The sequence below is a fragment of the Melanotaenia boesemani genome, chromosome 12, assembly GCF_017639745.1.
Source record: "Melanotaenia boesemani isolate fMelBoe1 chromosome 12, fMelBoe1.pri, whole genome shotgun sequence".
Taxonomy (NCBI): domain Eukaryota; kingdom Metazoa; phylum Chordata; class Actinopteri; order Atheriniformes; family Melanotaeniidae; genus Melanotaenia; species Melanotaenia boesemani.
The window spans coordinates 14032656-14095085 of record NC_055693.1 but is presented as its reverse complement, the minus strand read 5'-3'; the positions used below and the strand labels follow the sequence as shown (position 1 = coordinate 14095085).

The window sequence follows — 62430 nt, the reverse complement described above, 5'->3', positions numbered from 1 at the left end:
TCAATTTTCTGGAGAGCATAAAGACTGGACTCTGGAGCAATGGTGGTCTGCGCTGTTTTCAGAGTGATGGGGGCATCAGGGTAAGAAGAGAGGCTGATGAAGTGATCCAACCATCATGACTACTGTGTACAAGCCTGTGGGGGGAATGCTATGATCTGGGGTCAGGTCTGCTGTAGGTTCAGCAACTACTCAAAGAATGAGGTCAGCTGACTACATGGATATCCTGAAGGACCAGGTTATTCCATCAATGGATTTTTTCTTCCTTGATGGTGCAGACATATTCCAAGATGGCAGTACCAGGATTCATCAGGTTCAAATTGGTAAAGAGTGGTTCAGGGAGCAGGAGACATCATTTTCACACATGGATTGGCCACCACAGAGTCCAGACCTGAACCCCACTGAGAACCTTTGGGATGTGCTGGAGAAGGCCGTGCACAGTAGTCGGATCAATACAAGATCTTGGCGAAAAATCAATGTAACATTGGATGAAAAAAAGGTCCAACAAAATATTTGTGTGTGACCTTTTTTATGGCAACATTTTTTTTTTTGTTTTATGTTTATAAATACTGCCAAGGAGCCAGATTAACCCTAAAAACAGATGTACCTGAACAGACGTGTCCTTAATAAAAATATTAATATGACAACTCACACTCACAATATCGCTCACACCATGCATGCCACACCATTATATCACCACCAGCCTGATCCATACTCTGACTACCATCTGAATGTTGCAGCATCAGAACAGGTAATGTTTTTTCAAATTTCCATTGTTTAGTTTGGCTGAGTCTGTGTGAATTGTAGCCTCAGTTTCCTGTTTTTAACTGACAGGAGCTTCTGCTGCTGTAGCCCATTTGCTTCAAAATTAAACGCGTTGTGAGTTCAGAGATGATTTTCTGCATACCTTGGCTGTTGTTTTCTATCATCTCCAACCAGTCTGCCCATTCTCTTCTAACTTCTGACATGAGCATTTTTATCCATTGACAACTGATACTGACTAGACATTTTCTCTTTTTAAAACCATTTTCTGTAAACTTTTCACATAATTATGCAGTAAATCAATCATTTGTAAAATACTTAGGCCAGCCAATCTGGAACAAAAAAAACATGACTTGTTCAAAGCCATTAAAATGCTTAAGCCATGCTTAATATTAATACACGCATAGAAATAAGGAGGGAAATTAACTTCATAGAGAAGCTGCTATACCAACCCAAATGAAGGGGCAAGACTAAATCAGAGACCGCTGCACAGATAAAAAAAAAATTCATTCTAATATACCCAAACAAACTCAGCAATATACAATCCTATTGGTGCTTTCTGGCTCTTTTATTCCAAAAAGTCCAGCTTATGCTTTCAATCGGACCATTACATTTACAGTCACTCTGCAGCTGAGCTGGCAGGTCCTACAGCCACTAACACAGAAGCACAGACTCCCAGAGGATGTCAGCAGGGAAATCCATAATACATAATGTAGGCTACTGCTAGTGACAACAGGGAGTTTCCCTGAACCTGTGTGGAGCTCAGCACCGCAGTGATCAGCTGCTCCGAACGGAATTCTCCTTTAATTGAATCATAAAGTCCTTTTTACCCAAACAATGAGAAAAAAACTGTCGCATTGTCATAAATATCCACATCTGTGAAGGTTGCGCGCGTGCTTCACACACACACTTACACGCGCACATCCTGTCTCTCTCTCTCTCTCTCTCTCTCTCTCTCTCTCACACACACACACACACACACACACACACACACACACACACACACACACACACACACACACACACACACACACCACGCCCCCTCCTGTCGGGAACACCCTGGCTGTGGATCTCTGCCTTCAGACGGTGCTGAGGCGCACCAACACGTACACACGGGCCGCTATCCCTCCTCCCCCGGTCTGACTCCACGGACTGCCCCGCTCCCCTCCTGTCGGAACCCCCCCGCCCGCTGTCCGCAGCCACCAGGTAAGGCACCACTCTGCAGGTCAGCCGACAAGACTCAAACACCAAACCGTGTTTTCTCTGGCATCTGGCTCATATGGTCAGCTCCAGCCGCTCGTTTTCAGTTCCTGATATTTTGTTTCCTATTTTGTTATGGGGCCGAGGAAGTGGGACTGTCCGTCCATCATCACGACCTCAGAGGACTGAGATCATCAGTGGGACCAGACAGCCCACTTCCCATCCAAAGTTAGGCGCGTTTGGGCAGGTGCAATGCAGCAAAAAAGCTCTTTTACTTGATTCCTGTCGCCTCCGCTGGTTCCGACGGTAGATTTTCCTTCACGTTAATGAAATAACCTGAGAATATGTAGCATAACTTCCTATAACCGACTGAAGAAATATTAAACAAGGCATGAAATAGATGAAAAACAGGTAGTGTATGGTTAGATCAAATGGCCAGCAGGTTTGGAAAGCAATGACCAGAAATGACCACTTTAATGTTCCTATAACAGGTGTATGGCTCCTGATAAATGCTGACCTTGTCCGTGAATTCAGCATCAGATCCCAGAGATGGCTAGTGTTTCTGAAAAGGTGTCAGAGGCACAGGGGTACAATTTTGGGATACTGTTAAATATTTGCAGGGTTGGTTGATTGTATGACACAATCTTCAGTTGACTCTGGTTGCACTGATGAAGAAACAATTTAACCTCATTCCAGTTTAGAGATAGTTTTTGCTTTAGATTACCAGAAATGTGGATTTGAGATATGAGATCCAGAGAGGGAGGTTTTGGACTGTATTTAAATATTTTTTAGGAATCCTCTGTTCAGGAACCAGAAAACATGACTGGTTTGATCATTATTTCACCAAAGAAATCTAGGTACGGATTACTAATGCATGTAAATGCTGTATAAATGAACACTGTAAGTATATTATTGGAATAAGGATCATTTTAAGAGTATCATCCACAATCCAGCATTGTATACATTTGAAAGGAAAGTGGATGCAAGAAATTATTTAATGTTTGGGAACGTTGTTTGTGTAACGCTGCCCTCTCTTGGCAGGAACTCAAATTATTTAATTTTTATGACTAAAACTAAATCCTTTAAAATGTTCTGCTAGTCAAGTTTTTTTTTTTTTTTTTTTGTTTCATTTAGCTGTATTCAATCTTATGTTGTCTTACTTTTTAAGTTTACCCCTCAGGTCAAACCATGTTTTTTTTCTTATTGATGTAGATGTTGAGCATCAAGTGTTGACATGCAGCCAGTTTTAGCAGCCAGAGTAGTGTTGAAATAGAAAATAAAAAGTCTATTTGAATTCCCCAAGTGGCTATTATACCTGCCAGACTGGACTGGCAGCAGGACACAGTGACTGCAGTCAACATTTAGCTGATATTATTTTTCAGCAATGTCCATTTGTTTAAGCCTAGAAACATATATATATATATATATATATATATATATATATATATATATATATATATATATATATATATCTTATAGAGAAACAAACAATGCCAAGTAAATATGTAAGAAATCCTGCCATACTGTAATTTGTCATAGTGATGGTCCTCTAATTTTCTTCATTTGGCTTCTATAAGAAATAGATACAGTTTCTGCTGAGGCTTTCTTTTATCATAGTCACAAGAACGCCTCCCTAATGATAATGAGCCTTTACACAGGACTCAGGCTGGAGGCAAGAGGGAAATAAATGAGTGAATAAAGGGGAAGAGAAGACAGCCAATGTAGGGATTCCCTGATTTCTCTGCACGCAGGCAGCATGGCTCATCCAGCAGAGCAGAAAGAAACCCTGGGGAGTGCAGTCACACAGCATTAAAGGTCTGCGTCTCCAAGATGTGGCAAGAGATGTGCCTTTGCATGCATGTGTCTGTGTGCACATACATTCAGACTTACACATATAGTGGCAGACATTTCAGAACTAGCTGATTGTGTCAGAGTGATACTGTGTCCTACAAACCCCAGACTCTATATATGCATATCTGGTTATAACTAATTTGAATTCAGAGTGTGACAATTTGGCATTTTAGTAGCTGTGGAAAGAAAGAAAGAAAGAAAGAAAGAAAGAAAGAAAGAAAGAAAGAAAGAAAGAAAGAAAGAAAGAATAAAGATAATAACCTAAAAATAAATTAATTTAATTTCAACAAAAACTACATTTGCACTCAACACAAAACTGAGATAAAACAGAGCAACTGTGAACTACATGGCTTTAACAAGATAGTAGTTTTTGCTTCTGACAGGGTCGTGATAGTGTTTGATGCGGCTGCTTACAGAGCAGATACAAGATCTTAGATCCACTGTTTGCCATTTGATGTAAAAGTCTGTATAATGCCCTGCAGTGCTTTCCTCTATTTGCACTGTCCATGGGGGGAAATATGGTGTATTTGATGATTTATAAGGTTTATTTAACTGAAATGGTTTTAAAAATGGAAACATGACTTTTCTGTTATAGTTTCAGTTTTTTATGCAAGTGAATGAAGATGATTATGGATATCACATTTAAAATAATCAAACAATTAGCAACAGGGTTAATTGTAATTAAATTTAAATGTAAGTTTAGAATGATACCAAATGAAAACAGCCAATCAAATCTTGATTTAAAGATCAGATTTATTTTGCAGTTACATTTAATCCTTCCAATCACACATTAACAAAGCTAAAAAAATATATCTTCTTTTAAACCCAGTTCAGATATCTGTTGGGCCTTTTCTGTGTGGAGTTTGCATGTTCTTCCCACGCATGCAGGGGTTCTCTCTAGGTACTCTACAGTCCAAAAACATGCACTCAAGGAATGAGTGTCAGCATGGTTGCTTGTCTGTGTATTGGCCCTGTGATGGGCTGCTGACCCCCTGGAGTGTACCTCCAGCAGCTGTTATAAGCTTAAGCACCGCAGCAACTCTGATTTAGATTAAGTGGGTATCAAAAATGGAAGGATAGAACAACTAGGTATTTTTAGTTTTCCGAAAACCCTGAAAACTTTAAACTGCTTCCTTTGTATTTCTTGTTGTTATGGAGCAGTTGTTGGCAATCATTTATTTATCTATCTATTGATTAATTTATTTATCTAGTATTTTTTTCTTTAACCTTTTCCTGTCCAGCACCACGACAGCAGAAGGATGATCTGGTTGCCGCGCTGTACCAAACAAATTTGCATTGCCAAGAGGAGTTTTATGGATATAATTAAGATGAATCTTTATGGATAAAGGGCCATCCTATGACCTCTGTAAAACATTGCAGACAATCATCAGGAGCATCTGTAGGAAGACAAACTACAAGTATTTGCATGTGTGTGTTTCCAAGATATGAGGGAAGAGTTGTGTTAAGTGGTCGTGCAAATACAACCGCGCTTCCTCCAAGAATCAGAAGCAGACAGAGAGGCAAGCTTTAAAGTGAATCAGTGCACTGTTCACTTCCCGATAGTCTCACAGTGAGCTGAGATTCGCATGCATAGGCCGTGGTACATGAATATTATCTTATTCGTGCATGATTGCACCCAAATTAAATCTGCTGATATTCTGAACCTCTGCATCAAAGCTAATTAGTCCACTAAATTTATTTTTTTTTTTTTTCTTTTTTGGTGTTGTGTGTGTTTTTGTGTGTGTTTTTTTGTGTGTGCACGTGTGTGTGCACGTGTGTGTTGGGGGGGGGGGGGGGGGGGGGGGGCTAAAGCCACTTCGGCCTCAAAGATATATCACACCCCCGTTCAAGCAGAGCAGCTGCAAGGCAATCAGTAGGAAACCTGTCCACACAATAGTCCTGCACATGTGGGAGGGGGAAAAAGCTCAAAAGCATAAATGTAATTTGGAAGCAGTGCTGAGAGAAATGGTTCGGTTGAGTAATAGATTGCTGGGAGTGACATCAGGGGGTGTTGCCTCTCTTTTGCACTCCCTAAACCTTAAATGTGAGGACACATGCCTTTGTGGGTGCACTGTGCTGTTGATGTTAAACTAAACCTCTGCAGGATGGTAGGATAGGATGATGAGACACTTCAGTCTAAACACAGTGTGGATGAATACACATAAATAAAATAATAATAAATAAAAATAATAACCCCCTTTGTCTAAAAATATGTCATAATTTAGGTTTTTCACTGCATCTTGCATGTTGACCAGGATTTGCTGCGTGGAGTCAACACAGCTCAGTAAACATCAAACACATTCATTAATTAGATTCTTTGTCATGCAGTTATACTGTATTTAATCAATTATTACATTTGAAAGATTAGTGAACGCTATGGTGGCATCATTGGATGTGAAAATTAATTGAAAATGTATCACATGTTTATGCATTTAAAGTAGAGCCGACCTATATTGATTTTTTTAGCTTGATGCCAATTCCATTATTTGGCAGAAGAAAATTCAGATAACTGATCAATTAATTTAAAAAAAAAAAAACCATGAATTGAATAACTTTTATTTATTTTAGTTTTAATTTTCAATTTGGATTTTTCTTTCTATGGAGTATGTATTAATATATCTACAGTCACAAATAGTCTGGCATTTACTCCACAACAACACACACTGTAAGTTGCTGGTACAGCCCGAGTCTCGTTCTAGTACTTTCAAAGTAAAACTAAAAGTGACATGACATATGACAGTAGCTGAAGACTGGCAGTAACATTCATCTTTCTAACTTTTCCTATCCAATCATATCGCTCCTCTAATGCGTCTCAACACGCAGCTGAAAGGTCATTCTGTACTGTCTAATATTTTGCTAATATTTTGCTAATATTTTGCTAATGCTATGCTAGGTTGCTATGCAATAACAGCAGTGTTATTGCTAACACAGACAGGCAGCTAGGTTAGCACAACTTTAGCAATCCAACGTAAGCTCGACCGAAGCAATGGAGCACGAGCTCCGTCTAGTGGACAAATGGCACAACAACATCATTCCGCACGACTTCTATACTTAAAGTCTTTTACTGTTTTATGAGAAATTAGGAATATCTGTGTTTTATTGGCAAAACTCCAGCCGATTCTGATCATTTTGGAAAGGGTTGTAATCTCAATTTGCCAACTGTAATTTAAAGCACAGCAAAAAATGAATAGTGCAATTAACCTGTGAAGTTACGTATGATGATGATGATGATGATTGTCTGGGGACAGAAAACAAGAAAAAAAACAAACAAAAAAGGTATGTTATATACCTATTTGAAGGAGTATTATTCAAAATCTACAATATGGTTACACTACCATGTGAATCCTGTTTTATACTGTAACCTGCAAGTTAAGGTCACTGTAGTCAGCTTATTAATCCATATGAATCCATAACAAAATGTCAACCATAACTTAAAAACAAATATTATTAAATTCCTAAATGCTTAAGGTGGTGCAAGATGTTGAAAATTTGAATAAAAAATCTAGTTAGCATAGCTTAGCAACAAAAAAAGTAAAATGGGTTGGTTAAAAGGCAGCTAAATTCAGGTATGTGCTACAAAGATGCAGTACAGAACTTTTATAGATTTTCTCAGTGACATGCCTTATTGACGGCTAATTTAGCTTTCATCTTGCGTCCTACTTAGCAGCTGTCCCCACAATGCCGAACTGCAGTAAAGTAGTTTAGCAATCCACCCTTTTATCCCCACGAAACTGGGGCTTAGCCTCTATGAAACTGATCCTGTCTGAAACCAGGTACCAAGATGGATAGGTTTGAGACCTACAACAGCATAACCGTACCACTAGGGGATGTGACGTCAGTGTGTTGAACATGTGGCAAACACAACAATAATGGTGTCCGTGACCAACTGTGTTGTGGTGCTGCTCCAGACAGTCCTGGCTTGTGTACAGCATTTGCACCAAAATTCACTGTTTTTACAACACAGTATTGCGCTACTGTACCATCAACAGTGGGAGCAGGCGGTTTTGTCATTATCTGCGCATGTGTTACGTCTTGTTCTAGTTTTGAAGTGTTACTCTTTAATCATCATAGTGCCCCCAGAGCCTTGTAGTATGTACTACATCAGTTTCGTGGGGATGGTGAAGCCTTTCTCCTGCTTTTTACCATAATTTTCACACCTGAACCATGTGGACATAGCCTTAAACTGTGAGCTCTTTCCAGTCCTTATAAGACAGTCTTGTCGTGACTCTTGTCTTATGTCTTTTTCTCTCTTGCTTTTCCTCTCTTCCTCCAATAATGTCTTCTTGCTTTTCTTTACTGGATGAGCCACAGTGCACATTCAAAATGGCCAGTGTGTCTAAATCCACTTGCTATCATGTGATGCGGTGTGTAAAGAAAAAGTCAGCTGCAACGTCACACAGCATCCCAGATGAAAAAGTTATGGTTTCTCAGTCTCAGGACGTTTTAAGGTCTGAAAGTTGCAGAGTCTGTTATGGTGGGGTGTGTAAGTTTGAATTACTCTGATCCAAATCTTACCTTATAATTGCTACCAGTGATTATGTCCTTGATAAAAAATGAATTACCTCTGACTGAAAAAAATATAAGAAAGAACCAGTCTTTTTAATGGAACAGCTCCTCGATATCCGGCTCCCTTCAAAGAGCCCTAAATACCATCTCTACTTTCTGCTAATACCACTTGCTGTTGCTTGCCCTCTTTCTGCTGTACTTCAGCTCTGCCTTCATAACTCCTCCCCCTCAGAGGAGATTGTAAAGCACACAAAGGCTAATAACCACAGTAGCTCAGGAAGTAAATATTGGCAAGAGACTCCTCTTGGTTGTTTTCAGGCAGTGGATTCTTGAAATCTGCATAAGGATCACTAAAAGGGGCAAGATAAAATATTGTTTTCAGATTGCCAATTACTGAGCATAGTTACACTTTATGAATTTGTGTGTGTGTGTGTGTGTGTGTGTGTGTGTGTGTGTGTGTGTGTGTGTGTGTGTTGGGGGGGTATCTGCCTCTCTACCATATTGCAGATTTTCTTTCTCTTTAATTCAGTGAGCTAGCTAACAAGTTAGCATAGAACAGATTAAAAAAGTTTTTGTTAGATGGTTATTACTGGTTAGATGTTATTACTTAGGGATTATGGTTGAGTTCAATTAGTTAAAAAGTGATTTATCAGTTTTAGTTTACAATGAATGGAAGCATGTTTACTACTTTCCTTCAGTGGTTCCCAATCGTATTTCCTGGAGACCTACTTAATGCAACTACTAAAAAGCTATGACACCAGCTTTACAATGTTCTTTTTCACTTCAGTAATAAGATTATGTTTTCATTTACTATTTGGTGGAAGTATTTTTCTCAAGATTCTTGCATCCTCCATATAGCAGCCTCTATCTTGCTTTGAAAGCAGGCAAATTGTTTTAAAACATAACTACTTTGAGGTCGCTCTTCCTAACTACAAATCGATAAAGCACAATTGTAGCACTTATCAACCACAATGAAGCTGAACAAAGCCTCTTAAGCTTTTAAAAAACCTTTTTGAAAGTTGTTCCACGTAAAGAGCCAATTATAAATTGTTGAGCATCTTTGAACTTTAAAAAGACCCTTTTCGTCTACATGTAAGGATTCAGTAATTATGTCTGAGTGCGATGAAACATAGATCAGGATGCCCTTTCTGTCAAAAGAACCTATCCTCTCCATTTTGTTTGCTGCTTTCTGATTATTTTATAGGTGAAATTGTTTTGCCTCAGTCTGGATTTGTATTCAGTGTGTTGGATTCTGAGACGGGCATGTAGAGCTGACAGTGTTCATTTTATATGAATGAATATTGCAGCCTCATGAAATTTTCACAGCAACATAATCTCCAGCAAAGTAACTCAAATGATTTCTGAACCGGTCTGGAAAATGGTTAAAACTTAAAAGGTGCTCCAAGCCTTTCTGGCTAAACCAGCAGTTTGTCTTTGAAGACTTTATTCATTGATTCATTCAGTCTTTGAGGCTCAGCAAGCCCAGACTATTAATACTAGATGTCATTGTATGTGTGTCTCCTTGATGTTGCAATGAAACAGAAATAACACAAGGTTAATTATTTTTTAAAAAGAAATCAATTAGCATCCTCTTAGCTTAAAAATATCACATGCAATTTAGCTGTGACTGTGATTAATTCTAACACCGCTCTGAGCACAAATATTCAGAGGACTGGCTTCCCTCCATTAGCTGGTAGTGTCTTGAAAAGATGAAGTGCAGCACAATGTGGCAAGAGTAGAGTGCTATGAAATATTCAGCCATGTTAGTAAAAGGAGATGGAGCCGGTTATAACCCGAAGGTCTCTTTCTCTCTGGCAGTAAAGAAGCAGCAACGACAGCAGAGGCCAGGACTGAAACTAGGTTAATAAGATCCCGTCTTTGTCTAAAGAGCTCTCATCTTTAAGTGCTCATACAGTAGAGGCGCTGAAAGCATGTCTAACAAACAAGAGTAACTTTTTGAAAACATCTGAAAGACTGGAGACAAAACTTTTGAAAACCATTCATCCCATAAAGGTCTAGTTTTTCAGGGTTATGCTGCCTGTCAGTACAATTTCAGATTCTCTGTAAATGTTTGTTTTCCAACAAACAGACTTCTAACACTTCAGCCATCTTTTAGTTTGTATCTTGGACCTAAACAGTGCCAACTGTGTGGAGCAGACAGCAGACTGTGGCTTCAAATCTGGCTCCATTTTACTGCTGGTTTGGCAGAATAAATCTCCCTGTTTTACTCTGCAAACGTGGGAAGGGCTGATTATACTGGAGATTGAAGGTGCAAAGGTCAGTGCTTGTCTTTGGCGTCTCCGTCATTGGCCACATGGAGCCCTTGTCCTGTGTGTAATTAATCAAATGAACACACAAAAAAGCTGATTTATTGAGAGCACTGAATGCAAATAAAGTGGATCATTATTTTGATTTGTGTCAGAGGTCTCTGTCAGTTTAGAAAATAACCATCTCAACTAAACTATTTACCACAATGAAATGCTTGCAATAAGAATATTAATAAATCGGATGATTTCCTGATTGAGTTCACTACATATACGGTTATTGAGAGCTCCGCATTTGACCACTGAAATCTTTTTGTTGTTTTGTTTTATTGATATTGACAGAAACATAATGACAATGAGCCCATGTTCAAGTTTTTATTGGTCACATGTGAAGTTATACATATTTAATGGGCAGTGAAATGTCTATATGCCCACTGATTAAGAAAGTGCAGGACCATGATTAGAGGATGTTAAAAAGAATAACACAAGATAGAATAATCCAAACACAGAAATGCCTCTCATGCAGCAGTGATAACAGTGTGCTGAGAAGAAGACTTTTTAGTGGCTATGTTTTATATTTATCTCACATACTGTTTTATTTTAAGGTATTCAGGGACTTAAAAAAAAAGCTTTCAAGGTCGGAAGCTCGAACATGATTTTACATAGTTACTAAGCGCCTGGTTTAATTGCATCTTCCCTTGAAGTTTAGATAGGCTTCATCTCCTTGCCAGTGTTTTATTCCTCAGTCGTCATTCGTAACACAACAAGACAACCGTCCAATCAATCTCTTTGCTCTCTCCAGTTTTGCACTTTCTCTACTGGTTTGTTTGAATAAGCAGCAGCCTTTTAGCCGAGCCCACGCTGCCCTTTCCTCTTAATTAGCGAGGAAAATCACAACAAGCAATGGCAACAAGCAGGATTCAGACAAAAGCCATACCTGAAAGTTCAGTGAAGGTTAAAAGAATGACGAGAGGAGTGTGGGGAGTACAAGAAAGGAAAACTAAAGGGGAAGGTTTGAAAACTATTTTCAGGGGCAATGACAATGCTTGTTTGTTTTTCCTATTTTCTGCCCCATTAAGCCTGCCAGGGAAGTGTGGAGGCTGCAGGCTTGATAGGCCAGTTCAGAAGAAGACTCCACTGAGAGCTGTAATGTTACAGCAGCTGTGACATGTGAACTTCAAGACCATACAGGAAGCATTTTAATTGTTAGTCATGAAAATTGAGGTTTGTGAGCTAAAACTGGCTTTGAGAAGCAATGATTATAGAAATAAATTTCACAGGTGTTCTTTTAAATCTGATTGTACTTTCACTGCCTGATTGATTGAAGTTATGATAAATGTAAGTAAGATGTGTTTCTAAGCAGTTTTAATGGATGACTTTCCTATTTATTTAGATTAAATTGAGCTCCCAGGCAGCATATTCAGATGATGTAACACCACAATAAGCAGTGTGTGGTGCCATTTTGGATAAATGAAAATTGAATATAGGAGTGTTTATACCTTTTCCAAGCAGTTACGTGTGACACCTGCCTTCATGTTCATGTAGATGTAGATAACGAACACATTATTAGCTAAGAAGCTAAGAAGAAATCCACTCTTGCTTATCTACAAAGGTGGGCATATAATCATGACTACATTATGCATCTATCATTTTAAAAAAACCTACTGCTGGGCTGAAGTCTCAGATTGTATTTGATATAAAAAGCAGCAAACTTCCATCAGTGCTTGTCAAACTGTGTGGAGACCAGACAGTAAACCTGTTAGTGGATTTAGCTCTCTCATGTTTTCTTTTGTAGCCACCACACAGCTCTTTCTGTCAAATTGTGTGTACAAATGAGTGCAACATTATGAAAGACTTTGAAGTGAGGCTGGTAGAAAGTGTGTGCTGGTTTCCCTATGTCTTTCCCGTCTCTCTGACAGTCGTCTTTCCACAACAGCTACACTTACCTTCAGATGTGTGAGCTGTTTTGATTCCTTTGTCTTGTGCACTATTCATGCTCAGGTAAAGCATGAAAACTTGTAGACATCCTATTAAGACATCAGATCACAAAGATTGACGAATATGTCTTGTTTTTGCTTCAACCTGACATCATCTTCTTCCCTGCAGACAACAAGCCAAACCTGGCTTGTTGTCTGCAGGGAAGACTGCTTGTTACCTTTATGTGTCACGCTTGATGCATGTTATTCATATCAGTGTGTAATGTCTCCTCATTACTTTTTAACTAACCAAATAATTAAGGTTTAAAATTGGATTCTGATTGACAAATCAGGATGTGCTGTGTTTTAGAATAGTCAAGCAGAGCCTTCAGAGGATGAGGAGAGCTGACGGCTATTCACGCTGCCAGCTAGTCCATGCTGATTGGCAGTGACATGAACAGTGAGCCTGACAGGCCTTCAGACTGAGAGAGAGAGAGGGTCATTAGTGCACTGCACTGGTGCAGATATGCTATCTGCCCTGAGGTGTTGTGTATGTGTATGTGTGTGAATCTGTCAAAAACAGACAAAGCAAGAGTGTGGAAAAAAAAAGAGACGGTCAGAAAAGTCACAGCTTAAATGAAGGACAGGGATACTTTCCAGTCAAATAAACATGTCATGTGTTATAAAATGGAAAATAGAGCAAACACTAACTCCAGCCCCCTCACCCGAACCAACTTGGCTGTTCTCCCGGAGATGTCTCTAAGTCCCCTCCAGCTTGTCAGGTCTCATCTTTAGCTTTCTGCAAAGACGATGGCTGCCTATTGATTACACCTTGCTGTGAATGCAGGCCCACATGCAATTACAGGAAGTGGATTACATCCAGAAAGATGTGCTGCAGAGATAGCAGGATAAATCTTTTTGGCCTCATTTCCTATAAATTGAGATAAGTAGGATAAGTTGAAAACCATGCTGATTGTGATATCGGTCAGTCTTCACATTACAAGGCTTGAAAAGAAATTGTGTTTTTTCTTTGATCTTTGGAAAGACAACTTTTGCTCTTTAATAGCCAAATCCCAATTCACTCTCTACCTCCCTTCTTTTTTCATTGCTGCAGGTAGAATACGCTCCCCTTTCATTTTCAAGATCAAGAAGTAGTTATCTAGCCTTTCAAAAAGCTCCCAACACCCCAGATGAAGGACCAGATGATCACTACTCCTTGATCTCTTAAAGAAAAGGGACACTTTACCCCTCAAAATGGAGGTATAGGATCAAATGTTTGGTCCAAGCTGGGATAGACAGATTTGTTTGACACAAGAACTTTATACTTGCACTAATACTGTTATTTGAAACAAGCAAATGAGTTCATATCTGTCCACATCACATTTTGCTACCATGACACTACTGAGGATAAATTCTTTGCAAAGTTTTATATAAATGCATCACAAAAAAGAAAAAAAATATTCTTCCACTAACTAATTGGAGAAATTTAGTATTTTCCACCTTCTTTGTTGTGGTTTGCTCCTCTTATTAATATTTTACTGGCTGCATCACACAGCTGTTGAACAGCAAAGTCTGGCTGGTGAAGATGGGGGAGCATCCACTACCAAACAGCTAGATACAATCTTGTTTTTTGTCTCTTTGTTTGTTGATTTTCTTTCTTTCTTTTTTTTTTTTTTTTTTTTACACATTTAAATAAACCAACATTCAACCCCCTTTGCAACAAATTCTACCAATAAAGATGTAATACTTGAGTAACACAAACTGTGATAAATAAAAACACCAGTGCATGTTTTTTGTTGAAGAAGTAAGCACTCACTGCTTTGTTGGCCTCAGAAGTTAGCAAATGTTTTTTATTACCTACCTTTCAAAATTAAAAATGTATTAGCCACTCTTTCAGCAAGATGATAAATTATTGTGTTAAATATAATGACTATTTTACATTTTCCTTCAGCACGTATGTGAGATTCTAAAGAATTTTTTGACTCTGCCTCTTCATAACCCTTCATTACTTCTTTGGTGAGGATGGTTTCTCAGTAGAAAGGTCCAGCTCCGGTTCAGATTGAAACTTCAAGCTAATGACTGAAGAAGTTTATTCTACCGTTACTGTCTGGGTAAATGGTAAAAATGGCTTAATCTGGGTTAACCATCTTTGATTTATCTTCCCAGAGCACATTATTTCAAAGGATTTACTCATTGCTTCTAAAAAAATAATGTTATATTTGGTGAAAGTAGAGCCTCTTTCAATAAATAGGTTGCGATTCTTATCTGCCTTGTCACTTGATCTTAGCTTTATGGATTTGAAGGTGTGATAAATGTAATGTAGACCTTGTTTCTTTCCCAGTGGGATGGATTTGTTTTAATATTTATTTAAAATAAGAAAATGACTGCAAATTGTCCATTTTATTTGTTGGTATTTCAAAATAGGTCAAACATTTCCTAGTGAAACAGCAGTTTTAGCGCACGAGACTGAGTTTTTTCCACAGCTTAATTCTGTTCTTATGTTAGCAGCTGCAAAGATTTTCATTCTGAAAACTGATGAGTGATCAAATGACTGCAGAACAGGTAGCTTTGGAGGTTGAAATGGTGTTTATTGAAAATGTAGCACAAACTCAAATAAATCTAGGTGTGATTACCTTGAAGGAGATTCCAGTATTTGTTGCACTTTCAGGCAGGTTTGATGTATTGGTACTTCCACAAAAATCCTATTCTGTTACTCGAATCTGTGACCTGGATTTCAAACAAAAACCCACACTTTGAAGTGACCCTGAATTGACACACCTTGTATGTATAGGTCAGAAACAGTATCTCCAATATAGCACAAATACGGCATACAAATATTCGATGGTTGGTGATTAAAGACATTTGAATAAATTGGTACCTAACACATCGACTGTACATGAAGCCAGGAAGCCGGTTGCTTGTTGAAGTGGAAAACACAGCAATGTGATATATGCTCTGGTATCAGCTTTGACATCGGCGTTAACACCTGTGAATTGCATTAATATTGACCTCTGTTTATAAATAATTAACTTTGTCTAAACACAGAGGAAGCCTGCCATTGTGTATGTGTATGAAACCACGTGTTATCTGAAGAAGGTTTGATTCTGAGTCAGACAACCTGCTGTTTAATGGTCATCAGAGGCACATTCTGTCTTTCGCCATCACCGGTGGCTGATATCTGTGTAGCATTAATGATTCAGCATCCTGTGAATCACCAGAGGGGGATGTAGGGGCTGTACATTAAACAAAACAGTACAGCGCAGAGCAATCTACCACTTCCAACCTGAAGACAATCGTCCATATCGAATGGCGGTTAACTAATGCAGCCCTTTGATACTCTGAACAGGCAGTATATATAATTTGTTAATGATCTGAACTCACTGACCTTTATAGCCACATCTTTGTGCACAGTGTTGTGTTTTAAATCCTTAAACCTTTAAGACAAATGTTTGAGATGCTGTTTAGAAAATCTTTAACCTCCAATGGAGACAAGTAATCTGCAGATGCTGGGTGATTTATTTTTATTAAAGCTGCTTCCTGAAAAGACCTGAAATGAATCTCGTTGCGATGGCAAGGCTAAAGCTGAATAAGAACCTGAATTTGTAGTTTAAAAAGGCTGAGGTGACCCACATTTCTGCAGAAGCACGCCACACTACGTAATGTCTCCCCATAGTTAAAATTATTTTAGGAGAGAGAGGAAAAGAGGAAAAAGATATGTGTTTATTTTTTTGTTTGTTTGTTTTTTTTGTTTGTTTTTTTGTTTGTTTTTTTTTTGCCATATTTGCAGAAGCAAAAGGTGAATGAATAGAGGAATTTGCTGCTTTACTATTGACAAAGAAACAAGCTGAACATGTGCAGGATGTAGAAAAATAGGTTTTCACTGATGTTTGTTGGCCTGGAGTTGTTGCATTATTGTTATTTTTTGTATTGCAGAAAAATTCTTTAATTCTGGAGATTTCTGTTTTGAATGACCTGCTGTATTTTTTAACAATGACTTATGTGATTTGCTGCTATCAGTGTACAGATTATTATAGAAGGTCAGGTCAGTGACTTTATGATGCTTCTTCTTACATACCTTTTTTTCTTTACACCCTTTTTGTCCTAGTGAAGAGTGGTAACTATTAACAACATCATAATGTCAATGTACATCCACATCATCACGTCCTGACAGGAGTGCAAACTTCATCAGTAGTATGAAGGGAGTCATATAATAGTGAAAAATTTATGAGGGAAATTTATTTATTTATTTATTTATTTATTTATTTTATGCGTGTATTTTATGATGTGTCAGGGGATCACATTGATTAAACCAACAACTGAGAACTGGGTCTATTGTAAAATCTTTAAACCTAGTTGATTTTTCTCTATTTACCTATCTTGAATCTTTCCAGTGATGCCTCCTCCTATACTTGAATGCTAGTAAGTTGTGTGGATGCTTGAAATAACTCCTGCATTATTAATATTATTGGGAGTTTTGTGGTGGCAGAAGGAGGATAAACGAGGGCAGTGCTTATTTAATAATGTGAGCTATTGTATTTCCCAATGCACATAAGTGGAAGTCAAAGATTTAGCAACCTTGTATATATTCCATATTATTTTATAAAAAGTGCATTGTCCTCTGTCCACATTCAAATCAGCATGAGTTTTTATGACTTCAAAAATTAAATTGCATTTAGGATGATAAAACTCAATACAGTTTTCTTGGGGGGGGGGGGGGGGGGGGTTGTCCTATTACATGATCATCACTGGCCAAGAAGCACTCCGTGCTAAAAGTTTAGACAATCATTTTTTGGACATCAGACAAACTTTCCTTGTAAATGAAGCTCCAGCGCAACAGTTAAATGGGCAATGTTGTCACATCCTTTTTTTTAATCAAGCAATTATAATGTGATTAGCATTCATTGACTTTTTTGTGTTTTACTTTGGAAAAATGAAAAATTCTCATCTTACCATAATTTCAAGTTGATCACAAACAGTAGTTATGCATATAACAATAGTGTATAAAGCTTTTTCAATAAAGAAAACATAAAAAAGACAGCAGACATGTCATTTAAAGCCTGAGGAAGCTGCTTCGATCCAAAGCCAAACATCTCCTTGTGTGCGATGTACAAACCTGGACTGCTTTGTCAGATGGGAAATTAAATTAGTCATCTCACAATAATTTCCCCTTAAAGCTATCTACAACAGAAGGCTTTTCAGCAAATAACTGAAAGACTGGAGTTCTTCTGATAGCACTGTGTCTCTTTGCTCTTATTTTATTTCAAGGTTGTAATTTTCTGTTCAGTCTTCCCTAAATGTTTATTAATTACTATATTTTCTGTTCATCCCATACTCATTTTTCACTCATGTATATTTTGCTTCCTGGCAGCTGCAGCTCACCTGTGGTCTTTAATTGGCAGATTTATTTTGTTGTCTGTAAGCTCGGCCACCTGGAGAAAACACCACACTGACAGCTGGTAAAAGGCCAGTGAGTTACTAAACACCAGCAAAAACTGCAGTGTGCCTTTGTGGCCAGATGTCCCTGATACAGCACAGACTCATTAGCAAATTATCCATTTGATGCTTAAACAACATGAATTGTGATCGGTGGAAAAAATTAGGGAAACTATGAGTCATTATGAATGACGTTATTAGTGCAAAGCTGAGCAGGCAGTGTGTGTCCTCCACTCATGCCAAAGTTTTACAGCCTCCACATTCATGTTTACTCAGGGCAGAGTGAACAGCAGTGGGAATGTGTGCTGTGTGTACTCAGGGAGGGCTGCATCAGGACACCACTCCTACATCAACACACACACACACAGACTCACAGTTCCACTTTCGTATGATAGCACCTCAGACAAATATTAGTTTCACTTTACCGATATTGTTGACCGAGTTAGTCATGTGTGACAGGGGAATTATGTGGCTCCGGCCTCCAGGTTGACGTATGTTGTTCCAATCTGAATATTTACTTCCTGCTCTAAATTTTTACCAGCAAGTTATTTGGACGCCTTGGTAAAGATCTGCAAAGCTGACACGAGACAGAACATAAGAACACAGTACTTTTCAGGGAACAAAACAAGTATGACAAAAAAGTAAAGCTGTCTAAAACAGTTGAAGCACTCTGCATTATTATACTCAGTAAAAACATGAAATAGCCACTAAAATTTAATCTGTTGATTCAGTCCTACACACTTTTTTTTGTGCTACTCAATGCACAACATAGTTATCATGCCGATGTTTGTATGTGGCTCAATCACTGCTGTGCCTGAGTGCAGCTTTACAGAGCTGCTTTGCGGCTGCAAGCTATTTTAGTCTTGTTCCAGGAGAACTCACAGTGCTAGCTGAGAGAGGTGTATCTGTAGTCATAATCATGGATAATTTAAATGCAAAGGTATTCCTACCTTACATCTGCAATTTGAATGAAAAACATGCCTTTATTGGTACCAGAGAAGCAGGAGTTTAGATGAAAAAGCTTGAATTGCTGAAGTCATTATGTGCCACTGGCTGTTGTGATGATGTGTGCCAGTTCATTAGTGCTAATTCATGTAAAGTGGAGCGAAGAGGCAAGAGAAGAAAGGACAAGGATGAATGAAGACCGAGAGAGGCTGGTGTGAGTTAATGCAAATCCCTCCACTCCTTTCAGGTTTTATTCACCAACTTCTTTTACACAAGCTCTTCCTCACACTCTGGGGCTTCTATCTCCCTGTAAGTTTGTTTATCACTTTTAGATCCATGGCTAGTTTCACTGAGAGTTGGAAGAAGATGATTTTATTTATTTATTTTTTGCAAGTTATTCCCGGCAGTTTATTTGATCAGCCACTACAGCCTGATGGAGAATATTGTGATGAGTGTGGTTATTCAAAGCAGATTATTTCTCTGAATAGAGGCATCAGAGGTAATCAGAGTCACTCAGAATTTCCACAGCAGAGAAAGCAGAGACATCTTCATTGCTTTACATCATTCTGTGAATAGTTCATCTTGATTCAATATCAGGATTGCTAGCTCAGATGCTGCACATGGGGTTAATAGTGGTCTCCGCCTCTTCTTCATGTTCAAATGCCACTGTGTTAGAGCAAGACGCTGAGCTCTAAAATTCTTACACTTCGACCATACTAATAGCTCATTGTGGTTTGACGTGTCAACATAATGAGGCAACATTTGAAACAACTAAAGCAGAAGTAAAAAAAAAATCTTAACATCCGTTGATGCTGAAATAAAATGAACACATGCCTTATGCACTTTCTCTGACCTTTAAAATCTCTCAGGTCTACCCATGCATGAGAAAAAGAAACAGGCAGCAAATGGTATGAAAATGTTAACATAAATCAACTGTAAATTCTTAAATAAAACCACAAATCCAAAAAAAGTTGGGACACTAGGTAAAATATAAATAAAACCAAAACATAATAATTTGCAAATCTCATAAACTCATCTTTATTCCCAATGGAACATATGGCACTTTTTCTGTCCCCGTCGGTCAGGTTCAGCAAAATTACATAGATTCCATAATTTAAAGTAAATAAGAGTAAATAAATCAGATTATCAAGAGGAGCCTTATACCCATAAACCTCCCTTTGGCAAAGCTAATTTGTTCAGCACAACACAGCAACCAGACTATTATTCGGCTTGCTATGATGCTGGCCAGCTCACCACCCAGACCCTTCTCTTGTGAAGCTATGCTGTTTTGATGGATGCAGTATGTTGTTTAGGGTTGTCTGACACACCTCAACGGGGATGTTGCCTTTTGGCTGTGCCCAATTAATTAAATTCATAAAAGATCATTTTAAAAATTCACCAAAGTTCATTTTTGGTTTAGTAGACCAATAAGTAAACTGGCATCCAATATTAATTAAATGGATTTAACTGAAAATAATTGTGGTTTGTGTTTTTGTTCAGTTAGGAATTAAATTTATTCTAGCTGAACTCAAATGTTTTCACCAAATTTTATGGCAATCCAACTAATAGTTGAAAATTAAAATATTTCAGAGTTACAATTATGAGCTTCATGGTGGCAAAATAGGAAAATAGAGATCACCACAGTATAAAATATTTTTCTTCTGGGTATCACTTTCTTTTTTCTTTTCTTAGAATTTTAAAGCAATTTTTACAGTAACAGTGGTAGTCTGACCATCATCCCCAGAGCTGTGTTTGCAGAGTTGCTAAAGCTATTCTTTAGAGCTACTCGAATGTTGCATAGCTGCACTGGTATGCTGGTGTGGAGATAATGAGTTGTCGTGACTTTCAGGGAAACATGGAGTTTTGCTAATGGAAGCAGAGAAATTAGGCTGCAATGCTGTTATTACCAGGGTTGTGATTTAATTGGGAGGTCATTAAGCTGCTCTGGAGCTTCAAATGTCTACCAATTACCTGCACTTTCTTATCCTGAAAACCATATTTTAATTCATGCCGTTTTCAGCTGTTCAAAACTGGAATATACCACTTTCATGTCTTTTCTTTTCTTTTTCTTTTCTTTTATTTTCTTTCCTTTTCTTTCAAACACATGTATGTTTGAGTAAAGCTACTTATGTCAGATATATGATATGGACTTTTCTTTCTGTCTTTATTTTGTCCAGGTTTCTTGCGAGTTGTCACCTCTTGCTGACTTCCTGAAGAATCTCAAAATTAGAAGGGACAACACTGGTGCAACACCAGAATCTTTACTAGTCACAAGTTCAAAGACAAAAGGAGCAACTAGACTGTCAGCAGGGCAGGACAGACCACATGAACATAATGTAGTTGCAGTTGACTGCCACTGCTGATTTTTCTGACTGATTGTGGATTGAGGGAACAATGGAGAAGGTTGGGGAGGATCTAAACCTCTCCTTTCTGCTGGAGCATGAAAGAGAAATGATCCTGAAGGTGCTGCAGAAAGACGAGAAGCTGAGGAAACGAGAGGAGAAGAGGATTAGGTGAGAGCATTATTTAAACTATTGTTCATCTCAGTCACTTGTTTTGACATCCTCTACTTCTTCTGCCTCCTTCTGCTTGACCCCAACAGGAAGCTCAAGAATGAGCTGCTGGAAATTAAACGAAAAGGTACCCGTCGGCCCCAAGAGCCCCCCGAGAGACAATGTGCTCGCTGTCTAAAGACTTTGGGTCTGATCTTTGATCGTGGAAACCTCTGCGAGGAGTGTCAGCTGCGTGTCTGCAGTGAATGTTGTGTTACAGCTGCCAGGTCGCGCCACTGGAGGTGTAATGTCTGTGCCAAGATCTCGTAAGTGTGATGCCTGCAGGGTTGTAGTGTGGTGCTTGAGGGGAGGGATGGACTCCAGATGTTTTTAGTAGATTAATAGCACCACATCTGTCTCCATTTGGATGTTGCAAACAAACCCCAAAACACTCATTTATCAGAACAAGCAGTCTCCAAACTTTTTTGAAAGGTACATAATTACAAATGTAGTGGGAAGTTTGTGGATACATTTAGTTTTATCTTGCTGAAAAATAAAACAAGCTCACAGCTGAGGTTCTCAAGGACTCAAAACATGCAGTATTTTTATATATAGCCACCATCAGTAAAAATCAAGTTTGAAAAAGTTTCTAAATATGTTAATATCTTCTTTTTTAATTTGCTGGACAGCATATTATGAGTGAAACAAGCTATCAGTACCATAACTCAGCATTTTCTCTTCTGCAAGGTGGGGATAATTAGCAAATTGTTGCTTTCCACAATACTGAAAAAAGCAGGAGAGTGTAGTTAGTTTAAGCTGTTTCATGGCCAAAGGGGTTCATTTTCAAGTAAAAAATAAGTCATATTAAATAACCAAGATTTATTTCAGTGGTCATGATCTTTTTCCATGATGGTTATTTTATCTTTAGATGTTTCCCAACACCATTTAATAGTTTTTCCTTAAAACTAGGGGCCAGCTGATATCTATTCTATGTGTATTTAAGTCATTTTCACATTACAGTTTTATTTTCCTGGTTGTGTCAGACTGTGTTTTGATTTATTGGAAATTCTCTGAGTCCTTTTTACTGTAATAATCTTTCCGTAGCTGCTCTTTCAGCTGAATATTGCATATATCATAAGTTACAATGGCAACCAAAAACTATGAGCTATTGTCTAAAGAAGAATAGCCATATAAGGACATTTTGAAGCTAAAATCTAAATTGTGAGCTAAATAAATGAATGAATCTAGGTTGTATACACCAAGCTGAAAATTGTGCAATTTTAATGCATAATACTTTAGTTCAGTAATAGTAGAAACTAGAGTTTCTAAGCTCCTCAGCTGCTTCCAATATTGTTAAATGAACACCTCTATAAGTCATTTAAACAAAAATTCAAGATTTTAACCTCAGTGAGGGAAAGATTTGTACTCATTCTGGAAAAGGACAGAATCTTTTTTAGATTCTTATTGTTCTGCTTCAGCTGAAACTTACAACAAGCTAACAGATGTTTAAATATACAATCACATTGTACGACAGGGAGCTGAAGGTGGTGACTGGAGAATGGTTCCTGGAGGAGCGGTCCAAGCGTTTTGAGCAGAAGCTGTTGAGCAGTGATGTCATCAAACAGACCATCCTGAGCAGCCCGCCAAGTGAGTTTAACCACTAATGTGCAACAAATTACACTGTAAAGCTGTAACTGAAACCATAATGACTCCTGTGGAAAGAGCGTGTTGGTTGGTGTAGCAACACAGGAAATGTACTGATTTTAATAATCTATTACTGGTTGGGTTTTTTATAAGCCACAGAAAAGAAGCTCTCGGAGATTCCATCAGCTTTGTCAGAGCCAGAGAAACCTGACACTCCAAAATCCAACAGAAGTGCAGTACGAAACATCATGGATGGTGCCAGAAAGAAAGGGTAAGGAAATGGAGGTGCTTATGGTTAAAATATTACACAACTAAAAAGTATGGAACATATGTGCATGACGCAGGCAGGATACAATCATTTAAAACTAAATGTGCAGTGAGTTAAGTGCACACTTTAGCATGAGACATTAGAGAGAGACCAGTTGGACGCTTATTTGATTTGTCAGAGATCTGGAATGTATTATAAAATGTATCTTGTACAGCAACAAAGCAGTAATTGGATTGTGCTGGCTAACATTTCTTATCATCATGGCAGAAGTCTAATATTTCCTGAAGGCTCACAGAAAACCATACAGACATGAAGCAGGTCTGCTAGATCATAGAAAATAGGATTGCTCTGACAGTAAATAATTGACCTGTTCCAGGTGCAAGTTTACAGGCAGCTGTAATCATGACACACTTCCTGTCTGGTAGTAAAGACGTGAATGTATGGATTTTTTGTTTTTTTTATTAAATAATGGACGCTGCATGAGAATAGCATGGAAATTTATATATAAATTATATATAAATATAAACTGACTTTATATAAACCACCAAAATCTACAGGAGAGACATCAGAATGTCACTTGTGCTGGAGAAATGCAGCCGAATGGTGACAAAAAGAGGGAAGGTAATCTATACAGAGGGCTTTGCACTTTGAAAAAGCAGAAAAGCAGATGTTGAGGAGAGCTACAAGTACCTTGGAATACCACAGACAAATGACATCCATGAAGAGGCCACAAGAAAAGCAGCTACAGTCAAATACCTGCAACGAATAAGGCAAGTCCTGAGAAGTCAGCTCTATGGCAAGCACAAGATCTGGGCAATTAACAGCTATACCCTGTCAGTGATCAGACACCCTGCTGGGATAATAAGCTGGCCAAAGGAGAAAGTTCAGACCACAGATTTAAAACATGAAAGCTGCTCATATGCATGGAGTTTCCACCCCAAATCCAGTGTCCAGAGGCTATACACTAAGCTCAAAGAAAGAGGCCTAGGACTAGTGAGCATCAGGGCCACTATACAAGATGAAACATCCAAGCTCCATGAAAACATCAGGAATATGGCCCCAGGCAATGAAGCACTTACTGAATGTCTCAGGCAGTGGTCACTCGAGGAGAATGAGCTGAAGGAACTATCATGGGAGCAAAAACCCCTGCATGGGATGTACAACCAACAAACAGCCGAAGTGGCAAATATGAACAAGTCCTACCAATGGCTAGAGAGGGCTGGACTTAAGGATAGCACAGAAGTGCTAATCATGGCAGCACAGGAGCAATCAAGGCCCAAAAATACCACACCAGACAGGACCCCAGGTTCAGGCTGTGCAAAGAGGCCCCTGAAACAATCCAGCACCTCACAGCAAGGTGCAAGAGACTGGCAGGAAAAGGCTACATGAAACGCCATAACCAAGTAGCTAACAGTGTACAGAAAGGTGGTGGAGTATGAGAGGTCTAAGATCCTGTGGGACTTCCAGATACAGACCCAGCCAACTGGACATTGTGATCATGGATAAGCAGCAGAGGAAATTCATTGTGATTGATGTAGCCATCCCCAACAATATAAATATCAGGAAAAAGGAACACAAGAAACTAAAAAACATACCAAGGACTCAAGGAAGAGCTGGAGAAAGCCTGAAAGGTGAAGCAGTGGTCATCAAAGCACTGGGGGCCGTGTCCCCCACGCTGGAGAAGTGCCTCCAACAGATACCTGGAAACATCAGACATCTCCATTCAGAAGAGCATAGTCCTATGAAAAGTTAGGAGTACCCTCAAGCTCCCAGGACTCTGGCAGAGGACCTGAGCCTGAGATAAACAGCCACCCACCCCATCCAGAGGAGAGGTTGGGTGGGTAAAAGAAGGAGCCTTTTTAATATAAAAAGTCCATTTTGTAGGGTTACTGTCTCTTTGTTTACCAAATTTCAGTGTCTTAAAATGAAAAAAATGGTGTGTTTTTTTAATCCTGATATTTTGCTTTACGTACAATTATGATGAACCTGATAAAACACAAACACGCTGTTATGGCTGCGCAATAATGGACATGATTTTATCTCTTTGTTGTACTGTTGATAACAAGCTGCCTGTGTGTGTGTGTGTGTGTGTGTGTGTGTGTGTGTGTGTGTGTGTGTGTGTGTGTGTGTGTGTGTGTGTGTGTGTGTGTGTGTGTGTGTTTGTTTGTGTGTGTGTGTTTGTTTGTGTAGACGGATGAAGATGGATAAGAAAAGCAGTCGGCCCACCCTAAAGCCAGAGAATGGAGTTGACAGCCTCAGTGTCAAGTCTGCTTCAGGTGGAGAAACTCAAAGCGTTCGAAGTGTTCGCTCTACTCCGAGCCCACATTCAAACAGGTTTTTGTCACTCAGCCTACATTACACACACACACACACATTATACCTTTATTAATTAAGATACATAAAAATACAATATTAAAGCTTCAGAAGTCAAGGCTTGTAAGCTAAAAGCAGCCATTTCCAGGGACAACATTCAGAGTGGTGTGCATCTAGAAAAAATTTTCAGTTCATGCAACAAGCATTAAAGTTCCCATTAAATGGCTTGCAGAGTATTATTTGCTCCTGAATATTTGAATATTTTCTGTGAAAATAGAAGTTAATGAGGCTATGCTTTATGAATCATTTAAATATTTTCTTCCTGGTTGTGTTCTTAATAATTTTTCTCCATATTCTCAGTACTGATTTCAACCAGTACAGCCCATTTATGTACATCAGGTATCGTTTTACATTCTATATCCATCCACTCTAACTGTATAAGGCAATCACACCAGCATAGTAATAGACATAAACATCCTTCTTTTCTTTCGACAGCTGTAATGTTCTGTATTGTAATTGAGATGTTTTTCTCTGTCAAATTAACCTCAGTCTCATCAGCTGGTCTTGTTTTGCATGCATATTGTTTGAAACCATGGTAACTGTAGCATGAACTGGGCACATAATAGTTTTTTAATCTTTTTCTCACTGTCAAGCCTTGATGGTGACACAGTCTTATGTGGTCCTTGCCTGAAAAATCACACAAAAAACAATTGTGTAGTCTGATTCAGTTAATCTTCTTTGAAGAGTGCTGCTTAACTTTAATGATTGTTCATTGGTAAGACACAGATTTACATTATGAAAAGTGTACGACATATCATAACAATGAATAAGCATTAAATGTGATTTCATGTGGGGAAAAAAATTGTGTTTGATAGGTATTTAAATCTTTTTTCACGCAGCCAAACTGGATCATGTTCAGGAATGTACTGTCATTTTCACAATAAATGTTTTATGTTTATGGACTGTCTTAGGTATTAAACAAGAGACATTCACTGATGCTCAACTGGTTTTTCTCCGGGATTCAGGGGCGGTGCAGTAGCTGTGGAGTCTTCAGGGATTCCCACTGTACCCAACAACTTACGATCCCTAACTCTGGACAAATCATCCGCTCCCAGCGACAACAGGAGGGTCAGGGTCAGCAACAATACACACAAACACAAACAGCAGCACACAATCAATTCATATTAAGGTTACTTTAATGGGTGTACGTTTGTCTTTGAACGCAGCCTGATGGAGCAGAAAGCGTTGCAAGTTTACACTCCAGTGACAGTGCTTATGAGAAGAAGGCAGATGGCCATCATCGGACGAACTCTGGCACCCCGACCATCTCTGTGTCTCAGGCTTCTGTCTCATCAGGTAATAACATAAAAACTACAACTGGACAGGGTTTTTCTTTGGTTCTTTTGTTTATTTTTTCCCTCCACATCAAAGCAACACTATTCCCATCGTCATCTCAGAGCTTTGCACCTCACACGCAAACATTTTGATAACTGAATCACATCTTCAAGATGTGATAGAAGCTGCAGATCACACTGAGGTGATGTTAGTCTAAGTTCAGCTCCGTGGGTTGATGCACAAAAGATAAAATTACTTCTTCTATTGGGAGTTGATGTCACGTCTGCACAAATGACACTATTGAGCCTCTTAATCTCTGTTTCTTGCTCTTCTTTTTTAAATATAAGCTCCTCTCCTTCAACTCTTGATGTCAGACTCATTATCGCTGCTCCCAGCTGCAGTGTCAAGATTTTGAAATGACTCCTATTACTGTCATTAGTTTTTAAAAATATACTGATTGAAGGTGTTATAGAAAAATTACCAAGAGTCTGAATGAGTAAAAGTAATTAGAAGATTTATTACAGGAGAAGTATAAAATACAAACAATTTTACTTGCAAGTTGAGAGTGTCTTCCAGACTCGCGTGAAGTCCAGAGAGACTCTGGCTCTTGCATCATTAACATCAGTTTTTATTCAACCTGGTTCCAGCTGAAGATCAGTCTCTCAAACTGATAGTAGGAGAAAGGGAGATTGAAAGGTGCCATTCTCGCCCAATCAGGCTGTCATTTTCTAAACAACCGTTTTTTGTCAGCTCCCTATCAGTCTCATCTTTCTCCCACGTCATGAATCCGAAAGAGTGGTCAGCCTGACCTCACATACAATGACACAACAGGAGAATAATAACGTCAATGTTCTATATCAGTAATGTTCTATATCAGGAGGAAAAGAAAACACACATCATGAAATGTAATTGAGAATAATAAATGAATAAATGCATTTTACAAGTAAAAGAATGATTACACTTGTGGTTATTGTATGACCACAAGTGTAATTGTTGTATGGACTTAAACAAGTCCAAATCCATGTTGTGCACTATTTATTGGCAGAGAAAAGGGCTTTCAAAGTCCATGTCCATTAAAATTACTTCCACAAAGGTCACCAATTGTTTCCACAGATGTCCACAAGTGTATGTGCTAAACATGTTCTTCAGTTTTGTGTTTATAATTGGATTTTAAAGTTTCTAGTGTTGTTATTTCTATTTAATTTTAGAGTTCTTGATCAGTGCAGACTGTATGACCCAGCAGGAGTCCTCAGGTCTTCACTCTGTTTCAAACCCCTTCAAAGACCTGAAGTAAAACCATTTCCAGCAGCTTTTTCTCGTTCTTTTAATTAAATTAAGTGTCATGGCTTAACTTTCCTTTGTATGCTTTTACATGTCAAGATGAATAATTTACTATATTGAAAAAAGAAATCACACCCTTCTCTTCTGACTGAGCAAATCCTTTGAGAGGAAATCAATTTTGTTTTGGTGTTTTAAGTGTGGACTTGGATGCAATTAGCAGAGCCTGAAGACTGGAAGTAACAGAACAGCTGCAGCCCTCCACAAAATTCAAAAATACATTTTCTCATGCTTAAGAATTAACATCTCACTTGTTTAATCTTGACCCTAGCACTCTTTTTAAGCTCCTTTTTTTAACCCTTGAGTAAAAATCAGAAGTGAAAGGAATAGCCAAAACTGTGTTTTTCTCTTATTAAAGCTGGATAGAGAACTGAGGTTTGGACACCTCAGCAAACAGACATTTAAAACCACCTTTTTTTCTGCAATGAGCTACAAAACTAGAAAAAGAGATTTAGCTGTGATTGCACAATGTGACCGAGAATGTCATTAACTCATTAAACTTTAATTGGCTCATTAGGACTTGGGAGATAGGTCAAACAGTGACGAAACTTTAGAATTTGATAATTAGTCTCATATCTTGTGGTCACACTTGACAAGATTGGGTTCCTTCAATCATCTAGTTCCCATCACCATCTAAGGTGCAACAAAGAAATTAAAAATTAGCTAATGTATCACATCAAGATCTGGCAGACCGAAAAAAAAAAGAATCCTTTAAAATATGCAGGTCTGTTAAAGCGGAACTGCAAGAGGGTTTAATTAACAAATGAACAAAGGTGCAGCATTAAGGGGAAATAATGGAAAATGCAATCCCAAAAGTCAGCATATGAAGTCTAGAAAAGCAACAATTATAAAATTAAAAAGGAATGTTTAATGCTGGGGATAGAAAAAGTCCAGCTGTTAAGCATGGAGATGGATATATATTACTTTGGTCTTGTGGCATAAGAAAGCTGAATGCAAATCTTATGCTAACAACAAAACTGAAAGATGATTCCTCCATCAGGACAGAGATTTACAGCCAAACTCAAAGTCTCCTGGACATTATAGACAACACAGCAGAAGGCTTTATTTTCCTGACAAAATGTGGCAGCACAATAGAGCACAAGAAGTCACAGTATGTCAAAATCCAAGTTTCTCTGTTCTGTGTTGAGGCAGGACATGCTTGTACTGCCTGCCAAGAGCAAACTTACAGATTTTCTTCCACTGAATACATAGTTGTTCTGTTGAAAAGTCTCCCAAAATGTTTCAGATTTTTTTCCATCTCAAGAAACTTTCTTGAGAGTTAGATTTTGCTGCTCTAGTACAACATCCTGTGGTTTTTATAAGGCATCTGTTCAAATTTTAGTCCATTCAGCACAGATGCAACTGATGCATATGTCTTTTACTTAGAGGGGTGTCTGGGGAGTTATATCTTTAAAGCCTGATCTGTCACATCAAAGGTAATGATTTTTAATAGATTCTGAACATTTAATCCCCTTAAAGTATATATTTGTAGTGCTTTAAAGGCAAAGAATTGAAGGTTTATTTGATCTTTTTTATGAGGATTTACAAAGCTTTTTTTTTTTAAATATATGGGTTTCTGAACATTTTTTTAAAGGAAGCCACAGGTAGGTAACGTGGGAATAACATTCTGTGAATATAAGTCACTCTACAATAACTCAGAACTTGAAGTAACTCCTCCATTATCAGGGGGATTCAGACTTCAAGAAGATAAAGATTGTTAGCTGCCATGTAAAAGTTTAGGAAGTTTCTGACAAATTGGGGGTTACTAAGCTCACACTTATTGATATGCACAAGCATTTCTCAATGTCTGCCTCTATTTCTCCATGTTTAACGTACCAAACTGCATAGTTGAAACCACTGTCTTTTCCTTTCTTCCTCTGCACCCCTGTTCTTTTTATCCTGCACCAGATCACAGCCGCTCAGAGATGGACTTGTCAGCTCCAGGCTCTGAAGCCAGTGATGATGCCCTCAGTCTCAGAAGTCGCTCTGTCCCTGGGCTTAATGAAGCAGTAAGCGATGTCACTCCATCTCCTTTCCACTGCACACTGATTAAATTTATAAAATTATATCAACAGAATCAGAGCAAAAACTCTGTTTGTTCCAGTCTAGTTCTCTTTTAAATCCTCACCTGTGTTGCCACATCAAGCCGTGAATCTGTGAGTCACTGAACTCAATGTGATGCATCTGCTGTGGACCTGAATGTTAATTTCACATCAGAGCTCACTTCAAAGAGCATGGCAGGCATCTAAACAGATGTAGTCTGAAAAAAGGTGGAGGATGAGATGGTCAGTATAGAGCTGTTTTGTCTGCGTCTTCATTAAGCTCACATTTGTATTTACAGCAGTTCCCAGAAACAATCCAAGTTATTTATTTTCTACTCATCTAGTCATGCTCTCAGCTTTACCATAGATGGAATAATTGCATGATTTTTAAAAATGAAAATCAAATTACCACACTCTGTTCAGACTTGTTTAATTAAATTTAAGAGAGCCAACTGCATCCACCCACTCAGCTTCTGCAGAGAAAAGTTTGCAGAGTAATGTGAAGCTCATTCAGAAACTTTGCAGATATCATCTCCTCTTTGATTGTCCACATCCACAGGAGTTCTCAGATGAGGATGCAGAAGAAGACATTGATGCCCTGATGTCAGCCCACAGCACAACTGCCGGCAGACGCCTCAGCAACGCCGTGTCAACGGTAACACCCATGTTAGCACAAACACAAAAATGCATTTACAGTAAAACTTTTGTGCTCACTTACAGTTCAAATATGTTTATGTGTAAGATGCACATGTTCCAGTGTTGACTGTGTAAACATAGAGTAAGCTTTGTCATAAACAACTACCACACTCAGGAAGCTCAGCTGCATTTACATTAACTACCAAGAAGCAGTTGTTGTGTGATAAGGTAAAAGTTTATTGTGCATGCCAGAGGTGTGTTTTAATCAGGTTAATAGGGTCCTGTTTTCTTTGGTGTAAGTATATTAAAGATGTAAAAGACACAGTTTATTGCAGGGGGATGTTTAACTGTGCTAATATTTAGGGGCTTCTTTATCCCATTTTGTGTCCACAAAAAAATGTTGTGATAAATGTGTCTCTATATAAATCAAAGTAAATTTGTTGATGTTCTTATTAAGTACCATGTTAAGTGTATTAAAGCCCTTTTCATTTGAATTATTTGAACAGATTAGGCATACACATTGATATCAGGGTGTTTGTATCTGCTGAGGAAGGCTCTATAATGAAATATCAGCATAAATAAGATGTGTTTTAGATGTAAATTATTTTACATTTTTTCATGTATGTTGACTTGTGAAGGAACACTCACAACTAAACCAGGGGTCCAGGGGTTGAACCAGATGATTGGAACACAGTACTCATTAAAACCACTGGAAGGGTTCTGTTTATTGAAAGACTAATAGGGAAATTGATTCAGGAAGCAGATGCTCTTTCTGTTTAACTGTTTAGATGCAGAGTCATTCTTTAACATGTCATCACATTATTAAAAAAAATTAAAAAAAAGAATAGCCTTATCCTCAACAGGTCTTAGGCAAATACAACCTTAGATCAACAACACTATGTCATTATTTACATAACAAAAATGTAGCCAAAATTACATGGTTAGAGAATGACAGCATTTATTTATACACAGCTTTCTTAAGGTCACAACATTTCATCGTGTTAATTTCTGGACTTTTACTGGGCAACTACAACACATTGATTCTTTTCTTTTCCAGTCATTCTACTGTAGACTTGCTGCTATGCTTGGGATCATTGTCCTGTTGCATGACCCAGTTTCTGCCAAATGAGCAGATAGCCTCATGTGTACCTTTTTCCATGAATGTAATTATGTGATACTGTTAAAGTCACGGAAGTCTGTTGTATTTGGTTGTAGGCATGAGGGCCGGATATTCTTACAACACTGATATCAAATGGAAATTTAATATCATAATTTCAGTATCACATGTATTAAATTAGCACCCCTTTTTTCTTGGTCTTCATTTCCCATGTTTACTTTTGACTAGGTCACAGATGTTAATTTCCTCTGTAAAAGTACCCTACAGCATACTATAATGCAGTTAGGCAGTTAACCCAGTTATTGAGATAAATGGCTGTCTTAACTGCAGAACTCAATTGTTCTGCATGTCAGTCTGCGTGCGTGAGTGTGTAATTTGAGAGTTGCAAAGGTAAACAGACAAGAAATATTTTGCCTGTGTGATATTTATCTTTCTGGCACCACAGCCATCATTATGCTGCTGTTTGCATCTCGAATAGAGGAAGTGATGAGGGACATTTTGCAGAAAGCCAATATACTCTTCTTAGCGTTATGTGATTAACAGCATGCAGCAATTTCACTGATGATTGCATAAATAAGCTAAAAGATGCACTCTTTAAAAAAAGGTGTCATCTGTTATTTCTTTAAAGTTTAGTGAAATAAATTTTTAGATATGGTTGTGAAACACAAAACAGTGTTTCAGGGAACACCACAACATCTAACTACACTTGTTTCTTACTGTGTGTGTGTGTGTGTGTTCTATGCATCTGCTCTGATATCACTGCTGATTCCAGAGGAGCTGTAATCTTATGTGGTTTCATCTGATAATCACCATGGTAACCGTGTGTAATGGGGTTTCCTGGTGCTGGAGCTGGGGTCTGTGTAGACGTTATGCCTCTATAACTAAAACATTACTGAACTCAGTTCCTTTTCTTTTCTTTTCTTTTCTTTTCTTTTCTGTTCTTTGGATTCTTTCTTTTCCCTCTTTCCTCTCCTGCTGGTCTCTTTGTTTCTTTAACACAAATGTAGTCCTCTACTCCTGGCTCTGAGAGAAGGTGGGGGTTCCTTAATGTCCCTGACTCGGATGCTGAGACTGTAAGTCTCTTCTTTGACATTTATGCATGCACTAATGTGTGTGTGGTTGTGTGCATGTGTCTTTTTATTTATTTATTTATTTGTTTGTTTTGTTTTGGTTTGGTTTTTTTTACTTTTATACATTAAAGATAAAGTAGGGAAGCAGTTGAGCATAAATATTACAGGCAACAATCAATAATATATAAAGTGTTTTCTGAATACACACCTAATTTCAATTATATTTGTATGTTTAATGCATTTTTGTGCTCATACCTGTGTCTCTCTTTTTTTTAGCTTAATTCTAAGCTCTTTACATTAAACTGTTGGATTCCTGTAAGAAATAAATTAAGAAATTTTAACACAGCATGTCTGTTTTGGCTGGATTAAGACTGATTTTTATCCTGTTTGGTGTAACACCAGTCCAGGCATGATTACCTGCTTGGGGTTATTTCTTAGTTAAATCAGTTGTGCAGGTGCACAATAAGGGAACATTTTATTCCTTTCCTTTTGTTTCTTTCTTTTGACAGTCTGAAAAATCCAGGCGATAGAGATTGACAATTCAACATTAACTCATAATAATGAACACAGCTGCTTCCAGTCTTCTTGCTTTATTTTACTTGGCTTCTTTTTGTGTCTCAGTTATTTTTTCTTATCTGTTTTTTACACCCTCATAGTGCATTCTATGTTTCTTCCATATAATATACCTCATATAGTCAGATCAATTCTTATTTTAATAAATAAGACCATTTTGCAAATATTTCAGCCTTTTAGTTTTAAGGTTTTGCTCTCTTTGTATGTCCTATGTCCTTCTGGGTTCTGAATCATAAACTAAACTGAATATAAACTAAATATAAAAATAAAACTTAGGTTAATGTAGATTACTTAAGCTGACAAACAGTGGTGTATTTGTGATTTTTACAACATGTACAGCAAAAATCAGATTTAAAGAGCTAAATTAAGTTTTTTTTTCTCAAAAAATAATTTAGAAATAAATTGTATATGAAGAACAATCTGCAACTAATCACATGAATGTTTTTAAAGATGCAGTTACACTTGAATGAATGAATGAATGAATGAATATTTAATCAAATAAATTAAACATAAGATGACAATAAATAACTAAATTATATATAGAGAAAAATGTGGCAAAAATATTAAGGAAAACAAATATATAGCCAAAATAATCAGGTAAGTTATTTAAAGACATTAAAATATGTCATGTTTTATTATTTCTAAGTGATTAGATTTTAACAAAATATTTAATTTTTGCAATTATTGTAATAATGACTTATTTCAGAAACACATTTTGCATTTATTTTCAATATATTAACACACTTATTATTTAAACTAATGTTTATTGTACTCCATCACTTAAGTAAAATCTGCTCTGATCCACACCAATGTCCCAGTTTAAGAAAGATTGTGTTTAACGCATCTTCTTCAAAAGCATTGTAATAATTTATTTTCCATAATTATTATTTTCTGTACAGAAGCAGAGAGCGGCTGTTACTGGCTATTATTCTTTTTTAAATCCTTATCTCGAGATAACAAGTTCATTTTCTTGTTATCTCGAGATAACGAGGACCGTTATCAGGAGAAAACGGTGTTAAACAAACATGCAAGCCTGGCTGCTCTCAGCTTCCGTATAACTGAATCCAGAGTCTAAGAGAATATCTAACCTGCTGTAATTTTTAAAATCTTGCTTGTATCCATAAACTTTCAGTTATAGTGATGTAAAATGACACAACAGATTTTTATTACGCACGTTTTTTCTACTAAATTCCACATTCAGCCCTTCTTATGTCTTCATTCTTATCTGTTGTCTTGGCTTCACAGAGTAGCATTAACAGCATGATGAGCATGTACAGTGAGACCGGTGACTATGGCAACGCCAGGGTTAGTGGTGAAATCCTCCTGAACATCAGCTACAGCTACAAAACAGGTGCCCTGAATGTCCTGGTTAAAGAATGTCACAACCTGGCAACAGGAGACGAGAGGAGGCAGCGCACGGATGCGTAAGAGTGTCTACAGATTCTCTGATTGTAAAGGGAGATACAGCCATGTGCAAAAAAATTTAGCCTTATTTTTGTTAAATAATTATCCAGTTTAATGTGTCATCTATTGTTGTAAATTTGAGGATGCATTTGTTTTATTTTAAGACCTGTAAGGACCCAATGATTTTTTTTTTTTTTTTGCATTTTTAGGTATATGTGTGGAAATTGTAAAGAAATTGTATGGAAAACTGAAACACTTTCCTTGTTGGTTTAAAGAATAAACTGGGTATCAAACAACTTTTCTAACACATCCTTGTTTTTTTTAGGTATGTGAAGACTTACCTGCTGCCAGACACATCACGACAGAGCAAGAGGAAGACCAGCATCAAGCCCAACACCATTAACCCTGTTTTCAATGAGAACTTGAGGGTTTGTGGCAAAAATACTCAACAAGCAAAAACAAGACTCTGAATTCAAAATAGTCATCATTAACCAACATTAAGCTGATGTATCGCGTTTGTTTTCAGTACGTGATCAGCCACTCGCAGCTGGAAACGAGAACCCTGCAGGCGTCTGTGTGGCATCATGACCGGTTCGGATACAACAGCTTTCTGGGAGAGGTTGAGCTGACATTTGATTCATGGGAATTTGATTCCCAGATAGAGGAATGGTACACTCTGCAGCCCAAGGTAAGAGCCAGAATCGCTACGTCATCTTTGCCCTTCTTTTACAGGAACTTAAATATGTTCTGTGGTGTGTAGGTGGACAGCATTGCAGACGCCACAATGCATTATAAAGGAGAACTCACTGTCGTGTTGAAGTACATTCCTGCAGAGAAGAACCTCATGCTCCCTCTGGACCAAGTTCAAGGTACCACTGTTAGTAGTTACTGTAAAATTATAAGTATCTTAAAAATCTTGGTACAGCGTCTGTCTGTGTCACAGTCTGCATATTATGATATTATCTCTTGAACAGCATGAGTTTATAATAATGAATGACCCACCAGTGAGTTGCTGATTGTTAACATGGATAAACACTGCTTTCCCAACTCAGTTATGTCTAAATTTAAACACTCCCCACCCCCATCTGACCTAAAAAGTTGTTTTTATGTAAACAAATTTAGACTTGTCCTGATTTAATTCTTAATTATTGCAGAGCACATAAAAATAATTACGGCGGTCTTGGTCTTTGCCTTTATGAACCGACCTCCTTCTTGTGTTCACATCTGCAGGATTTCGTACAGCTCTACATATTTTTTATGGTTTTTAGAGGATAAATCTGAGATTATAAAAGAGAGTGATAGAAGAAAGATTCTCTGGATTTTTTCCCTTTTTAAAGCAAAGGAACAGAAACCCCAAAAAAGAACGAGAACACAACAAAACATAAGGACTATAACATTACATGTAGATTTTAAATCTGACCCAGAGCATTAAACCTGTAACTAAAACCTAGTTTTACACTATACTTAAAAAAACATTTTAAAAAAATGCCTGGAAAGCATCCACCACTGCACACTGTTGCATTTACTGTGTAACAAATTGATTTTCAAAGCTACTAAGCCTTCACCTTTAGACAGTTTATAATAATGTGTGTAAACTAGCCATCTAAAGACAGCTATTGGGATATTTTGTAAACTGCTGAACCTTACACCCCTTGATGCCCTCTATCACAGGGTCTTTTGATTCATTAATGTAGATAGCCATCACACTCACCGCTCTGAGCAATATGAAAAGGTTGGGCAGTTATCACCGGCATCTAGAGGGCATCTGTGCATTATCAAAGCTTCATATTTATTCAATATCTCTATTTCACTGCTAATAACTAGATTACGGGAGAGATACTACACCCCTTTTCATACCTTTAAAGCTTCACAAGCTAATTTTTTTTCTAATAATGTTAAAATGCTGATTAAATAATTATTGCCATCAGGGATGACATTAACCATGAAGGTTGTGATAGTCATTATTTCTTTTAAGTGTTACATTTGCAAATAATTCTGGATACATGTCTGTTCATCTCTGTCCCTTCTCCCCCCTGCAGTGAAGAAGAGTTTCCTGAAAGGCAAGAAGACGAGCAGTTTCACTCCGCCTAAAGGGGGCATGGTGGAGCTTTTGGTCAAAGGAGCCAAAAATCTAACTGCTGTCAAATCTGGAGGCACTTCTGATCCTTTTGTTAAAGGGTAAGATGCTCCCGTCAGGGACGAAGTTTGAATGGGAGAGTCAGTGTGGGATAAAGATTTTATAATATAGGAGGAACATTTGCACTCTATTTTTAACATGTATTAAGCCTAAAACTTTGCTGTAATCAAGTCATGTTAATCTCTGCAGAATACTTAAACAAATAATGCAATAGTAAACTAAGATATTCTTTTAGAAAACAAAGCTGGAGCAGAGTCCAGTAAAACTGTATCCTTTCCACCAGGTATCTCCTCCCTGACAGCAACAAGGCAACCAAGCACAAGACTGCAGTGGAGCGGCGCACCGTGAACCCACATTGGAATCATACCTTCACATACTGTGGCCTGCAGCCCGGAGACCTTAACAACATCTGCTTGGAGCTCACTGTGTGGGACAAAGAAGCTCTGGCCAGCAACGTCTTTCTGGGAGGGGTCAGGCTAGGAGCTGGCACAGGTATGATATTCTAGTAGGAAAAGGAAATGGCCTGTTTAGTATAGAAAACATTGCCTCATGTTTTTGCTGCTTTGGAGATCAGAGTAATGTCTGAAATGTTGCTCAGTCTTCAAAAAGTCTAAAGAGATATGCACAGATTTTAAAGGGGGTATCTATACATCAAACCCTATCTGCTGGAATAATTTCATCAGAGCCAATATCGATAATTTATTGATGATTCTAATTACATTTTTCCTCAAGGACTGAGGGAGTGCTAATATCCTCAGGCCTCACTGGTCCTTCAAACTAAATAAAACAAATGTTTATGTTTGTATCCTCACCTCTTAAGGTAAAAGCTACGGGAATGAGGTTGACTGGATGGACTCATATGGGGAAGAACAACGGGTTTGGCAACGCATGATCGAAAACCCAGAAGTTCCTCACGAGTGTACTCTGATGCTGCGGTCTAGCATGCGCAAGTGTAACATGTGAGCACAATCAAAGCACAGAGAGGGTAAACGAGAATAACAGAGGGAGAAAGAAGACGGAGAAGTGGTCTGAAGGTTCAAGGACAGAGCCAGATTTTTTGAACAGAAAAAAAAGACAAACCAGTAACGTAAATGCTCATAAAGGACCACAGACCATCCCTCTCTGTACTTTTCTTGCTTATTCAGATCCCTTCTCTCGTCCAAAACAGCCAGTCATGCCTTACTCACTCATACACTTGCGCCCCTCTACCCTCCAAAGTGTCTAGTCTTGACCAAGCACTGCTGCTGTTTATTGTTGTTCATTAAAAATCATCATTGTATGTAACTTCCTGTAACCTCTAAATAAGCACATGGTGACTCCTGATGTGTACATCCTTGTCTTGTATGTGAACCATTATTGCATGTAGCTAGAGATGATGGAGAACATTAGACAAGGCAACAATCAGTGATATATAAACTTTGCCTTTATAAGTAACTAAGCAGCATGATGATATAAAGCACAGGATTATGTTTCATTAACATTAGTGTACAGAGGTGGAAAGTGACTAGATCATGCACTACTGTGCAGCTCAAGAGGTTCTCTTATTTGACTAATAAAGATACACTTGTGCTATTTAGCATCTTAAAAGCATCTAAAATGTATCTCTGTGCCTCTCCAAATCATTTTTCTTTCATGGGGTTTCTTTAAGATAAAGGGAAAAGATTAATTGAATAAAACATAAGTCTTGCCTTTCAAAAGTTACATTATAACATGGCACAAAATACTGGTAGTGACAGGAGGAATATTGAATTTTAAGATGTATGTACATATATATTTTTTTAACTGTGGCTGTAACAAATTTTTTTGATTAACAATCAACAAAATTCCAGAAAATTCATTCAAACATGTACAACCAATAGTATATTGTACAACCCCAAATTGCTGCTAGGTTTTGCAACATTAGCATGCTAAAGTTAACAGGAAGGGAGCATTTCAGTTTCAGACCACCTTGTCACTAACAAGATGGTCACCATGTAAAATGGGATGATTTAAGTGTCAAAACTCTTAATGTTTAGACAAATTATGACATTTAATATTAACTTTTGTGATGTTTATCAATTGTACAATTGGAAGACCATCAATGAAAATATACATTAAGTGCGGTTCATTAAATTTCATTCAAGAGTCATGTTCAGTTAAATGAACTAATCAAAGGCACAAATAAATTTGACAGCTGCTATGATGGGGCTTTGGGCCACATGTTCGATGCTTGTTGTTTAACTGATCACACCTTTTCTACATGAATTTTTAATGTTAAAAAAGCCTAAAGCAGTGTGGATTACAACAGCACGGTACAGCTACTGTAAACATCTGTCTGGACACAGCTGTTAAAAAAATCATTTAACGGTAAAAATTTGCTGAAATAAAAGATTTGTTCAGTGACCTATATTTTGACACATATATTGACAAGTATGACTGTCATGACAGTTCTGAGTATATTTAACTTTAGAACGTGTTTGCTGCAGCACCCTGTTTCTTACTCCTGAGGCTATTTTTGCATAGTCTGAACCTGACATTAATCCCTTCCTTAAAAATATCACATATCACTATATTTTTTGTTGATTGAATAAGTGATCATTTGATAAAGTTCTTTAGAAGTCTACATGCAGTGAGTACATGGAATTTAGCTGCTTTCCATCCCTGGTTGGCAAAATAAATATGTTGCACAAAGTCTTGACAGATTAGAAAACTTAGACTAGCTTTGATGTAAATTTACATAACACTGTATCAGTGTGTTGATATAAACTGCATGGTATTAGAGAACAGAGGTAGAAGAACAAAAAGTTACATTAAGCACTGATAATGACATCACTTTACACCTTGAAGAGAGCATGTAATTTGCAGTGTGTTCTCAGGATCCCTGAGATGGGGGCTATGCGTAAGAGTGAGTCAGCTCCGAGGAGAGCCACCTTCATTTTGGAGGTGGTGGTGGGGCTAATAATGAGCCAGTGACAGTCAGACTGTGACCTTGTACCTGTCGCCTAAGGCTCTGCAATCTTTCATCCTGTGATGATTCACAGCTCACAAAAATGATTTTCCAAGTTTAACCCTGTAGAACTATTTTTTTTTATGTGGGATGCAAGCTTTGTCCGCTTGTCCTCTGCAAATACGTTCATACACGTGTTCACTGTCCAGCATACTTGAGAAGCTCATGCAATACCTTATTACTGATTCAATTCTTATTGTCCAGCATGTACTATCTCCATAGTGTCTGGTTTCCAAGCAACAAATTTACTGTTTAAGCTTTTTCTTCCTGTGTGTGTGGAAATATTTTGAAATAAATGCATCTTTCCAAAGACTGATTAGTAAGTGCTGCTGTGGTGTGTGTTGTGTTTTGTACAAAAAGTACAATTTACAAGGTAATTTCAGATAAGATTTACACAAACATGCAATAAAAAAAACTTGGTCTCTCTTTATCTCCCACCTGTTGCTCCAATTATTCAATAAGATGACTCCTATGAATAAATGAACGAATGAAGGAATGAATGAAAAAATGTGTGATCTACTTTAGATTCTCCTTGGCCATTAACAATCAAATAAGTGATCTGAATCAGGTTAATTTTATTAACCTTGTTAGTGCAGGAATTTAGCATGCAAAACTTTACTAAATAAGTACAAAATACTGCTTAAGATCCTTAGCTTTGCAGGTAAATGACTTCAAATCTGCGGTCTGAAGTTTGTCAAATATTTCTTGAGAAGAAGCCAAACAGGAATGTGTGCTCATTTCAAAAGCTGTTAAAGCCTATTCTTCAATAACAGAAGCTTGCTTCTATTTGAAGTAATTTTATTTATTCTTTTTTGTCACTAAAAAAAAGACAGAATAATCTCATTGTTGTCCTACTTGGTCCAGTCTCCTCCTTGTGATGAGTGAATCTTGTTGGCCCTCTGACCTCTTGTGCAATCACGCGATTATTCTCTCAGGTTAAAAAGTGGAAGAAGAAGAGGTTGATGGCCTGCAGATGTACTATAATGATGTACTACGAAAATATATCCAACACGCGTTCAGTAATGTTTCCTCTTTTCCCAGAATTTCTTTTCACACCATTATAAATGTTGGCCATTTTTATTTTATTAGAAGTAAACTAAATAACTTGAATGAAAGACGCGCCCGACCTCTGCATGACAAATATTTAATCAGTGTTTTGTAAACCCACTCGAACGCACAGAAGCACTGTGCATAAAACACAGGGTACATCATTATTAAAGACATGAGACATAAATATTAAAAAAGGCTAAAAGTTTTCCAGACTTTTTGTACAAAATAGTAAAATATATTTCTGGTTTGAAAATATTAAAAAAATAGCAAAACACTCAGATAAACACAGGAATCAATGTGACTGTAATGTACGGTGGGATTGTTTCAATCTAGACCAGCCTCAGATCAACACCATGACTGACATCCACACCTTTGAAGATGACACACACATGCTCACACACTGGATACAGGACAGAATGAGTTCATGTAGGAGTGTGTGACATGTGGATGAAAACATATGATCTGAGACTTGCTTTTTCTGCTGTGATGAGGGAGGAAAAGGATCAAAGATGGCTGACAGTCCATGGTTTATGATTGACAGGTTTGGCCTGCCTCCTGCTGTAACACCATTTCATCCTTGCGGAGGGGAAAGGTGTCAATGGTGGTGAATAATTCAGCCGCTGTGATGGGAAATGGGTAGCGCTGCTTGTCTATGCCCTGCTTGTCTACAACCACCATTTGGAAAGACCTCTGAGGAATCCGGAGCAGTAGCCTGGGAAACACACAGGTATTAGCTTAGTAAGTGTGAGGAGAAAGAAAAATCACATGTCCTGCAGTTACACCAATGTGAGTGCACATCTGTTTGAGTTAGTACCTGAGCTGCAGGGCCAGTCCTGGGGGAAGCAGCCTGTGTCGAATTCGGCCTATTTGTGCTGGGTAGGTCCCAATAAGCTCAATAACTGTCACATGTCTCAGGTCCAATCCACACTGAGCGGGCTGTTCTCATGACAGAAACAGAGACACAGATTTGTAAGTTTTACAGCTTTGTTTCTGATTCCTGTGCGAGTGAAACATGAAGGATATAAAACTATGCAAAGCAGTAGAAAACAATAATGATCATGATTAATATATTTCATCTCCACACATGAGTGTACTAAAAGTAAAAGCTTTCCTGTATTACAATTCAATCAATCATTAACACAAATGTAGTAGTAGTAGTAGTAGTAGTAGTAGTAGTAGTCGTAGTAGTAAGTTTATTTCGAGCACATACAGCCAGGAAAATTCCAAATACAAAAAAAGAAAAATTAAACAAAGTTAATGCTTGAAAAGGAGTGGGAAGAAATAAAACTTATTAAATCCCACCCCTTCTCCAAAGTTAAAATAATATTTTTCACTTCCTGTTAATTTCCCATCAGAACTTTACAGCCCTAAGTCATAGTACACATGATTTCATATTGTTCAACCATTGCAAGCATTTCATTTAGATATTTCATTTTAAACCAACCCAAACAATACATATTTCAAAAGGAAGCTTCTTTATTTATATATTGTGTGAAAGTAATATCTTTAAACATTTTTTTAAATTGTTTTAAATTTGGACATTCCTTGAGCTCCACATTCAATTTATTCCACAATTTTACTCCACAAACAGAAATACAGAAACCTCTCCTCCTTGTTTTCACCCTTATGACCTTATAGTTAAATTTCCCTCTCAAAAAATAACCCCCTTCCCTCTCTGTAAACAGTCTTTGAATATTTACAGGTAGTAGTTTGTGTTTTGCCTTAAATAAAACTTGTATAGTCTGTAGATTAATAACGTCTTTCAATTTTAATAATTTTGACTGCAAAAATAATAAATTAGTATGGTCCCTGTAACCTATGATCCTTATGGCTTTTTTTTTTTTTTTTTTTTTTTGGAGAACAAATAGTGGATGTATTATTTTTTGTAATTATTACCCCATAATTACCTCTGCACAGTAATTAAAATATGGAAGACCTAATGAGCAATAAAGAGTATGTACGGATTTATGATCTAGATTCTGTTTTGCTTTATTTATTACTGCTAAACTTCTTGAAACTTTACTGTGGATATGTCTAATGTGTTGTTTCCAACTAATTTGTTCATCTATTATCAACCCTAAAAAATTTATTTCATTCACTCTTTCAATCTCTACCCCAGCCAACATAATTTCATTCTGCAAATTTGTTAGATCATTTCCAAACACCATTATTTTGGTTTTCGTCAAATTTAATGATAATTTATTTCCATCAAACCATAATGTCATTTTTTTATTCTATGTTAATCTCCTGTATTAACAACTGGAGATTACTGCTAGAACAAAAAGCACTGGTTTCATCTGCAAATAAGACCAGCTTTAACACATTTGTTACCTTACACAAATCATTTATATAAAGAATGAACAATTTGGGGCCCAAGACTGCCCCCTGTGGGACACCAGAAATGTCCAACCTAGTGGAGCAGACGTCCCCAAGCTTGACAAACTGTTTCCTTTCTGACAGATAACTCTTGATCCAGTCAAGTACTTTACCTCTAATCCCATATCGGTCTAATTTATACAACAAAATGTCATGATTAATTGTGTCAAATGCTTTCTTCAAATCAAAAAATATTCCAATTGTGTGCAATTTCTTATCTAGTGAATTTGTTATATCTTCTATGGAATCGATAATTGCCATTGATGTTGCTCTATTTGACCTGAATCCATATTGATTTTCATTAAGTATTTTGTATTTTCTATGAATTTATCCAGTTTAATTGTAAAAGGTATTTCTAGAATTTTGGAGAATTGAGAAAGTAGTGAAACTGGTCTATAGTTTGTAAATTGGTGTTTATTTGCAGATTTATACAGTGGGATTACTTTGGCTATTTTGATTTTATTAGGAAATGTACCAACATTCATTACTTATAAAGGTGGAGAAGTTGTTATCTGGGTCAATATTACATTCATATCCTGTCTAGTATGATCGGTGTATTAAAATGTTTGTAGTTGCACACGGTCCTGCTCATTAATGTCCTGGAATAGATTACTATTGTTTTTTAAGTGAAGATGATTGACTTCTTTGGATGTATGCCATAGTTTATGCGGAATGTTCTTACCTCATTTTGCAGATGAGGTTTATTGATACTTGTCCAATTCCTCCATAACTTTTACCATCAGAACTTTTGCTTCTTCTGGTGATCCATTAAGCTTAATGAATATTTTGCAGTTTGCAGTCCAGGTGTGTTGAATTTTTTTTGTTTTCCTCAAATATCTTGCCTTTTTGGCAATGTCTGCATTGTGCTTTGTCAAGTGCTCATTGATGTAAACATTTGTCCCTTTAAGTTTCCTTCCTTCTTTTAGTAGCGCAATCTTGTGTTTTCTGTTTGCAAACCTTATGATGATGGCAGGTGTTTCATTTTTAATTTCCTTGGTAATAAGTGACATGCTTTAACATCGCTGGATTGCATCTCAATGCCCTTTGATTGTAAGAAGGCAACCACTTGTTGATCGGTTGAGTTGGTCTCCTGCTCAGTGGCCATATCCCCGCTATCAGTGGCTACAGCCCGAGCATATGAGGGGGGTTTAACCTGGAACCCAGTGACGATGACACCATTCATCCTCGTGTACTGCTCAAGATCTCTAACCTGGCTCTCTAGTTGAGCAAGATGCTTGTCTCCTTCCTCCATCTGGACGCTTGTCCCGCTCCTTGATTTGGACACCAAGCGCCTTGACATCCTCAACCAGCTCTAAGATGCGCCCCTGCTGTGACTTAACAGTAGAGACACCTGCTGTGAGAGAGTCCAGTGTTCTTATAATGTCAGCCTCATCAGCTGACACAGGCTTTCTCCTCTTCGGACTCATTGCCTGGTATGGCAGCGCGATCAGCAGTTAGCAGGCTGGCGAGTATACTTGCTGGCAACTATCTTTGCTCCGCAGCCCGCAGTCCTGTCAGACGTTTTCTTTCAGGCAGGGGTCACTTGAAGTCTTCAACTAAATGTGCAGTGTCGTTAATCCAAGAGCGATGATCGATAAATCCAGATTTTTGGTCATAAATCGCCAAACACCAGAGCACTCACAACAACTGACTGGCAGGAAACAGGAAGAATTTGAATGTGATGTAATAAACATCCAAAAAGCAAACAGTCTGAAATCTTTTATCCAGCAGTTACATTTGAGTAAAGAATATATGCAGAAATCATGTGCTTTTTAGTAAATCCTTCTCAAAAAGCTGTGTGCACTTATGCCCAAGTTGATATTGTTTGATGAAATCATGACCTTGTATTTAAACAAAATGACTTACAAAAAACTAAAAACATATATATATATATATATATATATATATATATATATATATATATATATATATAATATATATATATATATATGCACTGTCTCTAGCACTATATGACAGTGCCTGGGTCCAACTGGACTCAGCCCTCTGACTACCACTTAATTATGATGTCCCATCTTGTTTGAATTCTTGCTTGTGTTGTTCTTACTCTCAAAGTAAGTCACTTTGGATAAAAGCGTCTGCTAAAGGACTGTAGAATAGAATAGAATAGAATAGAATAGAATCCAAGATGATTGAACACTGGAGGAATAGAATAGTCTGTTCAGAGATTTTGTGTTAAAATAAGCTTGAGCTTCAATCTTTGTTGTTTCAGAACATCAAAGTCTGTCAATCCATACAGGCCAGTTTTGCTCCCATTTAAAAAAAATTCAAACAAGCTAAACAAAAACATTTCTCAACAGAGAGTTTACATTTTTCTCTTGAAGACAATCAAACATTTGCCTGAAGCCTCTGAGTAAGATGAAAACTTCCCATCAAAATCTCTTTCCACTACTTCTCTGTTGTTACATAAATGTTGTCCAATAATGGCATACATGCCAGAAAATAGAACAATAAAGATAAAATGATGATATACAGCAGTGGCTGTACCACCACAGCTCCATCGCCTGAGTTCAAACTTACAATAGCATCATGATCTAAAAAACAAAACTGACCTTACAATTTGATAATTACATTAAACAAATACAGCTGCATTATTAGATTTCACTGCCAAGTTCAGGTCATAGTCATTATTATGTCTGACAACCCGTCTAAAAGCACGCTGTACAACAGTCACATCTGTACAGGAAGCCAAGCAGCTCTTCTCTCTTGTTTTAAAGATGCAGAATCCAGCTGAAGGCAGACACACCGAGTTTGTAGCAGGAAAAGCTTTTGATGTTGGAATGTGTGTGTGTGTGTGTGTGTGTGTGTGTGTGTGTGTGTGTGTGTGTGTGTGTGTGTGTGTGTGTGTGTGTGCTCTGTAATTTATTCATAAATAAAAAATGTGTTTAGTTGTGTTTTCTGTCCTCATCTTAAGAGTACTTTCAGGATCCATTAGAAGTGTGCTTTGTTACACAGAATGAACACTTGAGTCTGGTCATTTGTATTTTATGTCTTAGAAAATTTGTTGAACTGGCATATTTACACAAATATTTATTAATGTTCAGTACCCTGCAATTTATTATTAGATTATTTCTTTTTAAACTTTATTAAAAAGAAATACATTTAAAACAAGATGTTAGGTAACAGTAATACCATACAGTTGTGTCTACTGTTAGAGTATCTCTACATTGAAGACGTGCAATGCAACAGTTCATGTTTAAGCCTTTCTTTTCTGTACTGTAGCTGCTGCTAGTAGTAAGATTCAGTGTCAGTGAAAGATAGAAAATAATTTGATTTGTTTCAGATATTATTAGTTATTGACAGACTAGTGGCAGACATTTGAAATGAATAACCTCTTCTTGTTTTGTGCCTGTTTGAGAACAACACCACACTAGTATATGTCACATAGTATCGTCCAAAACTCCAGGGTCACCTCTTATTTCTTTATACATTTCCAGGAAAATGGGAAATATGTGGAGCAATTCACTGAAACATGCTGACATAAATATAAACAAATGCAACTTACAGAGATTTACAAATCTAAATGGCTTGAAAATCAATATTTGGTCTGAGACCCTTTATGCAACACAGCCTGGCAATCCTAGACAAGCTACCCGTCATTTCTTTCAGTAGTCTCCAGGAATATGATTGTCAGTCCAGTTTTTGTCATTTGGCACAATTCAGCCTTTTATCCCTGTTTCCTTTCCTTAAGGATGGCTTCTTGACAGGCTCTCTTCCAAGGAGACCATTTCTGATGTGGCTTCAGTGAACATTAGATGGATCAACTGTAGGTTCAGATGGATCTCTCATCTGTGTCAAATCTTTACTGGATGTTTTTTTTTCTTTCTATTTTTAAGGACATCACTTTCAGATACTATTTGTCTCCTGTAGTTCATAACTCTCTGAGAATCACCTTGTTGGTTTAAAAAAACAAAGTAATTGTAGATCTGTCAAACCGAATTTTACTTTATTAAAATTTCATAAACACAACTACAGAAGCAGAAACAAATTATGTTTCTTTGCAACAGACTTCTAGTATCAATGTGCCTATAAATACAATTTAAAACTTTATGTTTTCTACGTTGTCTGGTATGTGTTGACGTAACATGGCTTCATCCCTTAATTTGAGTGTTAGTTTATGCTTGAATGATTCGTAGCTTTTTAAGTGGCTTAAACTAAAATCACATTCTTATGACAATGGTCTGCTACAATAACGGGACCTATAAAAATAATAATAATAATAATAAAAATAATAATAATAATAAAACTCCCAATGTACCAAAGAAAACTTTTGGTACACTGGAAAGCCAGGAGAACTATTGTTAAAGACCACTTTAAAGCAAAATATAGAGTAAATAGGGATGTCTCAATATGATTTGCCCAGTTTTATGTTTTATAAAATATAAGAAAAAAACTTATCCCTATAGATTAAAGCAGTGGTTTTCAAACTGGGGGACATGGCAACACGACAGGGGATTGGGAAAAAGTAGCAGACACACTAATGTTTTGACAACTTGGGCTCTTCGAAACGTTCTGGTCCACACTCCAGACCACTCGGTGGCAGTAATGCACCAATTCATTTTTGCCAACCACCAAAAAATATAAAGAGGAAGAAGAAGAACCTGCAGGAAAAAAAGATTTACTGAACAGAACAGAGTTTACAGAACGCATTGAAGGGACAAAAGAAGTAAGATGTGGAGAAACAGGATGAAAAAGGGCAGATATTTTGCTCTTGGTTTAACACTAAATGTGTTTCTTATTCCGTATCTTCCTCACGTTTGTGATGTTATGAGTTTAGTAAATTACATAGTTATAAGTTATGTAGTTATATATATAGTTATAGCTATATAGCTATATTATATACACCACGTGGTGGTGTGGTGGTTAGCACCGCAGCCTCACAGCAAGAAGGTCGCTGGTTTGAGCCTTGGCTGGGGAGGAGGTTCGAACCTGTAACCATTGTTACAGGTAAATGTAACCATTTCTGCTAACAAACCAGCTAAACAGTTATGGCTCAGGTTGTTGAGTAACTAACACTAGTTAGTCTTTCAGCTGATGACACACTGACTCTAAAAGGCATTTAAAGATGGCTCTGACTTAATGGTTTCTGACGAGTCAGTAAAAAGCATCTATCCCAGAATAGCCTCATCAGAGCTGTTGTCACAATCATTTATTCACCGCAGTGACATTCTCTGATCATCACTATGACACCTTCTCTTCTTTTTATTTGTGCCACTCTTAGCGTAAACAAGAACCAAACTCAAACACACTGCGGTCCTCTTTGTGAGAAGCAACATAGAGGATACAAATCACTGCAGTGTTGCCTTCCTCCTCATCCCTCCAGCTCAATCGACCCATATTTAGCCAGTGCTGTGTCTCTGTGAATCGTGTCTCACCTGTAGGTTAGTCATCTGGAAGCGGTAATTGTGATTGGCAGCAGTTGGTGCAGAGATAATGAGCAGCCGTCGCTTCTCGTAGAACTGGTCCAGCAGTGCAGCAGCTGTACGCACTCCCACGTTAATGTTCATAGCTGTAATGACATTGAATGTACAATTAAGTCAAGATATGAAAGATACTCAAAAGAGGTGAAGATTTATGACAACACATTGTCACCGTGAGGTGCTGCATAATTTGATTGTTTATGTCTGTTCAGTAGATGAACTGAACTGAACATTAACCGTTGATGATGGAGAGCTGCAACACATTTCTCCCCGTCTCACAGGAACAGACATGAAACAGCATGAGCCCAGTATTGATTTTTTTTCTAATCGATGGACAGCAGAGGATGCCATTTTCTCCTCCACTGGGCTTCTCACATGAAACCAGGAACAGAAACAGTGTTTACTGAAAGATGTGGTTGTGTGCGCCTGCAAACACGTCAAGTTTCAGTTTACATGTATGTTCATCATCCAAGTGGGATTTGATGACAAAAGGGTTGCATTTGCTAAACAGGTTGTGAAACCCTTGTAACAATATTTGTATAATATAATAAGAATAATTTAAGTTTTCATTTTTACTCTATCAAACCTAAATAGGAAATTGAACTCTGCATTTTATCGGTCTCTCGTAAATTTACTAAAGACTTCTACTTATTCTTCATTCTGTAAATAATTTGCTGAATTTTGATTCTTTCTTTTATGTTTATTTCATTGAAGTTTCCATATTGGGCCCAGATGTCCCAACACAGGCTGAGTGAAACTTCTGCTGTTGTATTTTGAGTGTTATTTACTCAATCGGATCAGTTTGAAAGCACAAAACCCAGAAACGTAAACTATTAACAGCTCCTGACATAAAAGAACACACTGCAGACACAACAAATATTCTCTACAAACACACATATTTGTTGAATCATCAGTTTTGATGAAAAAGATCTTTGAAGTCTTTCTTAGAAAAAGTCCTTCTTAGCTTCTATTTGCAAGACTGTAGCATGTGTTTGTATGTCTTTATGAGTACATACGTGCACAGTTTGTATCCGAGCCAGACCAGGTGAGTCCATACTGACAAACTCTGGCAGCGCTACCCTGCAGCTCGTAGCCACCGGTGCAGGTGAATTCACAGGTGGCCCCGTAGTTGTCTCCATCACTGTCACATTTCATGTAGCCATTGTCTGGGGGAGTCAGCGGGCTGCAGCGGCGCACTGTGCAAAGAGAGGAGCACATGAAGAGACAGGAGGTAACAACGATGGTTTTTCCTGCTATTTCACCACATAAAAATATAAATGCTTGTTAAAAATGTTGTTGGTGTCCGTTAAGAAGTCTGTGACTAAGAAATGGCTGAAAGAGGAAATACCCAGTGTAGATGATTAGATTGATATTATGCATAGTGTCTTTGTGATGGAAAGAATTATCCTTAACCATTAGACCAGACTCCAGAGAAACTATGCTTAAATTATTTTTTTATATTATCACCACTATCATGGTTATTGTTTTTTCTCTCCCTCACTCTCTTTGCTCTTTTTACCACTGGAAGTCTCTACCAGCCTCTTAAGGCACATTTCTTATTTTATCTCCTTGACTTTATATACTCACCAAAAAGTCTTCATGCTCATTGTTGGTGTGTGTTTATTTACAAAGTCAATAAAAAGAAAAGGACAAAATAGAAAAAATGAAGTATAGTACAGTCAATGAGAGTTTAGAACATCTGAATGAAAATCTAACAATAGCTTTACAGTTGTTTCTTTTAATTTCTTTTAATTGTCCATTCAAACAGACCTAATAAGACAGTTCACAGCACTCATGAATTATTTTAACATACGTATGTCAGGACTAAAATATTAAGTAATGCATTGAAAGTAGATGATTATTGTTAATAAGGTCACATGTCAGGGGTTTTAATGTTAGGGCTGATCAGTGCAATGCAACTGAAGCACTGACTGAGACTGTACTACTAAAAAGCATGATCCAGACATAAGATAAAAAAATGTCTTGCTTTGCTTTTAGAGCCTCACCTCGTACTCTGACAGAGAAATGGCAAGATCCTTTGTTCCCAGCTCGGTCAAATATAGTGTAGGACATCTTATGAAGGCCTTCTGGGAAGTCAGATTTTGAGGGTTTTCCTTTCAGGGTAACACTGCAAAGCACATGCTCAGTTTGAATCTTTCACTAATCTCTCTTTTAAACAGGACTTAAACTGAGAGAAGGGAAGCAAAATGGCATAAAAGGTTAAGACAGTATTCAGAGACTGACTCTGTAAGGATGCCGTCTGCCGTGTCGATACCCTCTGGCGTGTCCCAAGTCACCCTCGCTGTCAGCTTGCCTGGTTCAGCCCACTTATCCTTCACACTGGGACACTTAATTTTTGGGGGATCAATATCTATAAACAGAAAATTAAAAAAAATAAAAAACTAGATAATTCTGTGAAAGGGTAACAAATATCTTGCTCACATATCTTCCATGCTTTCTGTTATTCTGTTTAGTACTGTTTACCCTGACAGTGGTAGGAGATATATTTCGGGCTAACATAGTTGTTCATTAATTACATACAAAAGTGGAAAAAACATGACTGTGTGTCTTTAACTTACAGTTGTCACTGTAAGACTTGATCACATATTGCTGGTCAACTAATTAACCTGCAGGTGTTGGTTTAAAAAGCATTTATTAGACGATTTTGGTGACTCAATTTAAAACATGAATATTGTGCAAGAACACTTTAGTGTCCGTTTGACTTCTCCATACGTTACACAATAAAACAATTTGTTGGAACATTCACGAAAAACACCTGGAAATCAATTGGACAATACAAACAGACACCCTGATACATGCTGGAAGTATCAGAAACAACTTTAAACAGTCTTTTAAAGTGAGACAAAAAGTAAGATGAACCAGTCCCTTGAGGAAACTAGGATGAGTCATCAGCGTGTCCTCTCAGACAGAGATGTAGCACACTCAATGTCATTCTTTAAACAGTACTTGAAAGGATGTGCTGGCTGTGGTGCAGTCTATGCACACACTAAAAAATAGAAACCTGACATATAGGTAATTGCTTAAATTCAGGTCCTTTAATTGACATAGGTTTTCAACTCAGAATTAAAAACGGTATAATTTTCTGGTTAGTGGAGAAAACAGTCTCTGTTTGTGTTTCTGTGATAGATGTATTTGTCAAGAGGCCTGTTTTCTCCCAAATAATAAATCTCAAAACTTATAAAGAAAAGGTTTAGTCCCAGACTAGTGTTGGCATGTATGTACAGTAGACTCCAGTCAGGCTTACCAACACATGTGGGGACTGCGGCGCTCCACGCTTTGTTGTGCTGGCAGGTTGCCGTTTTCTGGCCCTTGAGAGTAAATCCAGGGGAGCAGAAGAACTCACAGCGAGAGCTGAAGTAGGAGCCATCTGAACACTTGTAGCCTCCGTTAATGGGCATGTCTAACTTAGGACAGCGGATCTCTGTGAGCAGAGAGAACTCAGAGTTAAGAGATGTTTTGCTTTTTAAGCAGACTAATATGTTCAAAAGGATATCATGATTTTTATGGTGCATTTTCCTTAACTGTCTATGCTGATTCTTATTATATACGGGAATAAAGATCCATCAGTATCCTGAGCCATGGAGGGACAAAAAAAAGACAAGACTGGCATCTGAATCCACATTCTCCTTGACCTTTCAGCATCTGGCAATATTTATAACCTTTTTAAAATAATTTTCCTGATAATCATACTCTTTTTACTCAGTGATGGGCAAGTGAGAAAGCAATGTTTAAACTTTTCTCAAGCTGCTTTTCAGTCTTTACTAAATTATCTGTCACTTTTCTTGCATACAACTGGTCCAATGCATATAAAACCTTCAAAGAGATTAATTTCCTTATATAAAAATTATTTTGTCTTATATACAAAACTGGCTTTTTAACAAAAGTGCTTTTCTTAAATGTAATAATTCAAACAGAAAACATTACATTGTGTAACTTAGTTCTTTCACAGGATACTACCTAACTACCTACAGACCGAGTATAAAAGACGGAAGTAGCCTTTGTGTTTTAAAGAATTAAGGTAATTCAACTTGCATTTCATCGGATAACCTGCAGAAGCTAACGCTTGAGACTGCAAAAAAAAAATAAATAAAATAAAAGAGTGGGATTGTGTGAAGGTTTACAGCAAAAGACTTAGTAAAATAGATAATAAAGCACTGCATATTAGGATGGGGCTCTGTTGTGACCGGCAAGTTGCAACCCAACATTCTAGCTAGCTCTGGTAGGACAGTAATTAAAGCAGAAGACATTTTAGATAGTCAGTCTTGACTTTTTGATTTCCCAACTCAGCCTGGACATACTAATGATTAGCATTGTCATGTTAATGTCAGGGCAAAAGATGATCAGAGTTAGGTGCAGTATATGAGTTACGGCACAGGTTCAATGACTAGTGTCTTTCTTCTTTGTCTCCACTGATTCCTCAGTTAATAACATCAGCTTGTCATTGGAAAGTACCACTATCTAGTATAGTTGTAATCTTACACAGGAACTGATCTTCATCACTTCAAATGCTGATCATTTGAGAGACTACTTTATTCAGAGACTGTTTAATACACAAGTAAAACCCAGAGCTTGTAATGTGTGAATGAAGAGAAAGATGCTGCTGTCTATGTGTTAACAGTCATACCTTTTCACAAAACATTCTCATAGATCAAATATTTGCAACATTACTTGGGAAATAATCATTTGATGCTGCAGCAAAAAGGTTTATTTGCATGTGTCAACTGAAGTGTGACTTAGTTTATATTTTAATTACAGTCTATTAGTGGGAGCATGCGATCAGGTGGATGTAGCTCTCACCTCGGCAAGCATAGTTGGAGGACCAGTGTTTGCTTGCCATACACACCACCTCCGTGCTCTGGACTTCATATCCCCGTTTACAGCGGATTTTACAACGCGTCCCCATTACGTTCCTGTAGTGCTCCCCTCTGGGTGTGCGACAGCTCACATCACCATGTTTCACCTTAATAGGTGCACACCACGGGGTCCCTAAAATCAAAGGAAACCATACACAAACAGCAATGAGCTTTTGTTTGCAGCATCAGTGCTGTCACATGTCTTGGCCTTGGAATGAGAGACTGAATAATAAGTACTTACCTGAAGACTATAACAGCTTAGAAAGACTTTCCTTGTTAGGAGTGAAAATATAAAAGCCCACTTATCATCTTGAGTAGATACAGTGGATTTCTCATTACCTTTTCTGTAATTTCCCATTATCCAGAAGTGTCTTGAGAGTATAGGAAGATAGCTTCACATGAAAAGACATATAATTATGTGTGGAGCAAGACAAAAGAAAACCTTACATCCACAAAACTTTTTCCTTTCCTTTTCCTTAAGGTGACTTCTTTTATTTTATTTCTTTATATCTAATTATTATATTTTATTTGCTTGTATTCACTCTTATTTGTGTATTTGTTTCTATATTATTTATTTAATAATAATCTTTATTCATTTATTATTAATTTATTTAATATTAAATTGTACTTAATTTTGTTTTTAGTCATTTTCTTTTTGTTATTGTTTTCCTGATTTTTCCCCAGTATTCATTTTTTTAAAATTGCACATAAATTCAGGCATTAAGGGGTTAACGCCTAGATTGAATTTCCTTTCAGCTTGTCCCCATGCCTAGTGAATACTTGCCCATCTCTTGAACACTTGTGTAAAAATTCCTTGTCTAATGCCAAATTTATGTGTCCGCAAGGTTCTTATTCAATAGAAGAAAATCAAAATCTGCAGTTTATTTACTGCTGGCTCAGGACAAACACGTAGCCTGAGGCCTAGCACACATATGTGCACATACTTGGGAGAAGAGAATTCACCAGTTTGGGCTGATGTCCAGTTGGAATAAAGATGAGTGTTCATTACACAACCAGCTTCTTTTGCTGTGTATATGTGTGTGTTGGCAAACTTTCCACGGCCACTAAGTGAAAGAAAATAATACTATATTTAAGCTTTTACATAAAGGGAAAGTTTGGTTTGGCCTGAATGATAATGTTCCATGTCTTACTGAGGCCAAGTTGGAAGTTACTTTGACATATCTGTGTCAGTTTAAAAAAATTGGCTTACTTAGACTAAGTTCATTTACCTGTATTACTACTATTAGGGTTTAGAGGGAAAAAAAGATTAAAACTTTGTGTTGTAGGCTATTTGCAAAGCCACAGCTGCTCTTGAGAGATCCATTTAAAGAATATTTAAATAATTTGTATTCAATCCCATAAATCTTTTCACCAAGCTATTGTTACTTTTGTTTTCAGTTGTCCTTTGATTAGGCTCTAGGAAGAATTTTCTAATGTTTGCTTTAAAGTCTCAGTTTGGTTAAGTTTAAGAAACACAACTGCTTTAATACAGTCAGACTCCAAATTTGTTTGGTTTGGTTAAAACAAAGAGATCAGGTTTGACTTCTTGATATTTTTTACAGCCATGTGCCAAATGTGTTTATGTGTTTTGGCAGTGGCAAACCAAGTATATTTACCTTTATATCTACGTGAATACCAGTCCTCATCGTCTCCATAAGTGTACTGTCCTGACCCTGAGGGGGAAAGAGAATAAGAAAAAGCAGCTACTACAAGGAAAAGAAGTATCCAAGGCCAAGTTGTTGGGCAATGTTTGAAGCATTGTCCCAGGCTGACCTGTGGGGGTTTGTAGCTGGAAAACAGCACAAAGACCAAGCTTAGAAAAATTGTTTAACTTTCCATTTTAATCAGAGTCCAAGGGGGGTGTGCTGGATTTAGTGGACAGAAAACATGCATAAAAAGTCCATTTAAAAAGATCTACTCTTTCCAGCTGGCTGGGAAAATGAATATTTTTACAGAAATATTCATTCTGTAGTCCCCTGTTGCGTCTGATGGAAATGGAAGGTGTGCAATTATTTTCTGACTTTTTCCTCCAGTATATCTCCCAGTTATACTTACCATAGATCCATTTTGAGTCAGTTTTAACTGTGAACATGATTACTGAAACAGGGTTAAAATGATAAGAGAGCTGAAATTTCTGGTGGCTGTGGAGCTGCTGGAGGATACAGTTGAGTGGCACTGGTGAAAGATAAATGTGTGAGGAACTGTGATGAGCAAGGAAGACTATTTTATATAGAAAAATGATGAGGGAACGGTGCTGGAGAATAAGGCAGGCTACCGGCAATAACATGAGAGGAAATGGCTAAGGAAGGGCTTAACTTAGTAAGGGAGGGGTGTTCAACCATGGCCCCGGGTTGTTATGGACCCCAGTGTGAATGTGAGCTCTGTTTAGGATCCACAAGGGAGGAGTGTTTAACCCTCCTTCATTTTTGTGTATAAGCCACATATTCTAGTCAATGATCCTGATACTGCTAGCAAATCTCCTGCCCAGTCCCCCATCCTTATCACAGCTTTTCTGTCAGTTTAGTGAAACAATTTCTGCACTAAAATGCTGCAAGTCATTACAAAGATGCACACACAAACAACAAGCTTTGAGGTTTCAGCAGTCAGATCACACAGCATCGACTGCACAAAGCAATCCCACATACGGAGTGAGTCAGATTTAGCTGTCTAATGGGAAAACTTTACTGTCTGCTTCTTAATGGTGTGAGGGAGAAGAGTATGGAAAAGTAATTACAGGTGTGCTCTTGTCTATGTGTGTGCACGTTTTAGCTTTAAGAGTACATAAAGCCACATATATTTAAAATAAAATAGCAGGTCTGTAAGAAATACAGTTTTTACATCTATCTATCTATCTATCTATCTATCTATCTATCTATCTATCTATCTATCTATCTATCTATCTATCTATCTATCTATCTATCTATCTATCTATCTATCTATCTATCTATCTTATATCTTATTGATTTAAAACATCTATACAAATGCAAGTGGTGAAAACAAAATCCAAAGCAGGAAGATGATTATATGTATATATATATATAATCAAATAACATTTCCGATCACTCCATAAGCATGAGAGTGAAAGCTATTATTAAATAACATTGGGGCTGCAGTTAAAATATTCAGCCTCAAAGACCAAATAACTGCTGTCATGTAATGATTTCTTTTGTCATTCACATTGTAAACTCTACCGCTTTCTTTTTCCCTTCAGACAAACAAACAGCCCCAGAGGAAAGAAGAGCTACAAACGCTCAAGGCAGTGCGTGACCTCCTCTAAGGTTTCCTTGTTAGTGCCTAGTGACTCCATCTGAAGCTCAGAACAGCTGCTGGTAGTGTTCTTGCTGATAGGAGGAGCAGGTTTGGCTGGATCTGAAAGTGCTGGAACAGCCGCACTGAAGTTGGATTAAACTGAAGTGGGCTAGTTTGTGCTTGTAGATAAAAGTTCCACATTCATAAAAAAAACAAGACAAGAATATCTAAAACTCCTTTTCATTCATATCTAATGAATCTGTCAGCACGATATAGAGGAGGATCAGCTGCCAGCATCATCATCATGCTGTCCATCTCTTTCACATCAAAGGAGTTAGCAAAAAACTCTGTCAAAGCATTAACAGAGCAAGACAGGACTTTGCCTTCCCGACGAACCTCCTGGAGTGAATATGGTTGAGCTTACCATGCCAAATGTTGCAATTAGTTGCTCTCTGCAGGGCTGTAATACAAACTGTCATTATGTAGAAGTTCATTCCAGGTCATTGTTAAAGCATAGCTACAGGCTACCACAGCAGAGGAGAGCAGAAGATAAAAGGATGTCATTTCTTTATAGTTCAATTCAGCATGGCATAATAGCAGCCTTACAGTAAGCAATTTCTCTCTCTCTCTCTCTCTCTCTCTCTCTCGCTCTCTCTCTCTCTCTCTCTCTCTCTCTCTCTCTCTCATTAAAAATATATAATTTTGTTTCTGCTCACCCCAGACACATGTACAGGTATTTATGTTACAAGTTTCCCTCAGTATCTCTGCTCCAGTGGCTCACAAGCAACTTTCATGCTAACCAGCAACAAAATCAACAGTAAGGTTGGAGGGGTAGTGGTGGAATAAGCCATAAGCTGTGAAACTTTTGTCTAGAAAAAACTATGTGTGACCATTGTGTCTTTTTACTTTTTAAGTTGTATTCTCACCTCTTGTTTGATTAGTAGCCGACAACGGCCAAGACTGCAAATATCTATTCTAGTGGGGCTGCATAGCAAGTTTACTGATTGATTATTTTGGATCCTCAAGCTTATGTTCTTGTGATAAGGGGTTAACTTATAATGTTTCTCATCATTTTGATAAAACAAACCTTGTTTATCACTGAATAATATGAAGTACTGAAAAAGAAAAATAGAGGTTAATTTGCTCAAACATGAGTTCAGCCTTCAAGATCACTGTTGTGTCTACTGTGGATGGTCAATAAAGTAAAAAGCGTAAATGTGTAGTCTTCTTTGGTGCTGTTATGAAATACAGCATGTTCTTATAGCAGATAAAGATGAAAGCAAATGCATCAGGATATTTCAGTCTGCAATTTTTAACTTAAATCCACTAAAACAGTTGTCACAGTGCAATGTCATCATCAGGATGACCATCCTGATGCCTGATAGCCACAGGTGAAAATAGACACATCACTAAATAACTCGGTTATTATTATGAGGAAACAACAAGTTAATGTGTAATATAATAAAAAAATATTTTGTGACATAAACAAACCATTTAAAGCAGGGATGCTTTTAGGTTTTGCAAATTTGGTTCAGGCACCAAATCTGTTAAATGTTTCAGAAAAGTTAAGACAGTTTGGATAAATGTAAAATATGAACAATTTGGGCAAGATTTATGTGTTTAGACTAACTGCACAGTCAGTGACCAAGGTTTACAGTCAATGATTTAGTAATGCGTTTAAATAATACAATGTCATGGCAGGTGATTATGATGAGATGTTTCTTTAGAGAAGACACTAAAGGAACACGTAATAAAGCTGACCTATGTAAACATATAATCACATTTCTATGTGTCATTGGAAGTGTATCGATTGCAGACTCCTTTGTTTTAGTTTTGGCAAGCTCAGCGTTAATTGTCAGTCTCATAGATAACAAACATCTTTTCTGTCTGTGATTTTGCAGGAAAGCCGTGCAGGAAAACACAGGAGCAGTTACAACATCTCAGCTATGCACTAATGAACAGTTAGCTGCTGATTTGTTCCTCGGGCACTGCTTTGTAATTATCCATGATTCACATGATGTAAAGTTTTTCCTTCCTTTTTACAGAGGTACAGAGGTTAATAGATGGTGCTTGTTGGTATTTGTCCAAGTTTCTCCCTGCATGATGAGGATCTTCCTTCCCAGACACACATCTTTTACAAATACCTGCCTTAAATACTGTAGATTTAACTGTGAGCAGAAGTGTAGAAAAGAGGCTAACCTCAAAATACTTACAAGAAAACCCCCAAAATTAATAAAAGCACTTTATTTTAAGACATTTTATCCCAAATGTCTCACTTGAGCGCACTCTGGCATCCACACTTAACTAATGAAGAGGCTAACTGACCTTCAGAACAAACATAAGCAGCCTTGTGTGAAATAAACTCCTCATAAATGCACACAAACACACACGTGCACACACAAACTCAAGTACAGACCGGAGTCCTGTCAGCGCCACAAGCAGCTTTTAGTGTGTTAGTGTAAATCTGTTTGGCGGCTTGTGTTCATGTTGCAGCCTGTGTGATCATACAGCAGTGGTGAGCCTCTTCTAAACCATCTACAGACTCCACGACTAGACACACACAATGTACTCCTCCATCCAAACATGAACTTTGAAGTATTTTTCCGCTCCTTGCTGCAGATATCAGGCTCTGTGATGTGGATACCATGTTTGTTTTCTTACTGTTGCTTAAACAGGACACTAATAAATTTCTGCCACAGAATAATTGTTTTGGGTATAAAGAGGAAAATGCGCTTTCTTATCAAAACCTCAACAATGCAAACCATGGAGAGAAAACTAGTTCTCACTGCAGCTGCTAAAATCAAGGGACCTTTGAGATTTTTTTCAAGTAAAAAATGTGTATAGATTTTTAACATTTGTCATTTTATGCTCTAACAGTCAATGCCTCAAGTAATCAGTAGTTCTTGCAGTTGTGGTAAACTGTGTGGGTGTTTCAAAATCCAGTCAGAAACTCAATAAAGTCCAGAAAACACTTGTGCAGGCCCACAGCCACGAGATGTGAACATTTCTGCATTTCAATTGAACGAGAAAACCAGTAGTTGCTTTACTGCCTCTGAGCAAAGCAGAAAGTATGAGAAGTAAAACTTAAAATGCCCAGCGGCTGCAGAACTTTCATTAGAGACACAGACCTGAAGTCTGTGCAAAGAAACACACCCCAGATGCACACTGCACTCCCCCCGCTTTCCACCCCCTCCACGTAAACATAAACGTGGTTCACCAAATGCCAGCGGTGAGACAGTAAAAGAAACCCCAAACACAACCTCAACAAAAAGTCATCTCCAAACTCAAAACGTTTAATCTAACTTCCAACCCCAAAAACCACTGATGCCCCACATTTCCCCTCCGGACATTGTGCAGATGAACTGCTCCTCTGTTGGTCTTTCCTCCTCTCAGCAGGACTTAAAAACGCCCTGCAGATTAAATAAAGGCTTTCTGTCAGATCTCACCTTCATAGCCGGAGCAGAAGCAGAGCTGGACAAACAGGAGCACCAGCGGCCACATGTCCATAGCGGGACGTGGGACGGACGCCTTACAATGTGTGAAGGAGAGTTTGCAGGAAAACTTCCAGTGCATTCCTGCTTTCCAAAGGCCCGCCTCTTGCTCCAGAAACAAGGGAGGATTCTCCTCATGCTGGCAGGCCGTCCACCGAGAGTCAGACACGGGGACCAGGGAGCCAGTGCATGAGGTTAACACTGACACTACCATCAAAAAGGAATAGCAATAAAGTTGGTTATGAAAAAAAGGAAGAAATAAATTATAAAAAAAATATATATTTAGAAACCCTTTAAATGGCTATAGTTTTTGAGAGGCTTTAAATTTGCATATCAAATTTCAGCTACTCCAGGTCAGTTTGAATAGACTACAGCTATCTTTCTTTGAATTCCAGTGCATTTATTAGAAAGCTTTTAGAAAAATAAAGTTCACAAACTGTTACCCGGAAACAAATGAGAAACAGATGTGGAACTAACTTATAAATAATAAGTAGCCTTATTAGATATAATAATATATTTAAAATGATCATACCACCCTGTCTCTTGATTAGTTTCTATAACACTAAACTAGCAGGTGAACACATCAGCTCATTCCTGACCAGTTAATAATTAAACTTTTAAATGCTCATGATCAGTATAATACAGCACAGAGTAACTTTCACTTAAAGTGGTTCCACATTTCATCATTTTTTAAATCACTTTCTAAATAATTACTTGGTCATATTTACTCTTTTTTGTGTGTGTCTTGAAATAAAGAGGAGCCTAATACTGATTACTTACTCTGAACTTCTATGTTTTTTAATAATAATTTATAGATTCAATGCCCGAGCCGCCAACTCTCACACACTGAGTGACACCCATCCAAATTCAGCATTTTACTCGAGCAGCATCCTATTTCTAATACAGTAAATAAAACTGTAGCTGAAAACTAGCATCAGGAAGAAAGTGAGAAATATCTACTGTTAACAACAACTGAATTATTCTGACACTGGATCAGTGTAGCTCACTGATCAGAGCTGTGCCTGGCAGTTGTTGCTTTGCATCACCTCTTCTCTGCAGAGAAAGGCTGAAGGATGCATGTGTGTGTGTTTCCATGACAACATCATGTGTGTAAGTGGCTCAGAAGCTTTGTCAGCTTTTCCATTTCATTCATATAAATTGATGGACCTTTATCTAAACTATATAAAGACATAAAGACATAAAGATGTAAGACATCCTTAGGACTGGAGGTCCAGGGCCACAGCTCTGTATATTTTCTAAATAGCCTCAGATCCAAGGTCAGAGGAAATACTATATGATCTACTGCAGCCATATGCATTAAGTCCACAGAAATACTAATTTGATGACATGTTTGCTCAAAAAACTAGGCTGTTTGATTTTTCTTTTATTTCAAACAAGCATGACCTGCCAGCATTAATTATCTATTATGGAAAAGCAACACAACCAGAGGAAGAAAAGCCTGAGCATCTTCTGATGATTGTTCACGTGTAGTGGCTGCTTGGTTGAGGATATTATAGTTGCTTTTTGTTTGTTTTTTTAGTTTCAAAATTATGCATTTGAGGCTAGCAGAGTTGAAGAACTGCTCAGCATCAGAGTGCCACTCATGTTAATTCATGGTTCGCATGTTTTCTTGTATTTGTGTCCAGCATTGATGGAGCAGCTTTAGTGGATTTGTCACAGGATGTTCTTGTTTTTCATCCCATAAAAAGTTACTGTTTTAACA

General features: G+C 37.6%; 2 protein-coding genes across 5 annotated transcripts; one reads left to right on the top strand and one right to left on the bottom strand.

Moving 5' to 3' along the window:
* Positions 1–1860: 1860 nt before the first annotated feature.
* On the top strand, positions 1861–40534 carry sytl5 (synaptotagmin-like 5). 3 transcript variants are annotated; one of them, XM_042002632.1, is made up of 18 exons: positions 1861–1965; positions 21052–21387; positions 21477–21692; positions 22901–23013; positions 23164–23281; positions 25469–25612; positions 26617–26719; positions 26818–26947; positions 30173–30273; positions 30866–30961; positions 33067–33132; positions 34948–35126; positions 35432–35534; positions 35633–35794; positions 35867–35975; positions 37146–37284; positions 37527–37735; positions 38064–40534. In XM_042002632.1, exons 2-18 carry the CDS (start codon positions 21269–21271, stop codon positions 38204–38206), a joined length of 2250 nt encoding a protein of 749 aa, XP_041858566.1. In that variant the 5' UTR covers positions 1861–1965; positions 21052–21268; the 3' UTR covers positions 38207–40534. The 3 variants fall into 3 exon arrangements, with proteins under 3 accessions (XP_041858566.1, XP_041858565.1, XP_041858567.1); XM_042002631.1 differs by having other exon boundaries at positions 26617–26725; XM_042002633.1 differs by lacking the exon at positions 33067–33132 and having other exon boundaries at positions 26617–26725.
* Positions 40535–41359: 825 nt separating this feature from the next.
* srpx (sushi-repeat containing protein X-linked) lies at positions 41360–60884 on the bottom strand. Of its 2 annotated transcripts, XM_042002491.1 has the most exons (10): positions 60663–60882; positions 55584–55640; positions 53912–54100; positions 52359–52535; positions 51338–51464; positions 51100–51221; positions 50110–50289; positions 49049–49182; positions 42094–42215; positions 41360–41991 (listed from the first exon to the last, which is right to left on the bottom strand). In XM_042002491.1, the coding sequence occupies exons 1-10, from the start codon at positions 60787–60789 to the stop codon at positions 41808–41810; spliced, it is 1419 nt and encodes a 472-aa protein (XP_041858425.1). In that variant the 5' UTR covers positions 60790–60882; the 3' UTR covers positions 41360–41807. The 2 variants fall into 2 exon arrangements, with proteins under 2 accessions (XP_041858425.1, XP_041858426.1); XM_042002492.1 differs by lacking the exon at positions 55584–55640 and having other exon boundaries at positions 60663–60884.
* Positions 60885–62430: the final 1546 nt, after the last annotated feature.

Excerpts from the sequence above, each read along its gene's own strand:
- sytl5 (XM_042002631.1), top strand. The coding sequence starts at position 21,269 with ATGGAGAAGGTTGGGGAGGATCTAAACCTCTCCTTTCTGCTGGAGCAT. Across the intron at positions 26,726-26,817 it reads GCGACAACAGGAGGGTCAGG|CCTGATGGAGCAGAAAGCGT; the intron begins GTCAGCAACAAT and ends CTTTGAACGCAG. Across the intron at positions 37,285-37,526 it reads TCTGATCCTTTTGTTAAAGG|GTATCTCCTCCCTGACAGCA; the intron begins GTAAGATGCTCC and ends CCTTTCCACCAG.
- srpx (XM_042002491.1), bottom strand. The coding sequence starts at position 60,789 with ATGCACTGGAAGTTTTCCTGCAAACTCTCCTTCACACATTGTAAGGCG. Across the intron at positions 51,465-52,358 it reads CGCAGTCCCCACATGTGTTG|ATATTGATCCCCCAAAAATT; the intron begins GTAAGCCTGACT and ends TTCTGTTTATAG. Across the intron at positions 49,183-50,109 it reads CTCGGATACAAACTGTGCAC|CTATGAACATTAACGTGGGA; the intron begins GTATGTACTCAT and ends ATGTCATTACAG.